The following is a 72,089-nucleotide window of genomic DNA, read 5'->3' on the forward strand; positions in this document are numbered from 1 at the left end:
TTATCCATCACGTCCAAAAGAAAAGACCACTCCAGGCGATCAAACGCCTTTGACATATCCAACTTGAGTGCTAAGTACTTAGAGTCTTCCTTTTTACTCTTCATGGTATGCACAATTTCCTGCGCCAACTGGATGTTATTAGAGATTTGACGACCCGGTACGTATGCTTCTTGTAATGGTGAGATAATTTTCCTCATTAGCTTTTTCATCCTTAAAGAAAGGATTTTTGAGATGATCTTGTAACTTGTATTGCACAGAGAAATAGGACGTAGATCAGAAGGAAGCTGTTTGTTCTTCGATTTTGGGACCAAAGTAATATTACTGATGTTCAAACACTTCATCATATAACCCGAACGAAAGAATTGCTGGATCATACTCACCACATCCGAACCCACTATCTCCCAATGAGATTTGAAGAACCCTGGTGGAAATCCGTCAGGTCCCGGCGCCTTCCATGACTTCATACTCTTCAAATCTCTGAAAATCTCAGCTTCATCTGGTATTTTCATGAGTTCTTCATTCTCTATCTCAGGGATAACACTAGGGATGCACTGAAGTATATGATCATCTCTTATCGGAGAGCTAGTAGTATGCAATGTTTTGTAATGATTGATGAGTAAGTTTTCCAAATCATTCCTTGGTGTACACCAATTCCCATTTTCATCTTTGGGGATACAATGTTATTTTTTGATCTTCTCTTGTTTGCATTGGCATGGTGGTATTTGGTATTACGATCCATTTCTAAGTAATATTCATCTCATGCTTTCTGTCCCCAATAATCGTTTTGGATTTGGTGCCAGTGCTCGATCTGAGTCTCAAGTTGCTGAACTTGTAAAGTTGCATTAACTGATTCAGTACTGCCTTGTAGTGCTTCAATCTGTTGGTGCAGCAGAAAAATATTACTCCGAATGTCGCCAAATTTCTCCCTATTACACTTTGACACAAGCTTTTTTGACACGATGAGTCTCCTAGAGTACTGGTATGCTTGAGATCCATTGAATTGATGGTTCCATGCTGACATAATTTCATTCTTTAATGTCGTATCTTTTTCATAGCATTGGAAATATTTCCAGTTGCGCTTCCTATCTCCAGTTGAGTTAGTATTGTCCATCATAATTGGAAAATGATCTGATCCCAGTTGCGGCAGGTATAGTATCTTTGCATCCGGAAAATTAATGGTGAAGTCATCATTGGTGATAGCCTTGTCGATTCTCGACCTACGAATACCAGTGCCATGGACATTTGAGGACCACGTAAATGATAGACCAGTGTATCCCACATATTCCAGTCCAACCCCATGTATTAAATCAACGAAGTGAGAGTCTCTTGAAGAAGAAGAAGTATAAGAAACATCTAACGATGTACTTCCTGTTGAATGCCTCCCCTCATTAGCAAATACCAAGTTCAAATCTCCAATGATAATCCATGGCTGCTGAATATTTTGGCTAAGATCCTTGATATAATTCCATTGTGTCTCCTTGTGGTTAGGATAGGAGGATCCATACATGAAAGTTAGAACCCATTCCGGCTTGCTAGGATCATCCTGCACTAGGCAATTAATTATCCAAGATTCTGTATTGACTACCTTAAAATGAAACCCATCTTTCCACATAAGAATTAAGCCACCTGCTAAACCTCTAGATGGTACTAATTTATGATTTGGAAACTTATAAGGTCGAATTAATTTTCTCATTTTATCCTCTCCTATTTTAGCCTCTGAAATGAATATTATGTCTGGGTCATATTTATGCATAATGTCTCTAAGGTGATCTCTAGCCTTTTTCTTAGCAAAACCTTGTCAGTTCCACGCTAAAACCCTCATAATTCTACAATAACACCTATATGCACTCTTAATAATACAACTATTCCTAGCAGTTAAAGTATATAAACAATTGAAGTGCAAATAAGAACCAAAATAATTAAAATAGTAGAGATGAGGAGAGTTTGTTACCACAGAAGCATTCTCCCCCTGTTCTTGCATGGCAGTTAGCTTTGTGTTGGTATATTTTGCCTTGAGAGCATCATTATCCATTGTTTCCATAGGATCTCCTTGAGTATTTGATGAAGCAAACATGTTATTTGTAGCCCCATGAGTAACCAGGATAGGTCCATCAATTGAAGGATTTTGACCATTGTCTTCCACAGGTTGGTTTCTGGCTCTTTTTGCTGTTCCTAGAGGTATCATCTTCCATTTCCTGCTCATTCTCAATGTGAACATAGTCCTTATCCTGACCATCTTCTTCATTAGTTACCTTATGTGTAGTTGCGCTCTTCGCAATGCAATGTTCTTCATACTCCCGTTGAGTCATAGCCCTTTCTTTTAAATACAGAGCAATTGCTTCACATGCATCATCATCGTGGTCAATAACGTAACATTGATCACATATATTATGGGGTTGTTTAACCCAATGATATCTGATCCATGTAGACTCACCAGAATTAGTGTTCCACCATTCTCCCCTCTTCAAAGGCTTCTTAAGGTCCACTTCAGTACGTGCAGTGATCATATTGGAGCCTCTAGGCCTGCTGTTCTTCGGTTCTGTTGATATCTTCTTTCCCAGATCTGCAATTGTCTCATCAACTACAACAACATGATGATGCTCCAAAAATAGTTCTTTGAACTGAACGTTCCTTGCTTGTGTGGTAAACTTATAATCTTTATACACGATAGCAGTAGTGTAAACTTGCAGAGCTAACAAACTTTTTTGGACATTCCAAGGAGACTTTTTAATTACCTCCTTCATATCTTTCTCAGTATTGAACTTGAAGACATACAGATACTTTGCCACCACCTTTGTTTCTCTTTTCTTATACTTGTTCCATAAGATATCCAGTTCATCTTTTACCTGAGAGGTTTCAATATCATCATCATCATCATCATCTTCTTTCTTTCTGACTAAAAGCTTCCATATAAGACTATTCGACCATACTTCTGCAGCTTCATTCAAAGTCTTCAGTGAACCAATAACACCTCTATCTTTCCGGATGAAAGTGGCTTCCATTCTCTTAGTGGTTAAAGCAAGATTGTTTTTGGTGTTGTTAGCCTCCATAGAATAGCGATTACTTAATCTGGTATGAAGGATTAGGGTTTCAAGGTTACCAAGAGGTGTATTGACTTTAGGGAGTTGAACTCGGGTTTTTATTATGTAAGGTTTGATTTCCAGGATATTTTGTTTCCTAATAAACAGCCGAGAATAATTTAGATTTGACAATAAGATTATTCTATATAACTGAGGATGCATGAGGATCGGAATAGATTGTTGACTGCGCCAAACACGGGGTTTTCTAGGGGGAAAGATTGGGATTTGAATTTTTTGGCTTCGGATCGGGATAGAATCTTGTGAACTCACATGGTTACTCATGATAATCAAAACTTGATTGGGAATACAATTGTATATCTCATATTGAGAAAACTTCATTGCTGATATACTATCATTTCGCAATACTGCAGGGTTGGGATAGACTGTTACTGGTAAAAATACCACAGTTGATAATACTATCAAGATGCCCATACAAGACCAAATCACAAAGTTCCAATACAGGAAAAGATCCATGTCTGAACAGGAGGGTCCTGCACAAAGATTAAATATCCATCAGAATAAAATTGTAAGAGAGATAAACGATGAAAAGACTTATGGAAGTAAAAAAAGGTTGTAGATATTATAGAGACTAAAAAAACATCAAAACATACTAGAAAAGAGATTATGGTACATTAATCCGAGGAAAAACAAAACTAAAATTTAAAAACCAACGATTTGGACAGAGATTTTGATGAAAAAACTCATCCCCAATTCTCAAAATCGTAGGCGTCAGAGACCCTACGTGAGACTTTTTGTTTACACTCCGATGACCTTTGAGAAATGTTTAATACTACTAGCATACAGGTATGAACTTTATTTCAGTTTAGTTTCTACCTGGGTCTTCACTAAATGTATTTAAAGATTTAGGCAGAATTTAGGGTTTGTAAATATAATGATAATTATTATCTATAACTAGAATAAAATCTAATCCCACTTTAGTGATTATGCATTTTCATATAGCCTCAAGGAGTTTCTGTTGATTGATATAATCGTTTCAAGCATCTATTCGAGGGCGATTTCACTAGCGTGACGTAGATCTACGCTCACATAAAGATCGATGACTACTAGATGTAATTGCTTTCTATTTTATGTACAAATTAATCTTTTATGAAGCATCTCTTCAATGAAATACATGTATTTAATACTTTGTTCATGTATCTGTATTTCTTTCGTATATTTCTATTACGAGATACTTGATTGATTCGCACATTACGTGAAATTGAGAGTTCTTACTCCTAGTCCTTCGTAAAAAAAATAATAAATAAATAATAGTATAGTCATTTTCCTCTCCACCATTGGATCTCCTTGCTGGATAAATCATCCAATTTATCCCGGTGCGTCTAGAATTACTCATTTTGCAATTCCATTTTATTCCACCGATCAAGGAAACGATGAATGTTTGAAAAATAAAAAATGAAAAATGGGACACACAAGTAAGGCAGACCACACTTCTGCAAACCTAACTTACAGCAACTCTGAAATAATCTGCCCGCCGAATGTGTCAGAAAAAAAAAAAACTCTCAAATGATCTCCTAATCTCCAACGCTTTACGCCTCCTTCCGTTTACCTACTTTCCCGCTCAAATTTTCTCCCTTCCATCATCCACTTCTCCACCTCTTCTTCTTCTTTTTCTTTTCTTTTTTTTCCAGAATCAGTAAACAAACTAGATTTTCAGAATGAATTCAACTTCAAACTGGAACGCTTATCGGTGGTATTACCAGAGAAATTACAACAAAATTCGACTGAAGTTATGATGGATCTGGATTGAAAACTTCATGCTCGATTTCCTTCTGGTGATTTTATCTTATGGCGTGTCAGGATCTTGAGGTTACAGTATCTCAGGTGAAAACCTAATTTACTGAATGACCATGTTTTATTTATAATTGTAATGTGTATGACGATCATAAATGAAGATGAGGGTTTTGTATAAAAGAATGGTGAAAGTCAGTTTTTAGCTTGATAATCCTCCACTTTTTGGATTCGATTGTTTCAAATTTCTTTCTGAATTCCAGCTATTGTTGAATGTTGATTCTTTGTTAGGGTTCTAGACCAAAACACAAGGTTTACGTAACTGAAATAGGTTTAGAACCCAGATAACAAGATGAATTAGGAGAATAAGAGGATTGAGAAGAAGAAAAGAAGGATAGAAGAGATTGAAGAAGAGTTTCTCGTATTAATTCATAACTATTTTACAAGCTCAGGCGTAGTATTTATACCTGCAAATACTTGTGGAACAAGTAATATTAATTATAGAGTCTTAACTAATTACGGAACTGAAAATATACTAAAAATAGAAGAGCTTATTAAAGGAAACTAAACCAACTCATTGTTGGTACCGCAACATCCCTCCCTGGGTGAAAATAGCTTGTCTTCAAGCCCCAAATTCTGGAAAACGAAGAAGCAATTCATCTGCATCTTCTCATGTAGCTTCATCATTAGGATGATCCATCCATTTGACTAACCATTTAGTACCTGCATATGAACCTTTCTTGAACATTTTGCGCTCCAAACAGCTTCTGGTTCCCACTTATCATAATCAATGACAGATGGTAAGATCTGTTGAACAGAGTTAGCGGACCCTAATTTCAGTTTCAATTGAGAAACATGAAACACAGGATGAATACGACTTTCCGCGGGAAGTTCCAACTTATATGCTACTGAACTGATCTTCTCAAGAACACGAAAAGGGCCATAGAATCTTGGAGAAAGTATTGAGAATGATTGGTTAGTAACAGTTTTCTATCTATATGGTTGTAAAGGAAGATAAACCCAATCACCTATAGAAAATTCTCTTTTTGTACGATGAGCATCCGTGTATGCTTTCATTCTAGCTTGAGCATCATGTAAATGGGATTTCAGTAATTTGAGGGTATGATCCCTAGCCTTTAAGTTTAAATCCACATCATTCACAGAAGTATAACCAGGCAGATAAGTAGAGATTGTTGGTGGAGGACGACTGTATAGTGCTTGGTAAGGAGTCATGTTAATGGCTGAGTGATGACTTGTATTATATCACCATTCTGCCCATGGTATCCATTTAGACCAATCCTTTGTCTTCATACCAGCAAAACATCTCAAATAACATTCTAAGGTTCTATTAGTTACCTATGTTTGGCCATCGGACTGAGGATGGTATGCTGAGCTACGACAGAGTTTGGTATTTTGCATAGTAAAATAAGCATCCCAAAAGTTACTCATTAAAATTTGATCTCGATCACTGACTATACTTCTTGGCATCCCATGAAGACGAACAATCTCTCGTACAAATATCTCCGCAATAGAGCTAGCCGAATAAGGATGTGTGAGTGCAATAAAGTGTGCATACTTGGTTAAACGATCCACCACCACCAGAATGGAATTCTTACAATCATACGATGGAAATCCATCAATAAAATCCATTGATATGTCGATCCACACATCGGCAGGTATAGGAAGAGGATTTAATAATCCTGGTGGAGCTATAGCTTCAGCTTTATTTCGTTGACACACATCACACTGAGCAATAAATTCTTTAACTGATCGTTTCATGCCTTTCCAATGAAAATTATGTTTCCAACGCTTGTAAGTTCGCAGAAATCCCGAATAACCCCCAATAGGATTTGAATGAAACTCCTCAAGAAGTTTGATACACCATAAAGAAGTTGGCACCACCACTATACGTCCTTTGTAGCGTAAAACTCCATTAACGTAAGAAAAATTGAGTTAGCATGATTGGGTATCAATGAGTTGTTGAATAAGAACACTTAGCTCAACATCGGAATGACATTCTTGGATTATCTCAGTAACTCCAGGAAAAATTGGTGCAGTAAGACTAAAATTAGAGCATGTGTTGCGAGACAAAGCAGGCTTACAAGGATTCGAAACTTCATCATACACGCAGAACATTAATATGTGATCGTTTTAGAAAAACCACATATTTCTCTTAGATTCGAAACTTCATCATTAATTTTGAAAAATCCCATGTAATAGGTCCCAATGTGCGTAACCATTGAACTCCTAAAACAGCATCACAACCACTGATATCGAGAAGATGAAAATCTGTCGAAAAAGAACAATTTTGAAGTTTCACCTGTATATTATGGCAGAATCCACGAGTTTGTATTTGAGCACCATCACCAACAGTAACTTGTAAGACAGCCTCTGCAGATTGCGTAGAATACCCACATTTCTTAGCAATTTTAGGGTGAAGAAAATTATGGGTTGAGCCAGAGTCAATCAATATTGAAAAAATCTGAGCTTTAGTATAACCCAAAATACGCATAGTCCTAGGAAAAGAAGAACCTACTAACGAATTCAAAGAGATTTTTGGTTCCAAATCCTCTGAAAGGGTAGTGTGAGTTAGAATGAGATCTGCATCAGTATCTTGGCTTGTCCCATCATAAGCTGCATCAGTGTTCTCTGAATCCGTAGGAACATCCAATAGTTATAGTCTAGGCTTCTCACATAAATCACCAGGCTGATAAAAAATTTCACAATTAAAGCAAAGACCCTTCTCCCTCTTTTCTTTTTGTTCTTCCCAAGTAAGGTGTTTAACACCAGCTGGTAAAGGATTTCTCTTGATCTTAGGATTGGTAGGAGCTATAGGTGATCTGAACTGGTTGGTCCTAGGAAAAACTTTGGGTGATATCAATAAAACTTCTTCCTGAGTTAGTGCCTTCTTAAAATTTGAAGCCAAAGTTGTGGGTTCAAATAACTTCACCACAGAACCAATCTCAGGTTTGAAGGAATGGATGAACAGATTAATCAAGTGTGATTCAGGAAAATCAACAAAGTTCAAAGGACGTTCAAATGCAGGAATATGCTCTTTAACAATACCTTTTTGCTTAATTGTACTAATGGCCATTTTAGCATCAATAAAATTCCCAGGAGAGAATCGTTCACGCACCAGAGAACAAAATTGTGGCCACTGTAGGTTGACGGATGTAGTTCGCTTCCAACGAAACCACGCATTAGCATCTCCTTTAAGATGAGCAGCAGCCAGTGATACTTTCATATTGTTAGCAATATTATGCCAAGTAAAATATTGCTCAGCTTGAAATAACCAACCATCGACGTCATCACCATCAAAAGAAACAAACTTCAGGTGAACTGGTGGATTGCGAGGAGGGGTATCAAGAATTCCACCACCATTATTATGTGTATTACGATTGGCATTGGTTTGAGGAATATCATCTGTTGTTTGCAGACGAGGAATGAGTTCTTGAAGCACATCACGGAAAGCCTTAGTTAACCCAGTGGTAAGATATTTTTCATGTTCAACAAGATCAATTTTACGGTTAGCTCTATCGTCTTCTCGAGCTGATTTTTCCTATGCACGTAGTTTCTTAACCGCAGCTTCATCCAACTCACGATTTTTGGTGATAGTTTCAACCAGTGTATCAAGTTTGGTTGTAACACCATCAATACTCTGTTGTAGTTTAGACAAATCGTTTGTGTACGTCATTGAAAAGAAAAAAAAAATTGGTATAAAAGTAGGTACAGGATGAACCTGCTCTGAACCAGATGTTAGGGTTCTAGACTAAAACACAAGGTTTACGTAACTGAAATAGGTTTAGAACCCAGATAACAAGATGAATTAGGAGAATAAGAGGATTGAGAAGAAGAAAAGAAGGATAAAAGAGATTGAAGAAGAGTTTCTCGTATTAATTCATAACTGTTTTACAAGCTCAGGCGTAGTATTTATACCTGCAAATACTTGTGGAACAAGTAATATTAACTATAGAGTCTTAACTAATTACAAAATTGAAAATATACTAAAAATAGAAGAGCTTATTAAGGGAAACTAAACCAACTCAGTGTTGGTACCGCAACATTCTTCTAGGTCTAATCCTTTGACATAATTTTTTAGGTAAGAATTTTAAGGATCTTTTTGTAGTCTGAGTCATGCTACAAGTGTCTTATTGTTTGTATGATTGGATCATTTTTATTACGGCTTAGTATTAGTGTTCTAATAGAAGTACAATCTGTTGATTTTTTTTCCCCTCGGTACACCACATCATTTCTAAATTTGAGTTTTTTTGTGTACTTCAGAACAATTTTATGACATGTTTCGCATTTTTGTTAAGGTAGTATACATGTAAAGCCTGTAACTAAGATATATTTCTACTATTGTGTAGGTTTCATGGAGGGGGGTGCGAATTTATTAAAACCTACTATTTACGAAGAAGAAAGTCCAAAAGATTATCGAGATGCTGATATGCTCGATTCAGAGACACTAGAAGATGGGGAGTGTAGGATACAAATTGGAAGTTTGAAATTTACTTAACCTAGTAAGTTAGAGTAAGGAGAGTGCATGGGAAGATCGGAGACTTAGATTTGGCAGAAATGGGAAGCAGGGGTGATGTTACAGAAAATCAAGCATCTAGTAGCAAAAACCGCAAGCGCAGGGCAAAGAAGAACAAGAAGACATGTCCTCCCCCAACTATCAAAAACATACACAAGTAAGCTTATTGTTAATTCTGACTATTTCTAGCTCTTGATGTTCGAGGATAACTAACTTAGTTTGTTTAGCCATATAAATTCACTCTGTAAACCTAAGTCCAATATCCACTCAGTAATAGCTACACGAAGGTTTCCAAGGAACAATCTTTGAACTCTGATAATAATAATGAGTAACTATGATTTTTTAAATGTAAACATCACTGCACATAATCTCAAGGTTAGAGGAAAGCTTAAAATATGATCATGTTATGTAATCTTTGAGAACGTTTCCCACCCTGGTGTTGATGTTAGGCAGATAAAAAATTTGTAGAGAGAAGATAAAGAACAAGTTTTATTGCTGTCTGTGTAAATACTTTTGATTAAGTTGAAAAGCAAACGGATTTATCTTCTGGTTCGATAGGAAGTTGGCTGCTCTTATTAAATTAGATTGGTTTTTAGTTTTACCTTTTCTGTGTTCGATAGGAAGTTGGCTGCTCTCATAGATTCGGCTTATTCGACGGTATCGGTTGTGAGCTGAATATATGGGATCGGCTTATAATTGTTTTGTGGTATGAGCCGATCCACTCTTTGTGTAAGCTAATAAAAATTTCAAGACATGATTCGGCTCATATGTGTTATTTCGGTTAAGCCGAGCCTTCTTATTTTCTTACAAGTTTTTGGCTTTCCAAATCTCTTTGTTGTTCGAATTAGTCTTATAACTTTCATACTTGTGTCAGGACCAATGCAGCTACAAAGGGGAAGAAGATAGAGGTAACACCTTCTACTTCTAAAACTCTCGATCCTAGAGGAGGAGGTAAGAAAAAATTGGGAGCGGGAGGTAGAGGAGGAACTTTAGAAGAAGTAAGAATTGAAAGACAAGTAAGAATTGAAAGACAAGAAGAAGGAATAGCTGAAGATGAAGAAGTTTATGATAATCAAGAAGTTCATCAATAAACACAACCCCAAGGAAAACCCAAGAAAGACAAGAGAGGTAAGAAGGTGGTAGAACCCGAGAAAGAGAAGCACGATGATGATCGACGGATCACTGGTTTACACATTCCTGATGAAGATGACGTAATTACACCTCGATCAGATGGTTTGCCTCATGGTCTTCCGGAAGATGGAGGAAATGTGTTGATTGGTTATGCCGATCTTGGGCGAAGAGAATTTATGAGACTCCTTATCACAACCGTGCAGTCCGAGTATTGAGACACCAGAGGGCAGCGGAATGGAGTCTTGATGAAGAGGTTCCTGAGGTGATTGCTTACGTACAAGCAAGTGCTTTATGGCCTACTATCAATTATGGACATAAGGAATATGATAGTGTGTCGGCCTCTGCATTTACCGAGCGCTTTTGTCCAGAAACTTACACATTTCAATTACCTTTTGGAGAGATGTCAATCACTCCTGATGAGGCTAGTAAGATTACAGGTCTTAAAGCAAGGGGTGTAAGTGTGGATGCTGGTTTTTATGACATGAGTTGGGATGAGCTATACAATTTGTACCTGGAATGCCTTGGTTGGGGTTCAATGAAAACTGAGTTGGAGTTTTGTCGATCAGTTAAAGATGTCGATACCGTTTTCATACCAGGTGGCAGAAATAAGAAGAATAAGAAGATCAAGTTGACTAACTTGAAAAGGGATTTTGAGAACACAAAGGAAAGAGTCACACAAGGTTTGTTGATAATGGATCCCGTCAAAGTGAAGCAAACCGGAACTTCCTACTTGCTTTATACTCTTGGAGACATCTTTCTCGACACTACCGGAAACAAGGTAAATGTTAATTATCTCCAATTGGTAAAGAATCTTGAAACTTGTAACAAATTTGCTTGGGGAACGGCTACGCTCGCTTACCTGCTGGACCAACTTTCCACCGCGCCTAGGTTGACAAGTACAAACATCGGAGGGAACTTCACTTTGCTCTAGGTAACTTTTGGGAGTTCAGAGTATGGTTCGGCTTATAACCATAAAACCTTTTAATCCGAAGTTTTTTCTTACTTGGTTCGGCTTATAATACTTGATCCATATAAGCCGAACAGTTCTCTGAGTTTGCAAACTTTAGTCTTACTTTGATGTTTCCAAGTAAAACTTGTTTCTATCAATTCAAATCCTTTGATTTTTTAATGTGGTTTTTTCGATGCAGGTGTGGATATATGACCATTTCCCAATTTTGAACTTGGCCAAAGTATTTGAGAAAGATGTCGATTATGTTGATACTGAGCCAACTGCAGCACGGTACGCGTACAAGGACTCCAAGAAAAGGAACAAAAAGAAGTTGGTGGCAAGTTTGAGAGAGACGTTAGACTGTCTTGGTGTTGATGATGTCGCTTTTCAACCATATGAGAATTAAGATGAAGAAGATGAAGTTGTTGAAGATGAGGATATGCCGGTAGGAATGTATCATGGGCCATTGTGGTATCCCGGTGGTTATGTTATATACGATCCTAGGCGAGTACTCCGTCAATTAGGATGCGTCCAAAAGGTTCCTTTGTTTGACGAGAAATTCAGGTTGTTACCAAAGAGTGGTAAGGGAACTAAAAGCACCACTTCATCTTGGGAACCAAAGTATGATCCTGATCCCACCGTTGAGTTTTGGAATAATTTAGACAATCACACATTAGATGCGTCCAAGTTAACACCTTTACTTGATGATCCATGTGAAGAGGATCCGGGCTATATGGATTGGTATAACCAAATTTCTCATCCCTTCATTATCAATAAGAAAAGGCAAAAGATATCTGATAAGGGGAAGGCGAGGCCAATCAAGATCACCAACAAGTCTAATTCCGAAGATGTAGTCAAGGCTTTCAAGGTTATGGTAAGAATGACTTCACTTTATACTGTTTTCATATATTAGTTATGGTAAAAATGTCTTCAACCTCATGGTTATAAGTTTTTCTCAAATGAAAAATAGGTTGCCGCGGGTAGGGAGATGTTGAAGAAAATGAAGGCCAAACTTGGTTGCAAAACAACAATGACCGTGGAAGAACAAAAATACCTCATCGACAAGTGGGATGCAATCATCAACAAAGGACAAGGACCCGAGGAACCCGAAAAAAGGCCTACCACTAAGAGGTCTCGACAAGTTGGTGAAAGTACAAGCCAAGTTGGTGCTACCGTCCAACCCGGTAATGATGCGTCGGAAGATGAAGACCAAGGTGGAAGAAGAGGTGGTCGTGGAACTAAGAAGAGGGGTCGTGGTTAAATTCCCTTTTATGTACACTTTTATGGTACACTTTTTCTTAAGTTTTAAGTACACTTTTATGGTGTTGCAAACACCTTTGATTTAAGGTGTTGAACTTTGTTTTTAATGGTGCTGGGATTGGGTTATGGACACCGTCAATTTCATGTTTTAATGAATAGCTTAACAGTTATGTGCCGAATTTACAGAGTTCGGCTTATCCTCTAATGTTAGTTACACGCCGAATCATTTGTCCTTCAGGTTCGGCGCATTCGATAATCACATTATGTGCCGAACTATGAACATTTACAGGTTTCGGCTTATACGATATCCTCAAGATGTGCCGAACCGCGAACAATATTTTAACCCAAAAATTAACAAATTCATGTTCGGCTCAGACGATAATCATATTATGTGTCGAACCTTGAACATAAGAGGTTTCGGCTGATACGATATTCTCCATATGTGCCGAACCAGTAACAATATTTCAACCCAGAAATTAAAAAATTATGTTCGGCACATACGAATTTGGATATGTAAGCCGAATTAGTAATGATTCTATTCCGGGCTATTCAGGATGTTGTTCGGCTTACTATGAAACTTTCATATAAGCCGAACTAGTGTCTAGCAAAAGGGTGGGAATTGGAAATTATAGGTTCGGCGCATGCAGTAAACAGATTCAGTAAGCCAAACCGTTCATCAATTGGTAGATTCGGCTCATAGATGTGAGCCGAACCTCAACCTGTTTCGCCGAACCATGATTCATAATCTAAGAAATCAGCCATTTGGGAATCATTGGTGTAGTTGATGTGTATTTTCGTAGGTTTTTTAGATGATATATGAACCTCTTCATCCTCCATTGAATCAAGAATTATAATTTTCTCACTTTCTGCTTCTCTTTCTCTCCTTCTTAACCAAACCAAAACTTTGATTTTTTTTTCCTCATATTTTTCATCTAAACAATTCTTATAATTCTGAAAAATATCTTAATCTCTAAACAAAATATTTAATCATTAATCAAGATTATTAACACTAATACGTAAAGGGCAGATTTGCCATTAAAAAAATGGGTTAAGGAGTTATCTGATTTTGCTATTCAACAACCTTTTTTGTCTTCATTCAGTATGCCTTGAAAGATTTTGGTATGCCCAAAATTATGGTTCTTTTAGAGATGTGTGATTGTTACTGATTTACTGAGCATTTGTTTTAACTGTCCACCGGTTATTGCTCTGGGTATGATTCTCCAAGCCCATGCTCATGTTCGTTCCCCAAGGTCACAATATGGTGAAGTGACTCGTTCTTTATGGGTTCAATAACAGTAAGTTACCAAAGACCAATTCAATTACAACCCGTCTTTGCTCAATGGGTACAAAACACTCACGCTTTAGCACTTGGTGCAACAGCTCCTAAATATAAAATTTATTCGACAAAAAATTAAGCTCATGTACTGTTTTATGCTTAAAATTAAATTTTGTTACACCAAAAAACCATTAAATCTAGTTTAACATTGGACTTTAGCTGAACGGAAATCATTAATGAGCCAACTTGCCATGTGCCTGTAAGCTGCTTGTGTGAGATGGACTCCATCCCAATGGATGTGTCGAGAAGGATCGGAACAAACCGTAACTCCTGGACTTCCACACATCCGACTTCCATCAAAATTATAAGGAGCTCAGGTGACTCCGCAACATGCTCTCAACACTGAAGACTGATCAAAACCAAGGGAACGAGACCGACGAAGGACCGATTGGAATGCGTTGTAATAATCACCATAAACTATGACAACATTAGGGAACTCTTGCCTCAGCCCTTGCAGCGCACCCTTTAAATAATTATTGTGATAATTCGCAAACTCATTTAAACCCACTAAGCATCCCATGTCGTCATATGCTCTTCTGTTTTGGCTATGGAATAAAGAGAGATATATCGGTATGCATCCGACTGGGAAATTACCAGGAACAACTATGTGTCTAGCTCCAGCTCTGATGACTTCCTGCTCAAGCACAAAAACATGTTATTTTAACTACTCTATACGATTGCATATTTACATAGTTAAAAACTAAGATAAGATAATTTTAGAGATAAGATAATTTTAGAGATAAGATTGATAGAATAAACATACCCTAACACCATGGGTTATAGCTCCGACTACATGGGGTACGTAAGTATGGATTTCTTCCATGGGTTTATTTTGGAAAAACGCGTAATTGTAGTCATTCCCACCGATCTCTCCCATGAATACAAGAGAATGTTGAAGCTTGTTTCGACACTCTGCAAATTGTTCACGGACAAGAAAGTTTAGTATATAACAAGAATTAGAAATACACAATACATGATTTTATGTCGCTCATAAAAATTTCAAATTTAGCTAAAAGAGAGTTTTAGGTTTTACCAGTAAGTGTGTGGCAGGAGGAATTGAGATGTTTGTGGAACCAATCCAATTGCACATTAAGATGACTATCAGTAGAAGGAGCATGAATGTTCCTCTCCCTGAAAAATGAGGGAGGTAATGCCGTACTTCCAGCTACGGCAAAATTGACTCCCTGAAGAAACGAAACGCCACTCTCCAAATAGGGGTTCAGAAGTGGAAGACCAAGAGCCATAGCTGTAGTAAAAAGAAATTAAAAAAAATCGATGAAAATATTTTTTTAACATTATTAATATCTAATCTCCAATGACAATGTTTGAAACCCTTTTAGTAATAAATATCACGTAAAAGAAACTTAAATTAGAGGCTGAGATTAATAGTTACAGAAGTAATCAATCATTAGAAGGCCATCGGAACAACGACCAGTGGCTTTACGGAAGAATGACTCTCCATAAGGATACCGAGCAGCATAAGACCTTGCACCAACAGGACCTTCACGAATCAAGTTTCGAGCATCAGATATGGAGTCTCCAAACTGGTATATAGCGTCAAACTTGCATGTCTTATTATCTCGGGCAGTAATTGTAAGAGGGAGAAGGGAAAACATCAGAAAAAGATAAACCAAGTTCTTCATTAATGAAACCATTGCTTCAAAAAAGAGGGACTGAAGGATGATTTTGATTAGAGATGAGTAGAAGAGAGGAATATTATGTAGGTGATGCTGGCGCAGTAGACAAAGACTAATAGCTTAGCAGAGTATGGGATGTGGTTTATGTGTAGGTAATTGCTCGTATTTATAGATTAAAAAAATATACTAATCCTACTCGGGTATATAGGTTTTTATCCTACAACAACAACGAAACATATCCAGCTTGCTACTATTGTTTTTGGATACATCAAGGAATCCATTTCCCAATACTATAGGGACTGCCCTAAGGAATCCATTTCCTTGTACATAAATTAAAATTTTAGTCTTAAATTACCCCTTTTATTTGTTTCTTTAAAAAAAAAAAAATCAGTGGTCTTAAATTACCGTTTATTTTTATTTATTTTTTTTTTGGTCCAAGAACATAGCTCAGTAGTATCTCATCAACTCCAGTAAGAAGGAAGTCAGGGGTTCAATCTCACCGTAGTTGAAGTTTGTATTTAAATTAGTTTGTATAGAGGGATTTGGGGGGTTGGGTCTAGCAGTGGGGCTAGTGACTAGTCCAACTGGCTGGATTTGGGTAGGGACCTGAGTCCGGCTTTAGCCTATAAAGAAAAAAAGGAAAAAAAAACCTTTTTTATTTTAATAGGAAAGATTTAAACTACCCTTTAAACAAAGTAATAACACGTAAAGAATTACCATGCCACTAACTAATCACCTTCATTCCAAGACGATTTTACCCATGAAGTACTCTATAAAGTTCGATTGGTCTAAGATTCCAGAAACTTCTATTGTTAGTCTTAATACTGAACGCTAATATCACTCCTAATTATACTAGGTTTTGTTTTCCTTAATTCGGGAAGTTACAATACTTGGTCGCCAAGTCTTTTATGCATATAAGTAACCTACTCTTTCTACCGTTTCAACACACTAAAGTCTATACAACACACTAGACTTTCTCAATTCTCGCCTCTCTCTCGGGCTCTGATTTATTCAGTTTTATTTACATTAATTCTTTGAGAAAATTCTTTTTTTTTTTTAAACTTAACCATGGCAGGAGGATCATTGGTTCAGAAAGTTCAGAATGGCTCATCAGTTCAGAAGATTCAGAATGGCTTGTCTGGTCTTTCTATCGCTGATCCCAAGAAGTGGAGTGATCAGATGAGCAGCAACAGTAGTACTAATGGCAGCAACAGCCAGAACGGTGGTGATACTGTACCATTATCATCTATCAAAGTTGTTGATAAGACTAAATCTACACATCATGAATACACCGTGTATTTTCACAAAGATAAAATCCAAACAACTGTTACTCATACAGCTTCTGTGGTAGATCGATGGATTGCGAGTATCTACAGTGATTTCCCGACTAAGTTGAATAATCTTGTTGTGGGTCTTGATATCGAATGGAGACGAATAAGAGATAATAGCACCAGAAACCCGGTTGCTGTTTTGCAATTGTGTACGTTAAAGCGCTGTCTCATATTTCAGATCTTGTGTTGCGATCACATTCCCGATTCACTTGCTGATTTTCTTGGTAATGAGAAGTTTACCTTTGTTGGAGCTGGAGTCGATGGCGATGCGCACAAGCTTTGGACTGATCATGGTTTGAATGTTGCAAGAACCGAAGAACTTGGCAGTTTGGCTGCTTTTAAACTCACCACTACTGTCAAAGAGTATAGAGAAAGTTGGCTATACAAAGATGGGCTGAGGAATTTGTCAAACGCTGTTCTCGGCCAAGATTTGCGGAAGAGAAGAGATATCCAGTTGAGCCACTGGGATAATGGTTTCTTAACTGATAATCAGGTTGAATATGCTTGTTTGGATGCTTATGTTTCGTTTAAAATAGGCGTCAATTTGATAGGTCGTTCTAATCCAGTACATACGGATGATCGACGCGGTGAAAGGAGGTTTTATAAGGATTTTAACGGTCCCAAAAAGGATGTGGAAGAAGAAACTAAGCAGGTTTCTGACAAGAAGCAGGCTAATGGGTCGTCCAAGACTAATGGAACCAAAAGTAATAAACGTGTTTAGGTATTAGATTAGGGTTTTTTATTTATTCGTCTCAAATCTTTAGATCCTAAAATCTGTCATCTGTTTTAATGAGGACCATTAATAAATATAGATCTGAATTTGCTTTAACTTTTTTTTTCCCTCTTATTTTAAAATCAACTGAAATTGGGGCCAAATTAATCTATGTTACCCTGACATCAAAGTCAGTCGGACAACCTAAGCGCTGCGAAACTTCCTAGGCCACAGACTGTTAGTGTTCATAAATAATTTTGCAAATTAAGCTCAATAATAATTTTCCTTACAAAATTTTCCATAAAACAGAAGGAAAGCTGTAAAACATCTACGATATCCTTCTTTATGATTTCAATTGAAAGCATATCCTTCTTTATGATTTCAATTGAAACCATTTAGGAACGATAAACCTGGAGTCATGGCAGTGTCTCCTCCCTTGATTGATGGCCGCCTTTAAAGTTTTAGGCCCGGCCAATTTCAGGTTCAGTATTAAGACTAATAATAGAAGTTTCTGGTACGATGGTGTACTTCGGCCAATTTCAGCGCATCAAAGTTTTAGGCACGGCCAATTCTCAAATCATTACACGCACCGCGACACACATCTTGTAGAGTACAATGGTCCCTTGCTTTGTATGCCTTGAATACTGGTTTTAAAAGAACGACTTGTCAGGGATCATGGTTTTTTTTGAGGGATCATGGTTTTATTAGGCCACCTTCCCTATAGTGATAAGGGGTGTCCTAAAACGTTGAAATGACTAACCTACCCTTAATCTAATTTAATTTAAAACCAATCTAATAACCACCACCTCCTCCCACCACCACCGCCGATTACCACCACCACCACCTCCGATTATCACCACCACCAACCACCGATTACCACCACCACCTCCTCCCACCACCACCGTCACCGCCTATTTAAGAATGTAACAACATCAATGCAATCACAATTAAGTTCGGTTACATAATAATTTTATCGAGTATAAAAGACGCCAGCCGCAACCTGATTCTGCCATGGGACCACTCCGGAGGTATTTTCCAACAAACCCTTCACTTTAATTTGATTTTGATTGCTTCAATCGAATAGAAATCATCAAAATAGGGTTTTAATAGGGGTTACAGAGCCATGTTCGGTTAGGCCAATTTTCCAAAAAAAAACTAATTTACTAACCGAACTTCTTGAAAATGAAGAACACGAAGAACTGTTCGGTTCTATTGGATTTAAAACTAAGTCACCGAACTCTCTGTTCGGTTGTTTCGCAAAAAAATTTAAAACTATAAAGTAACCGAACTCCACCCTTAGAACCGAAAAAAAACAAATCCAGTCTAACCGAACTGTGTTGCTGTGGCCACTATGTTGAGTTCCAAAATAACTGAACTTAGCCAATAGAGTTCGTTTTGTTCGCAAAAACTTTTAAAACTACAAAGTAACCGAACTTAGCCAATAGACGCTGGAACTTCACATTTTTTTTGTTTGTTAAGTTCGGTAACTTCAAAATTTTATCGCAGAAACCGAACTCAGAGTTCGGTTTGTTAGCTGTTGTGTTCCTTTTCCAAACTAAATTTGGGTATGCAGCCCACATTGGCTAGTTTAAGCATTGACTTATAATTTACATGTCCAAGTCTACCATGCCAAACGTTCAAAGACTCACAAACATAAGCAGAAGAATCATTATTATTCATTACAGCAGAGTTTACATTAAGCTTATACAGACCCTCAGTCTTATAACCCTGTCCCACATAATCCTTACCCTTAGTTACAACACATTTTCCAGATTATATTACAATTTTAAAACCCTTATCATCTAAAACAGCACAAGAAACAAGATTTTTGCAGATGTCCGGAACATGAAGAACTTCATTCAAAGTGAGAGTCTTGCCAGAAGTGAGCTTGAGCCCAACTTTGCCTTTTCCTACAACCGCAGCTACAGATGAGTTACCCATATAGAGTTTCTCTCCTTCCCCTACCTTATTGTAGGAGGTGAACATTTCTTTGTTCCCACAGACATGTTTGGTAGCCCCAGAGTCTACCCACCAGTCTCTCACATTTGTTACCAAATTTACTTCAGACACCGTGCCAGAAAATTCATCTTTGTTGTTTTCAACCAAATTAGCATTATTTTTCTTTTTAAGGTCCTTACGGTTTCTACAATGAACCGTCATATGGCCAGGATTTCCGCAAGCATAGCAATCACCCTTAATTTTATTAATGCTAGATTTAGGTTTCTGAAACATACCTTTCTTGCCTGGAGGTTTCTTGGAGTTGTTTCGGTTCTTATCAGCATTGGAACCTTTGTGTTCAGTCACATGAGCTTTGTAAGACATGTCCCTTGAAGAAGATACATTTTTGTCCTTGGAGCACAACAATTCTTCAACTTGAATTTTCTTACCCAGTTCAACCATAGTAACTTCAGCAGTTTCATGTCTAAGTTTCTTCTTGTACTCGGACCAGGAAATAGGCAATTTCTCGATAGCAGTAGACACTTGAAAAGTTTCATCAATCACCATACCTTCCGCAAGAATTTCATTCATAATTTGCTGGAGTTCAAGGAATTGATCAACCACAGATTTGTCATTCACCATTTTATACTCATAAAGCCTAGCTACCAAGAATTTCTTACTTCCGGCAGTTTGAGCTTGGTATTTCGCCTCCAAAGCATCCCATAAATCAAAAGCAGAAAAGTTTTCTTTAGCATTGTAAAAATCATACAAAGCATCCTCCAAGCAATTCAGAATATGATTTTTAGACATGTAATTGTTCCTCTTCCATTCATCTAAAGAAGACTCACGACCAGCATCATTCAGCGATTCATCAAAAGGTTTCAGAACATAGGAATCCAACTCATGGTAACTTAGAAAGAATAACATTTTTGACTGCCACCTCTTAAAGTCTTTTACAGAAAACTTTGTAGGCCTTTCAACATCGTTCTTACCCATTGTTACAGACAGAAAACAGAAATATCGTGTTAAGATTGTTGCGTCTGTAACAATAAAACACTCAAGAAAGATGTTAGAAAGATGTTAGAATAAAAAGATTAATTTCTGGAAGGTAAATAAACACTCAATTGGACTGCAAACAGAGGACAGAGTCACGTGTTCAACACGCTGTCCTTAACACGATATTTGACCGGTACGCCTCAAGAATGAGTGATGCCTATACCCTGTGGTCAAGTTCGTATCCAGGATAAAACTGTCCGTTGCAAGCACTGTTAGCACTACAGTACTTGCCCACTCTTACTACCTCAACAGCGATTGCGCACGGAATGAAAAATAAAGGACCACACAGGGAGAGAAGACGAAAAGAAGAGGATAGTAGCTCTTCTGGACACAAAACGAAATGAGAGAAAGTGATCGCTTTATATAGGGGAGAATAGACAGAGGTCTCATAAACGCGCATTAAAACAATTTCAATTAATTCAGATTTTTTCCAACGGTTTTAAACGTTCATGCATCACTTAATATCGATTTGAAACGTTCATGCGTCATAACATTCATTAATGTTCAAGCATAAACATAATGTTTCCCAAAGAATTATTTTGTTTCAAATATTAATTCGATAATTCAAAAGAAATTTTGCCAAAAAATATAAGTCTTGACCCACACCCGAACCCGCACGCATGACGGCGTGCGTGTTTCGGTGCGAAGCACCTCGCGTGTGTGAAAATGTGCGATTGCACCAACTAGTCCATTGCCTAAGTCCTCTCTCTCGCACAAAAGTGTTAATGACCCAAGGGCCACTCTAATATCAAAAAATTCAATACTTATGGAGAGATTTCATCTTTAGTTTTCCCTATGTGGGACTAAACGTTCATTCACAAATAGTGAAAATGAGCTAGTGTCCTTAGTGACCAATAAATCCTAAGTTCCAATCCCACCAAGACCAAAAAACCAAATTATTGTATAAATTCATTTTCTCTAACACATGATTCACCACTCTAAATGAAAACCTGGATTTTCTAAATAGCTCTCTCTCTTGATTGGATTAATTCGTTTTTTTTATCCATTTGTTGATTTTGTTGTTGTTGTTTTAGTAATGAGTTTTGATTGGATTGAAGAAATTTGTTGCTTCTATTCATAATTAATACAACACTGTTAAATATTTGTACACATGATTAATGTGAGATGATGACTTTCAGTTATTTGGTCCCATGTTCTTGTCAGATTGATGTGGTGCGTGTTATTGCTGAACTACCTCACTAAATTGTAGAACTTAGGCCAGCCATGAGATGTTAATTTCTGGTGGGATAGGATCATCTGTAGACATTGTTTTCGGTCCTAGTACTTTGTTTATACAGTAGTATATTCAGGATGAAGTCCAACCAGCGAAGTCCCAAAGAAGCTACAGCTGTGGTACAATTAGTTTGTAATCCTATACTTTAGTTAGCTAAATTCTGGTGAATAAATTTGTAGTTACAAGTATAACTCTTCGACTGAAGAACATCTACTTTCCTTTTTCTATTCAAAATATTATCAGTTTCCTTCCATGTCTATTTGGAGAGCTTATGAATTGTTAGTAATGGTTTCACAAGATTTGTACATGTTGTCATTGCTGTACCTGATTTTAAGAAAATCGCATTTACAAGGTGAACAATGAACTTGTTAACATGATATGGCACACGGAAGCGATTTGAAAACAAGGAGAACCGATAAAACACTCCAATCCAGGAGAAAACTCTAATCCAAAATTACAAGAAAGTAACAATGGAGTTTAACCCAAATAACAACCAACTGGTTAATAATAATTCAATAGACGAGCTCGCAAGCTACTTGACAAACAGAAAGAAAAGACTACTTATAACCATCGACTGACCAGAACTTCACATACGTGTGAAGTTTATCCTAACAACTTTGACTCCTAAAGATATTTATCTTTAAAGTTCCATATCTTATTTGACTAGGAAACTAACCGACAAACAAATTCAAAGAATATCCTAAGACACGAAACATTGAACCAAAGATATATCCAAGATATTTGTCGTATCTTGAAATGCACGTGAATCCCAAATATACGTCCCGTATCAAGCTCCCCCACTGCGACGAAACTCGCCTCGAGTTTACATAAAAATGACAAATTGACGAGAGGAACTTGGAACTGCCACTAGTGACGCAACTTGATTTTGAATTGTGCATTGGTATCACTAGCCAATCCGAAAAGAAATTCAGCTTCACAGTCTGCGTTACATGCACGTACCAACTAGTCGGGAAGTGATGTTTGCTACCATCCTTACAATGTAAGAACTCCCAAGAAACTTTCCAAGCACGGTCATGCAATATCCCCAAAAGGTTGGTGTACAGAAGTTACTACAAGGATCTTTACATGGGCAGAGGTGAGACTGTACTTCGGAACTGGTCATCTCACTTGAAATCAAGGAAGTAACAATTACGTTCTTGTGACAAGCACCATCAGTAGTAAGGTCATCTTCAACTACATCTTGCAAATGCTCCTTGATAACTCCAGGTCTAGGAAATGGAGTTAATATTACCTTTGTCCTTCCCCATCTAAATTCGTACGAGTTCTCCCAGCCTCTACGAACTGCACCAACATCGGATAACCACGGCCTTCCCAAGACGATATCACCAACAACTATGTCATCTACTTCGCAAATAATAGTGTCAGAATAATATTTTCCGAAGGAAAATGGTAGCCTGCAAACTCCAACACAAATAGTTACTCCATTCTTGACATTGTCAATCTGATCTGGATGAGGGTACCAATCCATTTCGAGACCAAGTGATTCCACCAATCTCATGGATACCAAATTTTCCACACAATCACCATCGATTATAAAATGGCAGGTAGTACTCCCATCAACATTTCCGCGGAACCAATGCTCTCTCTCGTCCTTAGTATTAGGATATTCACCCATTTTACATAATCAATTAGAACTCCGTGCAGTACTAAGAGATATAATCATTTAGGTCAAACTTACAAATGAATACTGATAGATAACGGCTTAAAAGTTTTCAAAATTTCAAATGAGTACTGTTGGACAAAGGTTTAAGTTTCACAAAACTTACAGACGAGTGGGCTTAGTCAAAACTTGATATTGAAACAGAAGATGGAATATATGCAAGGGCTGGGGTTTCTAAACCGTACCGTTTTTGTTTTGACAGTTGACACAAATCATGCAATATATCTTTTTCACAACTCGATCACAATTTCATTGAGTAATAAAAATTGAAACTAGAGTTTCACTAGTATTAAATATGGCCGAAAATAGAGAATATGACAACCAGATGGGTGATGCCGGTAAATGATGAACGATAACAGGGGATACTTACTAAGAGATGATGATAAGAACCCAAATCCTCAACTGCTTTCAACTTTTCAAACAAGATCAAAGATTTATTTTTCTTTTTTTCTTATGATAAAATATCTAGATTGCTCAGGAATCCTCGACCGATTATTCTAGATACGACAGGAACGAACAGTAGCTCTGAATCCACATGATATGGCACACGGAAGCGATTTGAAAACAAGAAGAATCCACTCCTTAAAGCAACCGATAAAACATTCCAATCCAGGAGCAAACTCTAATCCAAGAGTACAAGAAAGTAACAATGGAGTTTAACCCAAATAACAACCAACTGGATAATAATGATTCAATAGACGAGCTCGCAAGCTACTTGACAAACAGAAAGAAAAGACTACTTATAACCATCGACTGACCAGAACTTCACATACGTGTGAAGTTTATCCTAACAACTTTGACTCCTAAAGATATTTATCTTTAAAGTTCCGTATCTTATTTGACTAGGAAACTAACCAACAAACAAATTCAAAGAAGATCCTAAGACACAAAACATTAAACCAAAGATATATCCAAGATTTTTGTCATATCTTGAAATGCACGTGAATCCTAAATATGCGAGTCGAGTTTTGGTGTTATTAGATTAACAGAAGAACGAGAAGAATAACAAAAGAGGTTTAGAAGAAACTGTTTGATATTGATACCCAATACGTTTTATGATACAAGATTACAAAGCACAGGCAACCTATATATACATATAGACTTTGTAGAGACCTAAATATTTAAAGACTTGGAATACAAGTATTTCCTAATGTTCTACTTTTCCTAGAATACAAGACATACTATGTATAAGGAGTTCTAGAATATTACGTAACTGATGTTGCCTTAACACCCTCCCGCAAGCGCAACGGGTCATCTTGAACCGTTAGCTTGAACCTTAAAGAAGTAAACCGGTCTCTAGGGAGAGGTTTGGTAAAAATATCCGCTACCTGATCCTTTGAAGAAATAAATCGAACATCCAGCTTTTTAGAAGCAACTTGATCACGAACGAAGTGATAGTCTATTTCTATGTGTTTTCTTCGAGCATGAAATATGGGATTAACCGTAAGATATGTAGCTCCAAGATTATCACACCATAGAACAGGCGGAGATATAGTTGATACTTGTAATTCCGAAAGAAGAGATTGAATCCACATAATTTCAGCAGTAGCAATAGCAAGGTATTCAGCTTCAGTGCTTGAACGAGATACTGTCTTTTGTTTACGAGCACTCCAAGAGATAATATTACCTTCCAGAAAAATACAATATCCACTAGTCGAACGAAGATCTTCTAAGGAACCAGCCCAATGTAAATCTGTATAAGCAGTGAAAGACAATTTCAAAGTATTGGCCGGTTTAAGACAAATTCCAAAAGTAGAAGTATTTTGTAGATAACGTAATATACGTTTAACTAGACTACAGAGATATTCTGTTGGAGCATGCATAAATTGACAAACTTTATTTACTGCATAAGCTAAATCAGGACGAGTAAATGTCAAGTATTGTAATGCACCAACAATACTTCTATATTCGGTAGCATCAGTCATGAAAGTGCTACGACCAGACGATATATCCCCAGTTGGGCTGAGTGGAGTTTTAATTGGTTTAACACCATCCATTTTTTCTCTAATAAGAAGGTCATGGACATACCTCCTTTGTGTAAGAAGTAATCCGGAAGACCTACGTTTTGCTTCAATTGCAAGAAAATAAGACAATGAACTAAGATCTTTAATTGCAAACTCAGTTTGTAAAAAAGCACGAATAGATTGTAACCCTGAAGAACTTGAGACAGTAAGAATAATATCATCGACGTAAACGAGCAAGAAAACAATACCAGTGTCATCATGTCGAATGAAGAGTGAAGAATCGCACTTGGAAGTAACAAACCCATTCTGCAACAAGAAATTACTGAGTCGATGGTACCAAGCACGTGGATCTTGTTTTAATCCATAGAGAGATCGATGCAGTTTACAAACATATGTAGGAAAATTCGGATCAACATATCCCGGTGGTAAACTTCCTCTTCAAGATTGCCATGTACAAAGTCATTCTGAACATTAAATTGATTAATAGGCCAGTTATGAGAGAGTGTCAGTCTAAGAATTACACGTATAATACAAGGCTTTACTACCGGACTATAGGTTTCACCATAATCAACACCTTCCTGTTGATTAAATCCTTTCGCCACTAGTCGAGATTTACGACGTTCAATAGTACCATATGCTTTTCGTTTAATACGATAAACCCATTTACAACCAATGAGATTCAAAGAAGGATGATAGGGTACTAGAGTCCACGTACCGTTTCGAAGCAATGCATTATACTCATTATTGGAGGATTCACGCCAGTCTGGATTTGCCTGAGCTTGTGAATAACAAGTGGGTTCAAGTTCAGAATCTGCAAGAAGAGCATATTTAGATGTATTAGGCTTAAAGATCCCGTCCTTAGACCTGGTAATCATGGGATGCCCTGTAGTCTCCGAAACAGTTGTAGTTGATGCATTAGCAGATGAAGTATCTGACGTAGTTGCAGACGTAGATGGTGTAGAAACTGACGTAGAAGATGACGCAGCAGCTAATGAACTAGATGTCGTTGGCAGTGCAGAGTCTAAAGTACGGGTGTCCATACTGACATCGAGTGATGATTCAGCTAGAGATAAATTATCTGTGGGTAGTTCAGAGCTACCAGTTGGCAAAGGAGTATTCATACTAACACCAGGAGATGGTGGATTCGGCATAAAGTTATGAGAAGAACTCACAAGAAACGGAAGATCGTGCATAGATGTAGATATTACCTGGTCGTTGATTGAGGGAGATGGTGTCGATGACGCGGCAAAGGAAAAGATAGTCTCATTGAACACGACATGACGACTAACATAAATCCGACCAGTAGGTATATGAAGACATTTGTAACCTTTATGCATAGGACTATATCATATAAAAACACAAGGAGATGATAAAGGTTCCATTTTATGAGACCTATATGGACGAAGATGGGGATAGCACAGGCAACCAAAGACACGTAAAGACTGGTAATATGGTAAAACGCCAAAAAGAGTTTCATATGGAGATACTTGTGCAAGAGATGAAGACGGCACACGGTTCATTAAGTAACAAGTTGTGAAAAAAGCATCATACCAATAGGAAGAAGGGATAGAAGCCATAGAAAGCAAAGTAATACCAGTCTCACGAATATGTCGATGTCGACGTTCAACTAAACCATTTTGCTCAGAAGTATGTGGACACGAAAATCTATGAACAATACCATTTTGTTGAAGATAAGGAGTAAGTTTGCGATATTCTGCAGCATTATCAGATTGAAAAATTTTGATTTTTCGATCAAACATATTTTCGACATGTTTTTGAAACACAAGAAAAGTATAGTAGACATCAGACTTATGAGATAAAGGAAACATCCAAGTGAAACGACTGTGGCATCAATAAAAATAATGTAATATCTATAACCTTCATTGGACAAAACATGAGGGGGACCCCAGACATCAGAGACAATTAAGTATAGAGGATGTAAATATTGATTCAAACTAGAAGAAAATGGTAACTTATGACTCCTATGCTCATGACAAGAGGAGAAAAAAGTTATAGTTTTACTAGATACTGGAAGGGAAAACTTTGAAATAATATGACGCACAGTTTGCATCATAGGATGTCCTAATCTAGAATGCCAATTATGCAGACTTGCTCTTTCACCGACACATGCTTCTTTAGAGAATGAGGAAGCATCCAGTTCATAGAGACCACCTTTCCTACGTCCGCGTAGAAGAACCTTCCTTGTACACCGATCCTTTACAAGACAGAAGTCAGGATGAAACTCAAACAACACATTATTCTCACTTGTAAGTCGAGCGACTGATAATAGGTTATGAGAAATATAAGGAGTATAAAACGTGTTTGAGAGATGTAACTTACGATCAGGTGTCTCTAGGATTGAGGAGCCAACACGAGAGATAGGAATAGAATCACCATTACCGAGCTTGATTTGATCAGGGCCATTATACTCTGAGTATATATGCAGGCGAGAGAGATCATTAGTAATATATTTGTAGCTCCACTATCTGGAACCCATGGAGCAGTAGATTCATATCCTGATGCTTGAGTAACATACGCACGGGGAGATGAAGAGGACTGAGCAGGTGAGGACCGAGCAGGCTGACGACGAGGGGGTTGGGGACGAAAAGTTTGGTCGAACCGTTTCCAGCAAAGGTAAGCATGGTGTCCAGGTTTATCATACAGTTGGCAGGGAGGTAACTGACGAGGACCACCACCATCTTGATGTCCAGTACCATAGCGTTGTTGAGAATTAGGGTTGGACGCTGAAGATCTTGCAGATGATGCTACGTTCGCAACAGGTTGAGAAGACAATGATCTGTGTTGTTGTTCTAGACGGAGTTCAGAGGTGAGAAGATAAGTAATGAAGTCCTCAATGGTCATAGCTGCCATGGATGTGGTAAGAGACGTAACAATGGGATCATACGACGAGTCCAGTCCAGCAAGAATGCAGTGGCGTAATTCAGTGGTAGTAACGGTGGTATCAGCAGCAGCAAGACTATCACCTATATCACGAGCACGATCGATATAGGTTCGCATAGAGAGGGATCCTTTCTTCAAGGCACGAAGTTCACATTGAAGATTGTGAACATGAGCAGCAGATTTAGAGGCAAACATTGATTCAAGGGAGGTCCAAACTTCGCGAGAAGTTGAGAGACGGTGAGCATGTCTTAACACAGTAGGGGTTAAAGAAGAGAAAATCCAGTCAAGTAGAATACGGTCTTGTTTCTTCCAGGAAGTGAAATCAGGGTTAGGGTGTGTTTGGGAGAGTTGCAGCAGGACAAGGTTTGTCACCGTTAACAAAGCCATCTAGTTCATAACCTTGAAGGTAGGGAAGAAATTATGCACGCCAAAGGGAGTAATTTGTGTCATCAAGTTTAACAGTAATTATATGATAAGGTTGAGAGAAAAGTGAGGAAGACATCATTGATTGAGAAGAAAAAACAACTGTTGAAACTGTAGAAGATGCGGAAGGCATGGAGAATCGAACAAGGATGATACCAAGTCGAGTTTTGGTGTTATTAGATTAACAGAAGAACAAAAAAAAAGAACAAAAGAGGTTTAGAAGAAACTGTTTGATATTGATATTCAATACGTTTTCTGATACAAGATTACAAAGCACAGGCAACCTATATATACATATAGACTTTGTAGAGACCTAAATATGTAAAGACTTGGAATACAAGTATTTCCTAATGTTCTACTTTTCCTAGAATACAAGACATACTATGTATAAGGAGTTCTAGAATATTACGTAACTGATGTTGCCTTAACAATGCGTCCCGTATCATAACATATATCAGCCATTACGTAGCAAATGAGCTTCAATAGTTTTCATATATGTCCTGGCTCTTTAAGCTCTAGCAGGAGCAAAGAGTTGCTGTTTATTTAGCTATTTACAGGCATACATCTTTTTTTGAATTTTTTATATCCCTATGGATGTGATGAAACCTGAAACTAATGTCTGTATATATGGGAATCGATCTCATCTGGGTTTTTGTGATTTTCCTGTTTCAGCTGTATTCGACTTGATTGTGGATCAGAGGAATCTACTTTCTGTTGGATGTAAGAATGTGGTTGGAGCTTGTTGGGCTTCCCGGAGAATCGTATCTGCGGTTGAACAAAAAGAAGAATCCAAAGTAACTCACTGAAATCTGTAGTGCTAATGTTTATGAACAATCTCAGTCTGAACTAGCGAGTCTGAACAATCGTCATCATAACATTCGGTAGGGCAATTTCGTTTTCTTAAACCATAAACCCTGATATTGATTCATATAATGTTTTCTTGATATTTCTATTTACGCATGAAACTTAATGTAGATAATTTCTTGGTTTACTTCACCTTTGCTAGGGTTTAGGATTTTTAATTAGCTAAGGTTGTGTAACTCCAACGTCTATCCTTGAATTGTCGTCTCTGGTACAATGTAAACTTGATTACATTCTGGTTCTCACTCCTTTTTCTTCATTTAAGACATGCATTGTTATGTTTTTAGTATGTGTGTATTGAGAATTTGAGATTATTTTCACATGAATATGCAGGGGAACCCACACTTCTAATTCTAGACATTAGCAAGAATGGAATCGGTCCAAAAAAGCGTTTCAGGTCTTGGACTCTTGAGGGCAGTTTGAAGCCTGTACTCAACTTCAAGGTATGGAGTCTATGGACTTCTATATTTTCTAATAAATAATTTTAAAAAGTCTTGTGTCCGACAATCTTCTAACTGATATCCAACTCGTTGATTACAGGGTTACACGATAGGAAATAGGAATTCGATGACGATTTTGCTGTGAAGTTCTATTTGAGGTGAGTTAGAACTCCTTCAAAGGCATAAAGGAAACTAGAAATGCAGGCCCATGAACTGTGTGTTTATTCCTCAAGCGAAATATCGTTTTGCCAAGTTCTAGTTCTATCTTGTGTTTGTTCAGTTTGATTTTTGTTTCTTAGTTTATGGACTTTGGTTGGTTTAGATTCTATCTGAAATTCATTCATTGTCTTAAAAAAATATACAAGGTACATTGGTTCTCCCTGCATAGTACGACTGTACGACGCTAACATGTATCAGCATGAACCATGAGTTGAAAAAGTCACTACAAAATAACTTAGGATTTAGCAAAAAATGATGAAGTATGAATGATGATGGGTAGTAGTAGTAGTTCATAGTGAAGTCACGCACGCAGTAGTTACTGCCTTGTGTGCCCATTTCTTTTGAAACTGCAGGAAACAAGGTATATTTGCTTGGTACAGAATCAGAAACATTGGGACATTATTGTACTACTCTTTGTATCATTGCGGGTATTTATTTTATTTTATTTTATTTTTGTGTAGGATGGCTTGTATGAGCCTTTGTATCATCCATTGAGTAGCAATACGATCTCTCTGTATGTCTTTTACAGCATGTTTGGTTCAAGTTATTGGATTCCTGGTAATCCAATTCCAGGGGAATGTGACCAATTCCTTGAACCAAACGGTCCAAATCAACTTTGTGTAATTGAGAATTTTGATTCCTAGAAATCCAATTCCCCCCAAAATGATAGATTTACATTGTATTGGTCTAGTAGTGCAATGGAATTTGATTCCAAGGTAAAAACAAAAAAAATTGGATTACCTCAACCAAACGCTAATTTTTTGGATTTGAATTCAATTCCAAGAATTGGATTACCCCATAATTGAATTCATAGGAATCCAATTATTCCAACCAAACGGGGTGTTAGTTTATTGTTATCGGTGAAGGTAAAAGAATATATACAAGATAACTTGGTGAATTAGATAGAATGAATAATTTTTATTGTCGGATCCTAAAAAATAACACATGCACCTAAGGGTATCTTCTGTCCAAATAAAATTAGTCAGTTAGGTCAGGTCTGACTCAAAAATCAAACACATTTTCTGAGCCAGACCTTGGTGAGTCAGATTCGGAAACAAAGAAAACATGATCCAAGCCTTACCTATCCCACCCAAGGATTGTTGTAACCTTGTAGTGCCTTTTAGGATTGCGGGTTTGTAAAAATCTTTGAATTTCTGGGTTTCGAGATCCATAGAAATCTTGTTTCCAAGGTTCTGGTAGGGAGCATGAGTTTTGTTTTGGATCCAAACACTCGTGTGTACTTTTTAGAGATGTGTGATTGTTACTGATTTACTGAGCATGTGTTTTAACTGTCCACCGGTTATTGCTATGGGTATGATTCTCCAAGCCCATGCTCATGTTCGTTCCCCAGAGGTCACAATATGGTGAAGTGACTCGTTCTTTATGGGTTCAATAACAGTAAGTTACCAAGGAGCAATTCAATTACAACCCGTCTTTGCTCAATGGGTAGAAAACACTCACGCTTTAGCACCTGGTGCAACAGCTCCTAAATATAAAATTTATTCGACAAAAAATTAAGCTCATGTACTGTTTTATGCTTAAAATTAAATTTTGTTACAGCAAAAACCATTAAATCTAGTTTAACATTGGACTTTAGCTGAACGGAAATCATTAATGAGCCAACTTGCCATGTGCCTGTAAGCTGCTTGTGTGAGATGGACTCCATCCCAATGGATGTGTCGAGAAGGATCGGAACAAACCGTAACTCCTGGACTTCCACACATCCGACTTCCGTCAAAATTATAAGGAGCTCCGGTGACTCCGCAACATGCTCTCAACACTGAAGACGGATCAAAACCAAGGGAACGAGACCGACGAAGGACCGATTGGAATGCGTTGTAATAATCACCATAAACTATAACAACATTAGGGAACTCTTGCCTCAGCCTTTGTAGCGCACTCTTTAAATAATTATTGTGATAATTCGCAAACTCATTTAAACCCACTAAGCATCCCATGTCATCATATGCTCTTCTGTTTTGGCTATGGAATGAAGAGAGATATATCGGTATGCATCTGACTGGGAAATTACCAGGAACAACTATGTGTCTAGCTCCAGCTCTGATGACTTTCTGCTCAAGCACAAAAACATGTTATTTTAACTACTCTATATGATTGCATATTTACATAGTTAAAAACTAAGATAAGATAATTTTAGAGATAAGATTGATAGAATAAACATACCATAACACCATGGGTTATAGCTCCGACTACATGGGGCACGTAAGTATGAATTTCTTCCATGGGTTTATTTTGGAAAAACGCGTAATTGTAGTCATTCCCACCGATCTCTCCCATGAATACAAGAGAATGTTGAAGCTTGTTTCGACACTCTGCAAATTTTTCACGGACAAGAAAGTTTAGTATATAACAAGAATTAGAAATACAAATACATGATTTTATGTCGCTCATAAAAATTTCAAATTAAGCTAAAAGAGAGTTTTAGGTTTTACCAGTAAGTGTATGGCAGGAGGAATTGAGATGTTTGTGGAACCAATCCAATTGCACATTAAGATGACTATCAGTAGAAGGAGCATGAATGTTCCTCTCCCTGAAAAATGAGGGAGGTAGTGCCGTGCTTCCAGCTACGGCAAAATTGACTCCCTGACTAAACGAAACACCACTCTCCAAATAGGGGTTCAGAAGTGGAAGACCAAGAGCCATAGCTTAGTAAAAAGAAATTAAAAAAATCGATGAAAAATATTTTTTTAACATTATTAATATCTAATCTCCAATGACAATGTTTGAAACCCTTTTAGTAGTAAATATCACGTGAAAGAAACTTAAATTAGAGGCTGAGATTAATAGTTACAGAAGTAATCAATCATTAGAAGGCCATCGGAACAACGACCAGTGGCTTTACGGAAGAATGACTCTCCATAAGGATACCGAGCAGCATAAGACCTTGCACCAACAGGACCTTCGCGAATCAAGTTTCCAGCATCAGATATGGAGTCTCCAAACTGGTATATAGCGTCAAACTTGCATGTCTTATTATCTCGGGCTGTAATTGTAAGAGGGAGAAGGGAAAACATCAGAAAAAAATAAACCAAGTTCTTCATTAATGAAACCATTGCTTCAAAAAAGAGGGACTGAAGGATGATTTTGATTACAGATGAGTAGAAGAGAAGAATATTATGTAGGTGATGCTGGCGCAGTAGACAAAGACTAATAGCTTAGCAGAGTATGGGATGTGGTTTATGTGGAGGTAATTGCTCGTATTTATAGATTAAAAAAACATACTAATCCTACTCGGGTATATAGGTTTTTATCCTACAACAACAACGAAACATATCTAGCTTGCTACTATTGTTTTTGGATACATCAAGGAATCCATTTCCCAATACTATAGGGACTGCCGTAAGGAATCCATTTCCTTGTACATAAATTAAAATTTTAGTCTTAAATTACCCCTTTTATTTGTTTCTTTTAAAAAAAAAATTCAGTGGTCTTAAATTAACCGATTACCACCACCGCCACCACCCACCACCGCCGATTACCACCACCACCACCTCCGATTATCACCACCACCAACCACCGATTACCACCACCACCTCCTCCCACCACCACCGCCACTGCCTATTTAAGAATTGTAACAACATCAATGCAATCACAATTAAGTTCGGTTACATAATAATTTTATCGAGTATAAAAGACGCCAGCCGCAACCTGATTCTGCCATGGGACCACTCCGGAGGTATTTTCCAACAAACCCTTCACTTTAATTTGATTTTGATTTCTTCAATCGAATAGAAATCATCAAAATAGGGTTTTAATAGGAGTTACAGAGCCATGTTCGGTTAGGCCGATTTTCCAAAAAAAACTAATTTACTAACCAAACTTCTTGAAAATGAAGAACACGAAGAACAGTTCGGTTCTATTGGATTTAAAACTAAGTCACCGAACTCTTTGTTCGGTTGTTTTGCAAAAAAATTTAAAACTACAAAGTACTCCACCCTTAGAACCGAAAAAAACAAATCCAGTCTAACCGAACTGTGTTGTTTTGGCCACTATGTTGAGTTCCAAAATAACCGAACTTAGCCAATAGAGTTCGGTTTGTTCGCAAAAACTTTTAAAACTACATAGTAACCGAACTTAGCCAATAGACGCTGGAACTTCACATATTTTTTTTGTTTGTTAAGTTCGGTAACTTCAAAATTTTATCGCAGAAACCGAACTCAGAGTTCGGTTTGTTAGCTGTTGTGTTCCTTTTCCAAACACTACAAAAAAAACCATTTTTTGCGAGAAATTATATTATTGCGAAAGTCTTTTTTTTTTGTCCCTAAAAATTTTTTGTGATGGAAAAAAGTTTGTCCCCTTGTGGTCGGTAAAGCATTCGCCGGCTAGAAAGTAAGTCCATCACAGAAAGCAATTTTAACGATAAATATTATTTTATCACCGAAAATAGACTATAGCGAGTGGATTAAATTCTCGTTAAAAATTTGTTTACCGACAAACTAATTTATCATAAAAATAGTTTTTTACAAGTATAAAGGTTATCGCAGAATATGGTTTCAACAACAAATATATTTGTCTGTAAAAGAAATTTAAGGTGACCAAAAAAAATTATCACATAATCTACTTTTAATAAGAAAAATATTTTGTTACCAAACTATCTTTAATGAGAAAATATTGTGACCAAAAAATAATCACAGAATCTATTTTGATGAGAAAAATATTTTGTTACCTAAACTATCTTTAACGAGAAAATATTATGACCAGAAAATAATCACAGATTCTAATTTTAGTAAGAGAAATATTTTCTTACCCAAACTATCTTTAATGATAAAATATTTTATTGCGAAAACAAATTTTGGTGATGGATACCTTGTTTCTAAAAATAAGATTAAGTGGTGAAAATTTCTCTCCAAAGATAATTAAACATAATAATTATTTTTTAAAAATTCTGTTATTGGCAATAATTCATAAAAATAAATACTACATATCTAAAGAACATGTGATAAAACATGCTTCAGAAAATAAATAAAAATTATAAAGCAAGTAATAATAAAAAACTTAATACTTATATATAAATTAAAAGTTACACAGTAGACAAACAAACTTAACGCAATTTGACATACATTGACAACTTGACCATAAGACAAACTTACATAAAATAGACTTGCAAACCTAAGATAACTTACTAATAAAATACGAACAATCCCTAAAACAAACTTCCTTACATAAACAAACTATGCGATAAACTTGCAACCTAAAACATACATAAAAAAACTTAAACGATAAACTTGCAACCTAAACAAACTTCATCTGGAACTTGCATTAATTGTGCTCCTGTGGTGGAATGGGAAGGTTATTAAACATAGCGGGAGCAAAACCCAGTCGACTAAGCATATCTTCCTTAAAAGCAGCATTGTCATCCTTCATTTTCTGATTTTCATCTTTCATTTCCTTGATTTCATCTTGATATTTCAAAATCTGGTCCTCTTAGCTTTTGATCTTTTCATTCAATATCTCAATTAAATCACGAAACTCATTAACCACTCCATCAGAAGATGAAGCCGAAGAAACACGTTGTCTTTTATATTTCTTAGCACCCGTCACTTCATTAAAAATAGTCAACTCCTCAGGAGTTTGAGATCCCTCTGTAATTCCTTGTTGATACAACTCAAGCATCTTTTCCTATATGCATATGTACACATTAATCAAACCAAACATAAAAAAATAGGATAAGTAAAATCAATTTCATAGTAACATACATGTCTTATTTGGGCTTCCTTGCTTATCCACTGCACCTCATCTTCATCATCAGAGTTTTTTACCTTATGAGTATGGGTGTCATGGAAAGTTTTTATGTAGATATGTTGCACTTCTTGGGCCTTTTTCTGTTTGATCAAAACCAAAAACATAAGTACCCAGAGTACTGTAGATCAACAAACAAAGAAAAGAAAAAAAAGCATGTTTAATATGTGTACTGAAAGGATAAATGGATACCAATTCTCGATGGACTACGAATGGAAGAGACCCTCCGCAGTGATTATAGGGAACTTTTGCCCTATTATTAGATCCATCTAGTGATCGTTTCTGCAATAGGAACAATAATTAAACAAAATAGAATACATAATTATAAACTAAAGCAAGTATAATCACCATGTATACCTGAAACGTTGCCGAAGAGAACCAGTCACACAAATAATTCCAGCTATCTTGGGATACATTCCTATGCGGATTCATGCGCGCCTCTTCAATTGTTCCGAAACTCTTAAAATGCTTAACCAACTTATTCCGATGATTTGTAAATTTTTTTGCCATATTGTCGTTCAAATATTTTCTTATGAAAGGCACAGCAGTATCAACAACAAACTTGTCCTACAACAATTTTGGAAACATAACTTGTTAATTGAAAACTTTATTGTATGTAACTCTGAAATTATCCTTTCAAATTTATTCAACATGTTCACAAACCTTAACACGTTCGATTAAAGCATTTCGATAATGCTCAGGAATTTTCGTCCAGGATTCGTGCTGCAGAGGAGCTAAACCACGTACAATAATTCCACATTCAGATGACAACTTGGGGGCATTTGAACAAATAGGTGCCTTTTCAATTTCAGAAAAAACCACGGGAAGCTTATTTCCGTTATTCATAGCCATAGTTCTTGATACTTCAATCCCCCGGGTTAACCCACGCACATTTCTTCTCTGCATTGATGAATCTATGATACAGTAACAAGAGAAAACATGTCATAACTTTTCCAATCAAGTTCAAAGAAAATAAACGATAAAGAAACATTGATTGTCATATTCAAACCAGCAGGAGGTGACTGTCCAGGAACAACACGACGAGCAATGCCAGTAGCCATAACAAGTCTAGCAGAAATTCAAATAAGAAACAATATCAGAAAATATTCAAAGCAAATAATCTGTGCGAGATGGAGAAACAAGAGTGAAAAATGAAAAGAAAAAGAATTAATGGAGAAATCTAAAAAAATATCAAGGAAGATGGCTTACAAAGCAGATGTATGCAAAGCAGATGACTCTTTCTGAATCTGAAACTTTATGATAGAGAGTAGCATCTTCCGATCTATAAATAAGTACCTTAGGCACAAATAACTGCAACAACAAGCGGGAAGGATCCCGCGCCAGATTTTTTTGATTTTTCATCTCAACTGAAATTTTTAGTGGGAGCGATTTTTCCTCTCATGATAACTGACTTTGAAACTTTTTGAAGAGCACTAAGTTTCTTGATTTATATGTCTTAGGTGTGTATGATTCCTAGTTTAAAGGGAGTATTAGTTGCAGAAGATGTGATATTCCGAGAGAGAAAAATGAAATAAGGATAATCATTTTTCCTCGCCATTAATAAATAGGTTATAGATTTCATCGCCTTTCCGTTACACGTTTCAAGCATGCAAAATAATATCTTGCCAGCTGTTAAAAAAAATTTTTCCTTATATTCGGATATAAAATATCTCCTATACGAATACCTCGACAGCTATTAAATTGAAGACAGAATAAAAAGGAAATATCTCGCCAGCTATTAAAGAATATATTTCCATATATTCATATATATCGTTTTTTGAGAGATGTATTCCTATAGTATATATCGAATTAAAGACAAAATATATTTTTTTCTTTCCTTATATTCATATATATCTGTATATATATTTCCTATATTCATATACATGAAATTGAAGACGGTGCATATAAGAGTGAACTACTTATTCGGTATCCTTATTTATCCCCGAAATAATGCTTAACTGCTTAGTATTTGACAAATTATCCCCCAAATAACTCTTAACTGCAAAGATATACCAATTGTGGTATTTATTGTTCACCTAAATTCTTAAATACAAATAAGTAGGACTTCATGCCATTAAAAATTTGATTTCTTGGTTAAAGCATTAAACGACGATTTAGGGTGCAGATTTTGCAAGACTCGTGGCTGGTCGGTTGACTTTTTTTAAGATGGAAAGGCAACTTGTATTAATAAAATAAATATAGTACAAGATATTTATGAGCTAATTTTTCCAAAAATATTGGAAATACTGTAAAACATTTATAAAATAATAGGCTTCTGATCACCTAAATTTTATTACTTTAAAAAGATATTACTTAATCGACAAAATAATTATTTTGTACATATAATGTACTCCAGACACATCTCATTCGCATCAACAACAACAAATGAACAAAAAAACTAAAACTAAAAAAAGCAACAAGCTGGGCACCAACACCCCTTTGAATACCAATGTCTAGTCTATTATTTCGGCACATATAATAATAGCATATTAATTAAAAAAAAATCAAAAAAATGAAAATTTTCATATTAAAAAAATAAAAATAAAGTATCTTAGAATAAATACCGAAATAGATTTTTAAAGGTGGAAAATTTAAAAAAAAAAAAGATAAAAAAAATTTGTAAGAGCATATTTTGGATACCTTCGTCTTTTCAAAAACATTAAGGGAAATATTTTTAAAACGACATATATTTTTTTTAAAGTAATAAGTCTTATTAATTTCGATGGAAAGATTTTTATATAGAAATTGTTATTTGAACTTTAGAGAAAAACAAACTAACACTGAATCATATTTTGAAAAACTTTAATGTGTAAGAAAATTATTTTTTATTGAATTATATTATCCGCTCTCCAAGGAACATGTCTTGTTGATCGTCTCCAGCAGTTGATTAAGTTTAGGTAAACAAAATCTCTGGCTTAAAGTTGCTAAGAGAGTCCACTTTGATTCCCAGTTACTTCTTGATATATATGGGTTATTTTATTTTCACAAAAACAAGTTAAAAATGCTAGCATAAGAGCGTAAATAGGTTAATACGGATGCGAATAAGGAACTATCTGTATTCGATTCCGAAAATCATATAAACTTTCCGAATTCGATCCGAAATCTGAACGAATAGTCTTTTTACTTCAGATAAATCAGACAGTTATCTGATCCAAAACCATAAAACAAGAAAACAACAGAATATTTGCAATTTTTGTAAAAAGAATAGAATCTTATAATATAAATTAATTAAAACATCTATAAGTGTTTTTCAATAAAAAAAAAGACAAATAAGAAAATATATATTTATGTATATTATTCCATATGTGGATATTTCGGGAAGCGGATATCTAGGTATCTTAACTCGTATCCGATTGGTAACATACCCAGATATCCGAAGTCAAAAATTATTTTCGAATAATATTTGATATTTCGAATGCGGATTCGAATAATATCGGAGTTCTCAGACATCCATTGAAGCCCTGATGCTAGACATCTTGGTGCACTTTGCCAAATCTGCCTATATATTTAGTCACATCACATAATTAATGTTAAGAATGATATTTTAATATTCTCCAATTTGAAGAACATATTTGCATGAAAAATATTTACGAATTTTCTTATTACTTCAAACTAACATATTTGATTTTTATTTTACAATTTTAGAGATTAGCTGTTTGGAGATCTGTGTTCCTTAAACGACCAGCTAAGAAAGGCATTTCTGGAATCGGTCTGATTTTCTCTCTGTTCGTTCCGTTTGAAGAAAGGAAGGATCCCAAAGAATTGATCTTTCACTTTAGATAATGCAGCTACTACGAGAGTGTTGCATTCTTAAATTTAACTCTATGAAAAGGACACGGGTCTTTAAAAGTTTCATATCCGAGGCTGATCTTAGCTAACTATGTGGGAGCCTGCTGAGAGGTAGAGGTGTAAGATGTGTCGGCTCAGCAAACGAAGTTACATCGATCCTTAGTGTGCTGGTTGTGTTGTGTGTTGTTATATCTAGAGACTAAGGCGTGTCGTACTGCACCTTGTTAGACGACGTGTTATGTTGTGTTGTGCAAGAAAAATAAAAGTGTTGAGTCGTGCCGTGTTGGTTCAGATATATTTATTTCATGTAAAGAAGATATTATTTTTCAGACATTTGGATATTATATGTATATTTATTAATTGTCAAATAAATAAGCTAAAATAACGAAGTTAAAATTTCAAAAATGTGTTGTGTAGTATTTTATGCATGTTATGGCATCCTTTCTTTGCAGGTTATGTCGTGCCACTATGTCGATTAATCTGTCCCAGCACAAAATACGAAACTACAACTTATGCCATTCTAAGTCACATCTTGGGGTGGTCTCAACTTTTAGCGCTCGCACACCCCAACTTAAACCTCTACTAGGAGGTATAAAAAATCACCACTTATTTATATTTCTTATGCCAAATAATGTTAAAATGGATTCAGCACAAAGAAATTTGGATGAAGGACATTAAAGAATGATATCAGGTTTTATCCCAAGAGCTGGAAAGACATCTTGTTTTTACAAATTAAGGTTCTTGGTGGTCTTAGTATTAAGAAAAAAGATATTTTAAACCAAACTCTATCCTTTCTGGAAAAGGATATTTCATTGGATTGGCATAATAAAAAAATATTATGTTTGGGAGTCGCTATCTCTATGGAAGGACAATTGGATTCCAAATAGAGTTGTTCTAATAATAGCCTAGCTCACAATATTTCTATATATAATATAACTATCGGTTGGATTATTTTTGGTCACGAAACTTCGTCACATCCTTTATCAATCTCTTTCGGAAATGCATGTATTACAACTGCTTACCAACTAAGGATAAATTGCTGGATTTACACTATCTATTTTCTTTGTGGTACTGGCTTTTGATTCTGGGCAAATGCAGTTGATCTCTTCGGAAATTCCGGTTTCGACACTCAAGGCAGCATGATGCTTAATTTCACCGAGATGGAATTTAGACGGAATCAACTGGAATCGTCCTGAAAACTTGATTGAATGTCAGTTGATTGCAGGAAATCTTGGTTGTAATTTTTGAAATTTGTATGGCTATTGAGTTTCTTACTATTTTGAATGAATACTTGTTTCTATTTTAAAAATTGGTGATGTGGGAAAATGTTCCTGGCTGAGACGAACCAGAATCCGAAGTTAACTACATCGGCCTGTCCATATTTGTGGAATGTGATTTGTTCATAAGTAGTAAACCCATATGTTTTTGAAATATTTTTGTGTAGGATATCATACTCTAAAGCAGAGTGCTTCAGAAAGAAGTTAATTTTTCGTTTTTTTTTTTGTTCCTTCCCGATCGTTATAGGATTTGATGCTGATGAGTTTTTGCTCAATTAGCTATAATTGAGAAATTCTTTATTTTTGATATATATAGAATTTTGTGCTCACAAGTTTCGATCTCTAAAAAGTCACTTATAACATCACCTAATAGCTTTACCATTGTACTACAACGATATCTGAATGAAAAAATGAATTTTGATGTATTATAATATCCCTTAGAGAAAATTAATTTTGATACATCATGACATTCCCTATGTGTTACAAGGATATATAGGTTTAATTTATAGGGATTTTATTTATTTTATTTTTTAAGCATGAATTATAGGTAAACCTATTTTTGATAAAAAAAGTTTTTTATTGAATTTTATTTTCTTGTGTTTTTTTTTTCTTTTTACTAAAACAACATTATATTAAACGCGAAGCAAAACTATATACAGATACGTCAAAACCTTACAAAACCCAAACAAAGTTGTTTTTTTTTTTAACTTATTTATTTTTGGTAAAGTTCTAACAAAACTCAAACAAAGCTTCTAGTCGAAAGCCTAGCAACAAGCTGGGCTCCAACTCCTCTTTGAATAGCAACACCTAATCTATGGAAAATAAAACTACCAAAGCCACTACTAGCATCGTTACTAATTAAGCAATTCTTCAAACGCTTGAAAAAAAATCAAAGTGTCTTCGCCAAGCTCCCTCAGAGTGGTGAAGGCCAAGATGCCCAGACCAAACCCCAAAGAAGTACACTTGTCCAAATATTTAGTGTGTTTTCTAGAAACCGCATTGGAAAAAGCTTTTTCGGGGACAAATGAACGAATACCATCACCAGTGAAAGGGGGAGACACCAGACATCCTTGCAAACATCTTTCCCATTCTCCCAGTTGAGAACAAGAATCTTTAACATCAGCAGACATTTCTTGACGATCCAAAGCTTATATGAATGTAGAAAATAGAATAGTTACATTTCAGGAACTTCTGGAAAAGTGTATGCAGAGAGGCAAAATGCCTTTCAACTCCAGGCACACCAAGCTGCTAATGCAGATGCCACACATGCGATGTCAGAGACTTAAATGCGAATATACGCACCAAGTATATTCGCGTAAAGGTATTTCATTGATCTATCCCTATTTTTGATCAATTTCTTATATTATTAAATTTTGGTTGCTTTGCATGAATTTTTTCTTTTTAAAATAACCTTCTCTGTATGGAAAAAACAACAACAAAGTGACTGGTTGTCAATTCCAAAAAAAAAAGGAATGTATTGACGATGGTTTGTTTAAGAAACATGCACATATGTGATAGAATCTCGATAGTTATTTAAAATAGTAGTAATGTTGATGCTAAGACCAATAAAACACATTAAATTTTTTCCAAAGTTATGGGTATTAAATTCTAATTTAAACTTTTAAAGTAAATAAAATTTTAAAGTAAATAAAATAACTGAACCAACTAATCTTCAATGTCAGTGTCTTCATCATTCACCACAACTTCCTCTTCATCTGGTAAGTCATCAGTATAGTCAAATAACGTGTCATCTTCCTCCTCTTCATCATCGATTGAACCATCTGTAACTACAAAGTCTACATCTATCTTTTCATATTCACCATCATCATCTCGTTGTAGTTGATTTTCATGAATATCGTCCGCTTCAACAGTTGTTAACAACGTCGACTCCCCACTCTGATAGGCCTCACTAACATCAGTGTGAAGATCATCATTTTCCAATTCTTCGGAGTCCTCAACCTCAGGAATATCCCACAAATGTCTATGTTGCATTTTTTGAACCACTTTCCAATTTAATCCGAATTTGTGATCATTAACATAGAACACTTGCCGAACTTGGGATGCAAAAATAAATGGTTGATCCTCGTACCAGAAATTGCTCAGATCTAAGCATGTGAAACTATAGTCCTTCTGAATCCTATTTCTCCTTGGGTTTACATCAAACCATTTGCACTTAAATAACACAACGCGATAACCCAGCGTATACTCTAACTCGATAACATCGCTTACAGTACCGTAAAATTCCATTGCCGAACCATCATGTTCACTATCAACTACCAAACCACTATTTTGGGTTGTCCGGCGAACTTCCCTTTGACTAGTGTGAAAGCGCACTCCATTAACATTGCAAACAGAATATGAATTTGCACGAAAATCAAATCCCCATGCTAATTAGTATAACTCCTGAGTAGCTTCGGGTGACTTTTTGGCCCATAAAGTTGTCATCTGCCAAAAGAATTTAGAAAAATTTAAATTTACGATGAAACAATATCTCTTTCTTTCTGGTTGTTGCCACCAAGTCTCTTGCTCCTATTAAGCTCATCCTTAGTCGAAGTAGGTAGTGGTACTGGGTGGTGTTTGCATTTGGGAGTGTCGACATATGGTCCGTATAAATTTCTAAGGTTTAGCATGGTAGATAACATCTATGACTAGTTTGAACTTATATGGTTTGGTGCAGCATGTTTTGGATGGATATATATGTCTTTAAAAACCAGATTTGTATAAATCACACGTTGCTAGTTGTCGTCAATCGACCCATATATATATATTAGAAAATGAAAAACTTCTAGTACGAATGCCACTAGTGTGAAAGATGTTATTTTCTTTATCGGCAAGGCTTTTAAAATGACTCTTAAGTTTTCTGTTTGACTAATTAATGTTGCGGTTTAGGACATGCATGGTCTCATTTTTCTGCCATCACTATCTACACTAACCGCTGCTACTTTCTTTTTGGGGGTGGGGGAAGAAAGTACACAGTTATGATCATCTCAAAAAACAATCAATAAGTATAAAAAGAGAGAACACTTACACGATCTTTAAACCATTCGGGAAACTGTTTTTGATGTCTTTGCAACACGTTCACATTATTTTCCTTCTTCAACAAAGTCAGGTGCTCTCTACAGAAATTAGATAACAAACAATAAGATTTTTCATGTTTAGTGATAACTTTGCATAAATGTTAATAATATTAAAGCTACTCACTGCATGTAAGGCTGCACTTCATCACAATTGTTTAGAACAAACCAGATCATTTGATCTCGTTCTTGCAATGATAATTCGTTTATATCATAAGCACCAGTATGACAAATATCGTGAGCGAAGACAGATATAGATCCCCTTTTCCGTTGATTATTGTTTGATCTATCAGGATTTCTTTCTGGTCGAGTAAACTTTGTTTCCGTCCCACGTAAATGCATTGAACAAAATGTCAAAGACTCGTTAACAATGTAAGCTTCTGCAATTGATCCCTCTGGACGAGCTTTATTTTTCACGTAACGCTTAAGAGTCCCCAATGCCCTGAAAATTGTAAATTTATAAATAAAATAAAAAACAACAAAGATGTATAGGTATTCGAAAATATAAATATATGTCATGGAATAATAAGGTACGCGAATTATACATACCTTTCAATTGGACACATCCAGCTATAACCTACTGGTCCAACAAGTTTTGCTTCCTGTGGCAAGTGAACAGCTAGGTGAACCATGACATCAAAAAAGGCAGGTGGATAAATCCTTTCCAACTTACACAAAATCAACGGTATTGCTTTTTCGAGTTCATCCAAGTGAGCTACAGTCAATGTCTTTGCACACAAATCATGAAAGAAATTGCACAACTCAATCAAGGGAGTGCACAGATCTTTTTTCAGGTAAGGTCGAATCCCGACAGGGAGTAGCCTTTGTAATAAAACATGACAATCATGACTTTTGAGACCGGATATCTTTCCTTCATTAACGTTAACACTCCTTGATATGTTAGCGGCATAACCATCTGGAAACTTCACCGATTTTAGGAATTTACAAAAATGTCTCCTTTGATCTGGTGACAGAGTATAACATGCAGGACGTTTTATGAATTTGTTTCCCACGCGTTTAAGATGCAGCTCTTTCTTTATGTTCATGTCTTCCAAATCTAAACGAGCTTTCATTGTATCTTTTGTTTTTCCTTCAATGTTCATCAATTTTCCCACAATGTTATCACATATATTTTTCTCAATATGCATCACATCAAGCTTATGTCTGATTAAATGGTCTTTCCAATATGGAAGCTCGTAGAATATGCTCTTCTTTACCCAGTTCAATTCATCAGGACAACGCTTACGATTCTTATCATATATATCTGGATGCTTTCCCGGATTGGTATTTCTAATATTGTTCATCTGGGACAAAAGTTCATCTCCTGTAAACTTCTTAGGTGGAGACCGATAATCGTGTTTTCCATTATGAAGATTACTCCGTCTCCATTTATGATCAGGGGACAGGTATCGGCGATGGCCCATATAACATATCTTGCTCCTCAATTTAATTGATGGTGCATCTTCATTTCAAACAGGACAAGCTAAATACCCTTTTGTACTCCATCCAGACAAATTGGCATATGCTGGAAAGTCATTAATGGTCCACAACACAGCTGCATGCATACGAAAACTTTTTTCACTTGAGGCATCATAAGTTTCCACACCAGTATCCCACAATTCTTTCAGTTCATCAATCAAAGGACGCAAATATACATCAATATCTCTGCCAGGTGCTTGTGGGCCAGGAATAAGTAATGACATCATGAAAAAAGGCTCCTTCATGCATTTCCAAGGAGGTAGATTATAAGGTATAAGTATTACCGGCCACATGCTGTATGAGTTGCTCATGTTTCCAAAAGGATTAAATCCATCGGTGGCCAAACCAATTCGAACGTTACGTGGATCTTGTGCGAACGATGGATACCGATTATCAAAATCTTTCCAAGCTTCCCCATCAGCAGGATGCTTCAAAACGCCTTCTTTCTGGTCATACTTGTCTTTGTGCCATCGCATATCTTTAGCTGTGTGTTTTGATGAAAATAACCTTTGTAATCTAGGTTTTAATGGAAAATATCGCAGTATCTTGTGCGGGATTTTCTTGCCTTTCCCATCGTCAATTTTGTACCTAGACTCATGACAAACAGGACAATCAACTCTTTCACTGTGCTCTTTCCAAAAGAGTGCACAATCATTTTTGCATGCATGGATTGATTCATAACCCAATCCCAAGTCACGAAGCATCTTCTTGGCATCATAGTATGACTTCGGAATCCTATTGGTTTTTGGAAAAGCTAGTTTCAGCAGTTGGAGGAGCATTTCAAAGCACTTGTTACTCATGTGATTTAGTACCTTGATATGCATCAACTTTATAAGGAACGTCAATGACGAAAAATCTGTGCATCCAGGATACAATTCTTCTTTGGCTTCACTTAATAACTCAGCAAACTCTCCAAAATCTACTTCACCCTTATCATCACGACCAGTATCCATTCCTTCTCCTTGACTATCCAACCGTCTCGATTCGATTTGTGTGTGTATCATTTCAACTATTTCATCGTCGTCCTCATAATCATCATCATCATCATCAATATCAACGTTGGCGGAACTTGGATTAGGCTGATTTTGGGAATAAGGATCAACTTCTCCATGATGTATCCATATCGTGTAACTTCCTGCCATTCCATATTTATATAGATGGCTTTCGACAAAATTCAATGAAACATGACCGTTTGCGTTTATACAATTTGCACATGGACATAAACATTTATCCATGTTTTTCTCCGCCATATAATTAGATGCCATCTGAATAAACGATTGAACCCCTTTTAAGAATTTAGGACTCAACTTGTTTCTCTCGTACATCCAGCTTTTATCCATTCCTGTGAATAAAGAAGAAGGTAAGATATTTATGAAAAAAATTTATAGGAAAATAATTCATCAGATAATAACATATGCTTCAAATAAATAAATAATACTAAAAACCTTGGAAAATTACAATAGAAACCACATACAAACAGAAAACCAAACCATTAAACCTGAATTTTGAATAGCGTTTTATTCGTTAGCCAAAGGATTTATCTTCTCTTGATTGAAACAAAAAAATAATCAACAATCATCAAAGACAAAAAAAAATATAAGATATTAGGAAAAAAAAAAGCAATTACATAATGTTTTTGATAATTATAATTTTTTATAGAAATCATAGAATCATGATAACAATATGTAGTTCAACTAGATATTTTGCATAAAGTAAAATAATTCTAATTAAATTGAAATTTACATGAACAAAACAAACCATGAAGATCTATAGCGTATGAACTTCATAAAGAGTAAACAAAAATTTGACCAACCTGTATTTTCTCTTGAAAGTAAATCAAGTGCTGCACACGGTGTGAAAACGAATCAATTAATCTCCCACACGCTGTGCTATGATTCTCATCTAATAATCTTCTTTATGACACCTGTGATTTTATAGGAAAGTACCAACTTTGGAATACCTATTTCACCTCGGATAACAAGTAAATCGGAAGTCGAGTTCAACGCAAATACGAATTCTTTTTTTTTATAAACTATACGAATTCTTTTAATAAGCTAAGTTTTTGATTCTAAGTACAGGTGGCTTAAATACAAAGCAAGGCGAAGCCAGGTGTTAGATATTGTACGCGGTACTTATCAAATCTCAAATGCATATCTTTTCCTTTTTGTTAATACATTTAATCCAACGGTGAACTGATTTTGCATCACCCATATACAAGTCGGTGGGTGAGTGAACCCTTAATATTATAATTAAACGGATCCTGGCCCACTACTTAGAAATCCTGGTTTTAGTTTGCTTCTTATTATATAGGTGAGCTGAACTTTATATGCACACTTTATTAAATTTAATCTAAATAGCTACCAGGTGTTAATAACTAAATTGTTCGAATTAAGTCATGATTATTTAAATCGCTTTGACGCCCCATCATCTCTAGCATCATTTGATTTGCTTTCAAAGGTAAAATTTTATAGTATTTATCAAATTTAATTTTCATGCGAGTGAATATGTAACAGATTTCTTGGTTGATAATAAAACACGACGTCTTTCTTCTACGAAATGTAAACTTTACGAATTTTTGCAGATACTCTAGTGAAAGAATGGCGGCAAAATGCCAAGTATGTATGATGTTAATCTCTTTGATATATTGGTTATATCCCTTTGGGTTAATATGATGTATATCATTTGGGTCAGATCATCCATATGTGAAAAGGAAGCTCAGTCTCGTTCACATTTGTTTTCCAAAAGATTGTCAACCGTAAATAACTAACGTTATGGTTCTTTATATGCATGTGCATAATTCCTCTAATATTCCATGAATAAGTTTGTAATTAATAATTGTGTTTTTTTTTTGTACAAAGAACTTATCCATTCAACTTGGTGCACATAATGCGCAATTTGAATCAGGACTGGATCGAGAGGATAGTGTAGGAAATATTCTTCATTTTCAAACTAGCATAGATCCCCCAGAGTAGGATAGATCCCAAGACCAGAGCATTTTTGCCTTCTTTGATCCCCAAAACTAGGATGTTTACTATTAAACTTAAATATGTTCTTTTTATATATATGGTTTCTATACGCAACTTCTTATTGCTCATACTATTTGCTTAACTAACCAGCGCGAAATGAATTTCACCACTGAAGAAGATAATGATCTTTGCAGGGCTTATCTTGCAGGCTTAGAAGAAACTACAATGGAGGAGAGCGCAACAACATTCTGGGATCGTGTTCTTCAATATTTTGTCAACTTAAATGGTAATGATCAAGGAAGAACGGCACAATGTCTATCAGAAAGATTCGGGGACATATGTCTTTGTTGTTCAAGGTAACAAAAAATATTGAGGGGCTTGAATATAGATAAAGAAGCTGCAATTCTTGCATATGCTGCATCTGTAGGGCGCGAATTCAAATTCACGGAGGCTTATGAAATTATCAAAGAAGATGTTTTTTTAAGCTTGTATTAAACTTGCATTAAGGAATTAATAAAGTTTTCTTTGGATTATGACCAGTTGGGAAACTAAATTTTTTTTCCCGTCTTCCACTTAACAAATGTTTACCAAAGTTTATTTTTTTCTACAGAACCTCGCTAGAGAAAGAAATAAGAAACTTATAATGTTTCAGTCCTTCCTGATTTTGGTGAGCAAAGAAAAGGGACTTGAAACATAAACGAAAATGTTGTTTTAAAGAAAAAGAAAACCAAACCGATGATAGGTTTGCGAGAGTGACATAAGCTGTAGTACAAAAAGAAGTACAATGACAAAAGTCCGTACATATAAACCTTATAGGGACACAACTGAACAGTCTGCACATACTTTCCTAATTCCAAAAGAGACTGCAGGTCATATTTTAAAGACAACAGAACACGGCAAACAACTGCAAGTTGCTGCAAAGAAGAGAATGGCTGAATTAATTTTATCTACAACCACCTATTGAAGCCTGCAAGACTATTCTGTTGCTAAGACACTGCAAAGCAGTGAAAAGTATACTAAGAATTAATCGAGGTACACATAGAAAAGGATTTCCAAATGCCGCTTACTGAATTAACATCTAAATTTAGAAGAAAACAAGACAAAAACATTGAACACTGCCGCTTCCGGCTAACTCAGATGCTGACGCTACTTCCACCAGCTTCTGGCTTCGGTCCAACCAACACGTTACATTTCTTAATCGTCGACAGAAATTGACTTCATCATCAAAAATTAAATTTGCGAGAAACAAGCGACGTCATTAAAAAGCTATGCAGCGATACATGACTTGGTTTCTCACAACAACAATTTTTTATGACGGACATTTGTTGTCATCACTAACTATATTTTTTTGTGGTAAACACAAATCATCACAGAAACACATTATTGGTGATAGAAGCTGTTTTAGTCCCAAAATGTATTTGGAGTGACAACCTATTTTGTGTAGCAAAAAAAACCCAACGGCAAAAGTCGACTTCATCACTAAAAATTAATTTTGCGAGAAATAAGTGATGTCGTTAAAAGAATATCTAACAACAAAAAATTTAGTTTCTCATAAAAATAATATTTTATGACGAATATTCATGGTAATCACTAATTGTGATTTTCTGTGGCGAATATAAATAATCACTAAAAAAATTATATGTGAGAAAGAAGTATTTAGTCCCTGATTTTTCTTTTGGTGACAAGCTTAGCGATAATTATAAAAGTTCATCGCAAATAAATTTTTATAGTGGTGAACTTTTTTTTTGTTGCAAACAATGACTTTTGGTGGCAAATTTAAATCGTCGTCCAAAATATTGTCACTAAATCCTTAATTTCTTGTAGTGAAACTAAATTTGGGTATGCAGCCCACATTGGCTAGTTTAAGCATTGACTTATAATTTACATGTCCAAGTCTACCATGCCAAACGTTCAAAGACTCACAAACATAAGCATAAGAATCATTATTATTCATTACAGCAGAGTTTACATTAAGCTTATACAGACCCTCAGTCTTATAACCCTGCCCCACATAATCCTTACCCTTAGTTACAACACATTTCCCAGATTATATTACAATTTTAAAACCCTTATCATCTAAAACAGCACAAGAAACAAGATTTTTGCAGATGTCCGGAACATGAAGAACTTCATTCAAAGTGAGAGTCTTGCCAGAAGTGAGCTTGAGCCCAACTTTGCCTTTTCCTACAACCGCAGCTGCAGATGAGTTACCCATATAGAGTTTCTCTCCTTCCCCTACCTTATTGTAGGAGGTGAAAATTTCTTTGTTCCCACAGACATGTTTGGTAGCCCCAGATTCTACCCACCAGTCTCTCACATTTGTTACCAAATTTACTTCAGACACCGTGCCAGAAAATTCATCTTTGTTGTTTTCAACCAAATTAGCATTATTTTTCTTTTTAAGGTCCTTACGGTTTCTACAGTGAACCGCCATATGGCCAGGATTTCCGCAAGCATAGCAATCACCCTTAATTTTATTAATGCTAGATTTAGGTTTCTGAAACATACCTTTCTTGCCTGGAGGTTTCTTGGAGTTGTTTCGGTTCTTATCAGCATTGGAACCTTTGTGTTCAGTCACATGAGCTTTGTAAGACATGTCCCTTGAAGAAGATACATTTTTGTCCTTGGAGCACAACAATTCTTCAACTTGAATTTTCTTACCCAGTTCAACCATAGTAACTTCAGCAGTTTCATGTCTAAGTTTCTTCTTGTACTCGGACCAGGAAGTAGGCAATTTCTCGATAGCAGTAGACACTTGAAAAGTTTCATCAATCACCATACCTTTCGCAAGAATTTCATTCATAATTTGCTGGAGTTCAAGTTTGCGAAAGAACCGAACTTTGTAAACTTATATACTCTTATATTACGTAAAGTTCGGTTAGATAAAAAGTGCATGCAGTTTGCGAACCAACCGAACTTTGTACACCAAAGTTCGGTTATGAGAACCAACCGAACATAACGCTGTAACTCCTAGAAATTCTATTATTTGAGAGTTCGGTAACCTGCGTGTTTGGAACAAGTAACCGAACTACACTTTCAGATGAGTTCGGTTACTTGTTCATCTCACGGGCAACCGAACTACAGCTTCAGATGAGTTCGGTTACTTGTTTTTCATATAAAGTAACCGAACTGTTCAAAATCCAGTTCAAATTCGGATCATTTTGAAGATTAACAAATATTCTAGGAGAGGATGGAGATGAAGAATCAGATGAGTTTTCATCATTTGAATACCCAAACTTAGTGAATTGGAAAAAAAAATTATTTTCCATGTTTTTCTCCTTCATCTTCTCTAACTCTACTCTCTCAATAATTCTACTCAACTAATAATAAACCCATCTTTTAATTTAATCTCACTAATTGTTATAACTAAATCATTCACTAATTATAATCTAAAATTAATTAAGAGGGTAGATTAGGTATTAAATAAATAACTAGATATGGGGTGACCTAAAATTACTTCTAATGCCTTTACCCAAAATAAAACCATGGTCCTCAAAAAAACCATGGTCCCCAAAAAATCGTTCTTTTAAAAGTTTATTTGGGCTTTGCTTATTTATTTGGCCCAACTGTCCAATCATGTCCCTTGTAAGTTGTAACCTGTCATAGGATAAAATGAAAACGAGTTTCCTCTTGTGAGAGAATTAGATCGCAAGAGGGTATGAGGCATAAAAGGAACGATTTTTTGGGGACCATGGTCTTTTTGGGGGACCATGGTTTTATTTTGAGTAAAGAAATTAGAAGTAAATCTAGGTCACCCCTTATCTAGACATTTATATTAATACCTAAATTACCCTCCTGATTAATTTTGGGTGATGATTAGTTAGTGTTAATAATAGTTAGTGTAATGATTAGTGAGATGATTAAGTTAAAGATAATTAGTGGGATTAAAAAATCATATGGCTTTTTTTTTAAAGAAGTAGAATTATTGAGAGAGTAAAGTTAGAGAAGATGAAGAATGAAAACATGAAAAACGATGGATTTTACCAACCACAACCGGAGGAAGGGTATTTGGGTACCCAGGTAGGCTTCAAACTTAGATAATGTTGGTTGAATTGCTCCAAACTTTCAAAAAAAATGAAATTTTTTATGTAGATTTGGGCCAGTTCGGTTACCATATGTCAAGAACATGTAACCGAACACATCTGAAAGTGTAGTTCGGTTACGTTTTCCAAACACGCAGGTTACCGAACTCGCTCGTTAATGGAGGTTTTGGTCGTACAGTGGAATGTTCGGTTACCTAGGATAAAATGATAGGTAACCGAACTTTGAACTTAACAATTTATTTGGGTACATCTTGTGTGTTCGGTTAGTTCGCAAACTTCAACGCAACCAAGTTCCCAACCGAACTGCAGGTTAAAAGTAACCTAGTGTTAGAAGTTCGGTTGGTTCGCAAACTTCAACATATTTTTCGAATCAACCGAACTGGGCTTATATATGCATATATGCAATTAGGCGAACGTTCGGTTACTACGAAATTTATTTCTTGGCGAATTAGGTAGAGTTCGGTTACAAAGTTTCAAAGGTAGAGTTCGGTTACAAAGAAAACTTAACATTTTTGCGAACGAACCGAACTTGTGGACTTCTCATTATTTTCGTAAACTAAAGTTCGGTGATATCCTTATTTTGCGAAGGAACCGAACTTATGGACTTGTGTTGTTCTAACACAAGGAGTTCGGTTAAAAATATTTTTTTTGCGAATCAACCGAACTCTGAGTTCGGTTAAGAAAAAATTAATTCTTGATAACCGAACTTTTCTCTGAAAAAAAACCCTCCATTAAACCTCTCTGCAACTTCCATTTTCGACTCATTTGAATGATTACTTCTCATTTATTCAACCAAAAACGAATGACAAGTGATGGGTTTGTGAGAATATCTTTGTTAATATTTTAAATTAAGCTATATATATAGTGGTGGTGGTAATCGGAGGTGGTGGTTGGTGGTGGTAATCGGAGGTGGTGGTTGGTGGTGGTAATTAAAAGTGGTCGTGGTGGTAATCGGCGGTGATGGACGGTGGTGGTAATCGTTGGTTGGTGGTGGTGATAATCAGAGATGGTGGTGGTGATAATCGGCGATGGTGGGAGGTGGTGGTTATATATAGGTGGTTATTGGGTTGGTTTTAAATTAAATTAGGTTAAGGGTAGGTTAGTCATTTCAATGCTTTAGGACACCCCTTATAACTATAGAGAAGATGGCCTAATAAAACCATGGTCCCCTCAAAAAAACCATGGTCCCCAAATAATCGTTCCATAAAAGAGGCTATGGGTTCTTGAGTGTGATCCTTGTTGGACGACTTTAGGAGGCCTTTTATACGCTGACTTAACTGTTATTTGTCCGTCACAAAGTTTGTCCCAGAAAATAAAACTAGCTTTTTTTATTTCACAATTCCATCAAATTAAGATGAGATTTGACTAGGGCTGCACAACGGGTAGGGTGGGTAGGATATGGCCTGTACCCGCCACCCTACCCGTTTACTGGCGGTTAAGAAAAATTTTACACGCCACCCTACCCGCCATTAAACGGGTAAGATCCTACCCAACTCATTCTCTGGCGGGTCGGGTAGGATAGGGTGGCGGGTATAACCGTTTTAGTTGCCTTACAGAACTCCAAATGGTCATGCATTCATCTGGCAATTTCTTTGCGTAAATATGCACAGCAGGCCCCTTCACCTTTGAGTGAAAAGCATGCAAAGCCTTGTTTAAATGTACCTGGTGAACCGAAGTTGGATAACAGAACTGAAGTTGGATAACAGGAAGGTAAGTCTTTGAGGTAAAGCTCCTTAGCAGCAGGAAGGGCTCTCTGACACCATGAAGTTGAGAATTTGATGTTCAGGCCTTTACCACTTTCCAACAACGATATAGCACTCTGTACAGGGTCTATCCCTATTCTCGCAGGAGGAATTCTTTCAACCTGAGTTGAACCGCCATTTCTGAGCACAGGTTTGCTTTTAACGATTTGGATACTTTCGTTTTCATCTGGAATCCCACATCGGATACTTTCGCTTTCATCTGGAATCCCACATCTCACTGAGATCAATGCCTCCAAAATAAGTTGACTGGAAGATAGCCGGTTTTCCAAACTCGGAAGCACAGGATTTGTGGCTGGTTTACCAGATGCAACAGAAGCGGCAGCAGCTGCTGCGGCAACAGCAACCATACCAGCCCCGGAAGCTGAGCCACTACTGGAGTTACTCACCAACCCACCTCTACCTCTTAGGGTATCAGACTGCTTATAAATAAACTCTTTTATGCACTGAATATCTTCTTTAATTGTAGCTTGGTAATGACTTTCAAGCAAAAGACTATCTGAGGCTAGCTTGACATTCAAAACTTCTTCCACAAGAGCAGTTGCAAAATTCAATGATTCACCTCTTTGATTGATAAATCTATCTAAAAGAGCAACTGCTCTGGAAGCCTCCAAGGAAAACAAAGGCGTTGAACTGGGGTTACCCCCACCTCTTGACCCAGCATGGTTCCCCTCAGAACCTGACAGGATGCGGCATTTCTTAATCAAAAATCATATTTGTGCTTCAAGAGATGATTGTAATTTCTTCCTGAAAGTACCTTCAGGTTTACTCATCGGGACGCGATAACATAACAACTGAGGTAGAACTAGGGATGCACAACGGGTAGGGTGGGTAGGATATGGCATATACCCGCCACCCTACCCGTTTACTGGGTGTTAAGAAAATCTTTACCCGCCACCCTACCCTCCAAATAGTGGATAGGATAGGAGACGGTTAAAAAACTGGCGGGTAGGGTAGGGTTGGCGGGTATGGGTAGGGTTGGCGGGTATGGGTAGGGTATGTGTAGGGTATGTGCACCCCTAGATTTGACAGAATCAGTCTAATTGATGAACAATTTCATTTACATACAACTAAACAAACAAATTACTAGTTCAAAGTTTATCAGATAATCCACTGAATCGATAATCGATCAATTTCATTATCATATTCATCCAAAATAGAAAACAAATTCAGTTATCAATTCCTTTGAGAGATCGATCAAACAGATCAAATAAAGCAATTTAACACAATAAAACAGAGGATAGCAACAAACTTCAATAATTTCCAATCTCAAAAAAAAAAAAAAAAAAAAAGTTTGCAGAATCGGGTTGATCGAAGGTGTAGAAGACAAAGTAATGGGTCCAGTTAAAACCATACCCGATCCAGCAGCCCATAGTTCGACTAGGTTAACCAATCCAGTGAGTTAACTGAGTCACACCCATTTTTTCTTCACCATGTTAAACCTTTTTCTAGAATCAAACCCATTGAATCTCTGGTTCTGGTAGTATGTATTGTAGTACTAGTACTCTTTGCAATCAAACCAAAAATCAGCAACGTCCCTGCCTTTACAATTAAAAAACTATCAATTTCTTTACAGCCATTAAAGAAGTATTGAATTGAAAAATTTGCAAAATATGAAAAGAAAATCGAAGTCTCATCTCTATCTACAAACACAAAGCAAAAAAAATAATATGTACTCCTAATCTTTGAATCAAGTATAGTTCTTCTCCGATTAACCTTTTAAGTAAACAAAAAAAGCGTAGACCTTCTTCCATATAAAAGATAGATCGAGAGATGAAAAGATGAGTATTGTTTTATTTATTTTTTGCAAATGACCGGAACAGTAGGGCTGCATGAAAACTAAATAAGCTGAAACAATCGATCTAGAAACACGAAAGAGAATGTACAACAAACCAGCCCTTATGTTTTCGAAAAGTAAATGACATATGGTGGTCATGCATTTGGGGAAGGTGCTACGTGGAACAATATAAGGTCAAGACAGACAATTAATAGATACGCCTATCTACAGAAAGTCGATGTTAGTTTTTAACTTTGGAGCCATCAGGGACGTCGGATGGTTGGTACGTGGACTTTGGATCCTGGCCGTGGATATAAGCAACTCTCAAATCTGATCCTAAAATTTACAACACTTTAATCTCATTATTCCACCACAAATTTTTTACAATATATTGTACATTTTGCGACTTTAACTGAAAAAGAAAAAATAGGAAATGGTATTAACGGCGAAGAACGATACGCTGCATTTGGGTCGGCCTCCACTGCTGCAGCAGTCGTCTAGTAATCTTGTTTTGATCATAGTGACATCATTTCGTCATCTTCGCAAGTGGATGTAGACCATCTTGATCGACCTCTATAAATCTTGTGTTATGTGTGCATGGCTTATTTTGATTTTATTTTTTATTTCATATGTTGATTGCTTGTTCTATATTGCACTACTTGATCTAACAAAGTGGTACCAGAGTTCCGGGTGGGAGTGGTCTACAATGGAGGAAAAGTAAACTAAACTCTCTTGTATGTATTTGGCAAATATTGATGTGAAAATTGAAGATGACGAACAAGTATTAGGCTTGCTTTGTTCCTTACCACAATCTTATAAAAACTTTGTTGATATCGTAATGTATGGAAAAACCACGATTTCCATGGAAGACATTAAGACGACATTAAACTCTAAGGAGTTAAAGCAGGTCGATATTGATGGAAGAAAGGTTTCGAGAGATTGATTGTTTGCAAGACGAAGATCGAAGCAAAAGGGTGGTTTAGATAGAAGTAGATCAAGGTATAAGTCTAAGTAAATTCATATGCTTTCACTGTAAGTTAAAAGGGAAAGGAATAATATTGAAATAAAATACAAACCAAGGCACTGCATCAAATGTCGAACAAGAAAGTTATGATCAGACGACGATTCTTACGGTTTATCACGAAATCTTGGATAGTGGGTGGATTCTTGATTCCGGTTGTACTTTCATATGTGTCCTCACAGAGAATGGTTTATTACTTATCAACCTAGAGAATGTGGTAAAATCCTTATGAGAAGCAATGTCACGTGTAAAATGGTGAGTCTAGACTTTAGGTACAATTCAACATACTTTTGATGGTATGCCTACCGGGTATGCATACCAAAAAGTCGCTTCTGAACTATAGTTATGCCGGTACGTGTATTGGGTACATTTACTGCGATTCTGGACTTATAACAGTTCTCCCAGTATGTAAACTGGTATGCATACTATCTTGTATCCAGATTAACAATATTTATATATCTCTCTAATAATCAATATGAAACATTCCCGAATAACATCAACGACACGTATCACTGTTCCAGGATATTTTCAAATGATTAAATCTTGAATCATAATTAGGTTATAAACAATAAATTGTTCTAAACCAAATTCATCAAGTATGAACAGATGTTCTTAAGCTTATATTTAGTCATATTTCGAGAAGATATTAAACTTAACTCGAAATTTCTAGTATGCATGTACTGTCTAATTTTAGTCATGCGACAGTGTCTCAAATATAGAAAGGTGAAAACTTGAGATATATGTGTTTCAGTCTTCACTTACCTTTTGATGTTGAAGTTTTCCAAAGATCCTGTTGATCTTCGCCTTCAAACGGTAGAACGCAGTGATATCTGATTCTCAACTACGCACTTATATCCTAATCCAACACCTGACTAAATGTGGACTAGAAATAAAGATATAGTTTTGACAACTAAATTTGACAACAAGCTTGAGATGGAAACACTTGTGAGTTCGACCGAGAAAATGCTCTAACAATCTCCCACATTGTCAATTTTAGTGATAAAACTATCAATACATATGGATTAAAAAATAAAGCTTCAAAACTCCAGAATCCATCATGCTTGATTCCTTGGTTCTTCAACTCCTTGAATTCTTCGTCCTTCAAGTTGCAATGATTCTGAACATGTTCATGTCGGCATTGTTGTTGTCGAAGATCCATAGCGATAACAACTTTGAAAACATATATTCTCAATCGTCGTTATACGGAAACATACTATTATTATCTTCTCCAAAGTTCAATTGTATCACAACTTCGAAGTAAGACTACGGTGATATGTTTCTCCCCCTTAATTTATACTTACATTTTTTGCATAATAGGTGAAACCTATAGATATTTATTCACTCCCCCTTACATGATGATCCGTAAACCATATGTATGTAGTGTGAAACTACTAATTAATCCTCCCCCTTTTTGTCAATAAAAATTGGCAAAGGTACGAAACTATGGGATTGTAATGAATTCAATCAAAAGGCATTTCAAGACTTAAACAGATTATATATCAACTTTAACTTAAATGATATCACTGAGTAAAAAAATAGATTATATATATATCAACTTAAAAGGATTATATTTCAATAACAATTGGAGCATAGATTTCACGAGAACATGTTGTGCTTGGAGTCTCCATAATTCGTAGGAATAAAATGGATTTGTGAAACACAAATATATTGCTCAACAAGCAAGACTTCTTGTGAAAGAGATGTGAGTCTTAAAGAAGAATATATTTACCATGCAGAGCTTCAGAACTGCAAAAGTTCACGTACTATAAAAGATACATAAAACCTAAGAAGAATGAAATGTCACTTTATCCTTCCTTAAGTTTCCACATAGATCAAAATTTTCAAAACTTTATTACTTGAGACATATATTAAGATGAAAAAATAAAAGATGGACATCCAAGTAATAATATTCAAATTTGATCCAGATCCCTGATGTGCACAGTTCTTATCTCTTTTAAGGGCACATGAGACAAGATGCACATTTCAACAAAATTAAATTGTCCTGAGGTGAGTATTAGAGTGCTCACCACTAGGTTCCTACACAGAATTTGTAACATCCTTTGTTTATCCTCGGACTCTTCTCTTAGTTTGAGATCTTACCTTAACCTTCAATCTTTCATGAGAAGAAGAGTTAACTTTGTGTACCTCAGGATTTGACTTTTGAACAAGTTTAAGCACATTTTCCAAACGACTAGCCCTCTGTTGCAGTTTGTTGACATACCTTAGTTTGTGTTTATACTTGAAACATTGTGTGAGTCAATGACCCTCAATGGTACAAATAAGGACATGTCGATTTGGAGATTGATTCAGGAACAACATTAGCATCTAAACAAAGAGTACCTGAAACATTAACAAAGTTTTCATTAGTATAAGAAAATTCCATCACATCCTCCAATAATTTTGATGAAGAATCATCAACCAAATTATCAAGATTGATATGAGTATTGCTACATTCCTCAAAATTGATAATTTCACCCAAAAGTGCTACACTTGACCCTTCATCCTCTTCGGAATCATAATGCTCATATATTTCATCAAGTGTTGCAGCCAAACTCTTGTTGCCAGTGTATTTCTTTCGATTTGGGCACTCATTGGCAAAGTGACCAAACCCTTTACACTTAATGCACTGTGGCATATCCTCATCATAAGTATCATTCGAGTCTTTGTTTATGACAGAAATGTGATTATGTGGTTTAGCTGGCGTATGAGGCTTTTCTCTAGTGAACCGTTTATTTCTCTTACTAAGAAGTCCTCTAAACTATCTTGTGATCAATGAAACTAAGTTATCAAGATATTCATCCTAAAAATCAGGATCAACAAGATTGTTCACTGACACTTTCACTTTTACGAGTTTCAGTGTTTTTCAGTGCCTTGAACGCAATATCCTTTCCGGCTTTGGATTGCAGTTCATGATCAAAGATCTTTAACTTTCCAACTAAAGTATTTTTGGAAAGTGGTGCAAGGTTATTTCCTTCCATGATGGCATGTTTCTTAGATTCTAATCTGGCTGGTAAAGATCGGGGAATTTTCATCACAATGTCCTTTGGGGACTAGTCTTCCCTAACACATGACATGCACTAACAATTTCATACACCTTTTGATTAAACTCATCAAAACAATTTTCTTCAGACATACGAATATTTTTCCAGTCAGAATTTAGGTTTTGAAGCCTAGCTTCTTTATATGAGGTATCTCCTTCGAATACGGTTTCTAAGATATCCCAAGCATCTTTAGACTTAGTGCATGATGTCAAATGATGCTGAAGATTTTGTCTTATGGAGTGGATAATAGCATTTAACCTGTCAGAATTATGCTTTGCAGCATTTATCTCGGTTTCACTATATTTTGTTAAATCCTTCGCAACAGTGTTTCTGTCTCTAACAACTATCGGAGGATCGTATCACATTACTGTTAGAGCGTTGCTCCATCGAACTCATAAGTGTTGTTATCTCAAGCTTGTTGTCAAATTTAGTTGTCAAAACTATATCTTAATTTCTGGTCTACAATTAGTTAAGTCTCGGACTATGATTGAAATGTAGTTGAGAAACAATGGATCAAGACATTCATCATTGCGTTCTATCGTTTGAAGGCGGAGATCAACCAAATATTTTGGAGAACTTCATCAACAAAAGGTAAGTGAAGAATGAACCACCTACTTCTCAAGTTATATTCACTTTTCTATCATTGAGACGATGTTGCATAACTAATTAGACTAAGAAAACACAAGAATTAAGAGTCAAGTTTATCATGATAATTAATTCTCGAAATATAATGACTAAGCTTAATGAACATTTGTTCATACTTGATGAATTTTGGTTAAGGACAATTTATTGTTCGGAATCAAAATCATGATTCAAGTTTTATTATTCGAAAATAGTCTAGAACAGTAATACGTGTCGTTGGCGTTATTAGGGAATGTTTCGAATCGATTTAGAGAGAAATATATAACTACTGTAGCTTCAGATACAAGACAGTGTTATCAGTCTGACAAACTGGGAAAACGGTTACAAGTCTGAACCCGCATTACATGTACTCGTACATGTAGCAGAGTTGTTATATATCGACTTACACATTTGTGGTACGCATATTCTTATGCACATCATGTGAAAATATGTTTAACTCGTGAACCGGATCGGTACGCATACCCGTATGCAAACCATTTTAGAACTATGGTTACAGAACCGAGATTCCAAACCGGTACACGTACCAAAATAATTTTGTGTTCCCGAACTGGGTTTAATACCCATACCGATACGCAAACCTAAATAGTTCTGTGAACTCCGGAACCGGTCATAGTCTTAAGGTTTCCAAACCGGTACCATACCCAAATAGTTCTATTAACTCCGGAACTTGGTTTGGTTAAATGTTTACAAACTGGTACACGTAGTCTGACTTACCTGAGTCACGAACGACTACGGTATTTGTACTTTATGCACCTACTAACCATGTCGATTATTTTCAAGTGCGATTGAATTATTTCTATGAGATAATTAGCATTTGATTAATTCTCTAAAAACACTAGACTTATTTGATCACATGATTGTGACTAAGAGATAACGTCTTTGTTTGTGGGTGAAAACCGTTTCTGCTGATTTCGGTAATTTCGTGTGAGTGCGGGTGAGAAACAAATCTAAACCCAAAACAATGTACTGCACGGGAGTACTTTTGATTCAAGAGATCAATCTGTACAATCCTGGCCTAAACCAAGAAATGGTTGTTCCAGGCTTGCTTCGGTCACAAAGTGAAGGAGAAAGGTTGGTCTTAGGGAGGGAAGCGAAGAAAGTGTTGAGGCCAGAATAGTTGATTCTGGAAGTGTGAGTGTTTTGTGACTTGTATCCGAAAGTTGAACTGGATAGATGAATGGAAAGCTACCAGGTGATTTCTAGATGTGTATTGTTCTCCTGACCAAAAACTTGTTGTTTGGTGGAAATAGGTGAAACCTATTTATACAAGTCGTAATAAAACGTACCCTGGCCTCGTAAGAAGTGGAAGCGGTTGAGTGGTGGAAAAGTGGTAACGGGTAACGCCTGGAATTGATGTTTCCATAATGAAGATGTGTTTCACCACTTATTTCTTGTCATTACTAACCGCCTCACTCTTATGACACTTTCTTGTAACGGGCATATTGCACGCCGCACGCTGTAAATCGCCAGACCAATACCCTGATGAGCATCCCCCAGTTTGTGACATGTTTTGATGTCTCGAGTGTTTTCATTGGAAAATGTGTAGCATGTTGCTATGTGCGGCAAGTTAAGATAGAGAGGCTTGTCGGTTCAGTGACGACCTTCGACGGCCGATATTTTGCATCTCAGGAGGAAGGGTATCCGTTGATCGCGACTACCTTCCGTTTGGCGGCCAGTGGCGTGGCCGTGGTGCTGGCATGGCTTGCTGTTAGAGCATAGCTCGGTCAACCTCGCATGCGTTGCTATCTCAAGCATGTTTGTCAATGTTAGTGATCAAAACTATGAGTCTTGATTTCTATCCTACATAGCTAAGTCTCGGACTATGATAGAAAAGTGTAGTTGAGCTCAAGGACTTCATGGCGATTCATCATACAACGACGAAGATCTATACAAAAAACCGTGGAACTTCATCAATAAAAAGGTATATGGAGACTTGAACTTATCTATCACTCAAAAGTTTATCTCTTCTATCTCCTACTTCTTATGAGACAAAATTCGTATGCTATATAAACTAGATCATACACATTTGACATTTCAAGATGAGCTTTCATTGCTTATCTTTTATCTCGAAATCGTGTGTTGGTAAAGCGTTTCGCTTTGATCAAGTTTATCTTCACCTAGTGACGAAAGTCATGAAAAGTTTCAATCACTTTGAGAATTTCTCTGCCGCGAATCGGTCTGTGAATAACGGCTACATAGCGTCCTATGAGAATGTCTCAATGATTGAAATGAGAGTTTAGATTATATAACCATGTATTCCTTAAACCGAAGTTTTCGAACTTTGTTGATCAAGAGAAATCGGGAGGATTCTGGAATTGGCTTGCCAAGTCCGCGAACCTAGTTCTCCGACTCAGTCCGCGAACTGTCGGAAGTTCTCGACCGAGAATTTCTGCTGGGATTTTCCAAATACTCGTTTGTGTGTTAAGTCCGCGAATCCAGTCCGCGAACTGCCGGAAGTTCTCTTTTCGAGAATTTCTGCTGAGTTTGGAAAAACTCAACCGATTAACTTAAGTCCGTGAACTTGTTTGTGAACTTAAGATGTTATGATCTCAAGATGTGCTTTGAACATGAAACATTAAATTACTAAGGAATGCTTTATGCAAACCGTGGTTATAATGTTCATGAGCCGATTCAATCGAATCGAATCATCTTTGTTTCAATTGTGTCTTGTGTAGTTACATAAGATCTCATAGCAATTGAACAACTCTTTAACTAGTTCATTTGAGTTAATTGAACTAGTTATGGTGAAGAAGAACAAGGTTAATATGAAATGCTCATATGGTTAACCTTTTGGGTTACTATATTGAACAAACATACACATACACGTTTGGGCATGGTTTTCACAAACCCAGTAAACGTCTACCCAAGTGTGTGTGACAAGCTAAGTTTTTGATCTAACGGTTGAGAAATATTAGCTTGAATCTAAATCAGGTTTTCATCTAAGGTGAATAAGGATTGCTTTGTAACTAAGGCAAAACCCTGATTTGAAGGCTATGTAAAGGAGACATCTAGCATTGTGCAAAACTAATACCCACACGTCTGTGTGCTACTAGTGCGTCCGCTAGAGTCGATCTCCATTAACATTTGATTTTCTTCTCTAAAATCAGGTTAACGACTTAAAGACTTCATTGGGATTGTGAAGCCAGACCGATACTACTTTATCGTAGTTGTGTGATCTGATCTTGCATCTTCTATCGTACGAGTACAGTAGATTGATTGGCTTGAGATCGTGAGAGTTATCCGATAGGCAAGATAAAGAGTCACAAACATCTTCGTCTCACTGTTTGTGATTCCTCAACAATCCGCTTGTGTAGTCAGGAAGGATTGTAGAGAGGTGATTGATTAATCTACGCTGTTCTTCGGGAATATAAGACCGGATTATCAATTGGTTCCTGTTACCTTGATTTTATATCTAAAGACGGAACAAAACCTAGGGTTTATCTGTGGGAGACAGATTTATCCTTTTATCAGATTTGTTTATTATCAAGTCTGTGATTTTGGGTTACAGCAACTCTTGGTTGTGGGTGAGATCAGCTAAGGGAATCAAGTGTGTAGTATCCTGATGGGATCAGAGACATATGAGAACAACTGTACCTTGGATCGGTGGGAGACTGATTGAGGTTCAACTATAGTCCAGTCCGAAGTTAGTTTGCAGTATGCTAGTGTCTGTAGCGGCTTAATACAGTGTGTATTCAATTTAGACTAGGTCCCGAGGTTTTTCTGCATTTGCGGTTTCCTCGTTAACAAAATTTTTGGTGTCTATGTTATTTCTTTTCCGCATTATATTTTATATAATTGAAATAATACATGTTGTGCGTTCGTGATCATCAATTGGAAATCCAACCTTTGGTTGTTGATTGATATTGATTGATCCTTGGACATTGGTCTTTGGTACCGTCCAAGTATTCCTTGTATTAGATAAAGACTCGCTATTGTTTTTAGCTTGAGTAAAAATCAAATCAAGAGAGAGATATGAACTCCTTGAGATACTTTTATCTAGATTGAGTCTGACTGTCTAGTTGATTCTCTAGCAAAGTGTTTCGGAGTTAGTCCATACATTGGGTGGTGTTGTTAGACCCCCGCTTTTTCAATTGGTATCAGAGCAGGCAAACACGTTTAAGACCTAATCAGTCTGTGTTTGTAGCAATCTGACTCTATGGGCAAGAGTATTATCTCTGATAACACAACATCAGTTCAGGTTTATTCAGATAAGCTTCAAAGATCTGAAACCTTTGAGAAAAACTTCTCCTCGTTTCCTTCTGCCGAATCTGCATTCAACTGGAAAAAATCTCTTGATAAACAGTTGGATGATCTTTCAGATGATAGTTATTCAGAAGAAGAACAGAGCGTTGATGAGGAAGTTTCTCAATACATCATGTTGTTTAATCGTGAATTAAAAGAAACAAATACAACTGCTTCCCTGAGAAAATTCATGGGTCCTCTCTATCAAGAAAACAGAAAATTGAGAAAACTCTTCAAGGGTTATGATGGTGGATACAAACTATTATAATCTACCGTTAAAGATCATGAAGAAGAGGTTCGCTCAAAAAAATATGAATGCGATAATCTTCTTCGTAACCTCGGTGTGTTAAAAGAAAGGCTTGACGAAACTGAAGCAAGATATGAATTTCAGCGTAAATGGTTCAAGGACAAAGAACATCAGTTTCTTACCAAAGAAAAATCCTTGAAAACTGAACTTGCGGCTGCTCTTGAGAAGGTAAAATCTCTGGAGGAAAATCTGAAGAGATTCAACACTAGCTTTACAAAGCTATCATCTATGCTTGGAGCATGTAAAGAACATCGTGATACACGTGGTCTGGGCTATAAAGGTATAGACGTTCCAAGCACAGGTAAGATTAACTTTGTTAGATCCGTTAATAATTCTTCATGTGAAAGACCTGTGTCAGCTTGCAAGAACAAGGATTCTACTCCGACAAAGTATGCTAGTAAGAGAACCATTGAATATAAATCCTTTCACTGCTATTTCTGCGGGAACAAAGGACACTCTGAGCAAAGATGTCGTCTTCGGAAAAGGAATGAAAAACTTCGTAACATTCTTACATGGATGTATAAAGAAGTTGTTAAACCTGTATCACGGATTGGCAGAATTAAGGACTTTCGCTATCAAGGGATGAAGTGTGATAAAGTTGATCCTTGCCATGTTCCTTCGAAGGATTTCTACAAAGGAAGAAAAAAGAATAGCAAAAGCTTAACGGATCTGTTAAATCAGTCTGAAAAGAGAAAAAGGGAACAGAAGGAAGAAAAGGCCAGGTTCCTCTAATTCTCTCAAAAAGGACTGTGAATTCAAGACTTCCAATTCGGACTTCTTAGATGTCAACAATCGATTCTCTGATTTGAAGAATCACATAAACAAACTGAGGCGGAACATCAAGAAAACATGGAATGTTGTTAACCCAGGTACTTCTAAATCTTCTCTTGATAATGCTTCTTCAATTAAACCAGGTAGTTTGCTAGTACACGCACCAACCCTCACGAACGTCTTGTTTGCTAGGGTTTGATATAATTCCTTATTTTTATAATGTGTTCCAGAGGTGCAAAAAGATTTTCTAAAAGTCTTTGTGGTGCACAATGGAGGGAAGCAACAAGGTTGATGATGTTGAGCTATGTCATATTGATATTTCATGCTTTCATGCTCTTGATCATGAAAACGAAGACAAACTGCAGTTCAAATTTCTTCACAACTGGTAGGAAATCTTCTTGGAGACTTCAAGGTCGTTCGCGAACAACTTGTTATCGCAACACGGAATCTAGACTACCTAAAAGATGAACTAAGGAAGTCAACTGAGGAACTCGTTCTTGTTCAAACCCTGGTTGCAGATAGGATTTAGTTTTTCGTCTGATCTTGGTTATAGTTGTTTGCCTAGTATGCCTTCTTTTTGGATTAGTTGGAAGAATAACCAGTGCTTTGAATGGCGATGATTGTGGCTACACATAGTTATTTTGTTTTCATCTTCTTGTGTTATTTTTTAGGTTTATTGGTTTTAAATTCTAAAAATATTTGGAGGATGATGTTTATTGCAGTATTTTAATGGTTTATGATATTGCAATATTTTTATGGGATATGTATTGTTTACGACCGTGAACTTGAAGGTCCCATATTGCAGTCAAAAGTAAAGTCGTTCATGTATCGGTATTCGTATGGATGAAAGGACGAATGGACTTTTGACATATACAAAATATATGCCCATGCAGTCATGTATTTGATGGAAAATAGGATAAAATCTTTTGTTCAACAAGGATAAAGTCTATTATGTCATTATGATGGAAAATAGAATAAATCCTTGTATGTTATCCACGATATTGATCTTCATTGATCCATTTTATTATGTTTTACCGTGAAGGCTCCATTGTGTGTCTTATGTTGAGCACCTTACAACTAAGTCGACTTACCTTGGCTTTGTTGGTTGTTCCATAAGATGTTATAAGTCGAGCATTAGGAACTAAATTAATCAACTAGTTTGGTTATTTAGTTAGTACTCCATAAGTCTTCTTTATTATGTCGAGTACATGTACGGTTAAGGTTGTCATATTCTATGATGAACTTAGTCGGGGTTCCATAAGTTCTTTATGTTGAGCCCAAAATAATTAAATTGATTACTTCGGTGATTAGTTTGGTTATTTGTATTCCAATTAGATTAATTATAGGTTCTCTTGTAATCAATCTAGTTGAGTTTTCATATATTCCACAAATTCTTGTGTTGAGTATATGAAAGGCTACACTATCATGTTCTTTGGTTAATGTAGTCATATATTCCGTAAGGTTTTCCTTATGTTGAGTATTTGAACGGTTAAGTTAGTCATCTCCGTGTGATTGACTTAGTCGTAGCTCCCTGAGTTTACTTATGTTGAGCACTTTCAATTAAATTGATCACTTTTGTGGTTTTATTTAGTTGCGTATTCCAATTGAATTAATCATGGGTTTACTTGTGGTTAATTTGGTTGAGCTTTGGATATAGAAAATCATTCCTATGGTTTTTGGTGTCCAATAAAAAATCCTTCTTTTCTTTCGAAATTAAGGTCGCTCTTGTTGATATCTCGGGAATGACATCAAATGGGAAGAGTTCTTTTGAACTTGTGCTTAATGGTAATATCTTTCGGAGAGTACGGCTGTAGAATTTTATAGGGGTTATCTTGTATCTTAAAACTCCTTGATGAATGTTGTTAGCTTCGGCTATTAGATTGCATCTAAATTAAGTTGGCATGTATTTTTATTTTGGTCATGAAATGTCTCTTTTGGAATAATCATTATGATCCCGTTCTTGTACCTTTGCCAATTTTATTGACGAAAAGGGGGAGAAATATTGTAGTTCATACTACAAATACATATGGTTTTCGGATCATTGTGTAAGGGGGAGTGGTTTCCATGATCGAGATGGAGTATTGATTAAGGGGGGGTGATACATATCACCGTAGTATTATTGTTAAAGTCGTGATACAATTGGACTTTGATGTTATATAATAATACTATGACACTGTATAATAATGATCGAGAATCTCGATTTCTCTCATTATTATAGCTACGGATCTTCAACAACGATGGTGCTAAACTTACAACCTTTGGGATCATTGGAGTACTTGGAAGGACGAAGATTTCAAGGAACGTTGAAGATTAGACTATGGAATAGGAGCCACTAAAGTTTATCTTTTTTGTATTCCATATTATTAATAGTTTTTTCACTAAACTTGACAAAGGGGGAGAATGTTAGAGAATAGCTTGGTCAACCTCGCATGCGTTGCTATCTCATGTGTGTCAATGTTAGTGATCAAAACTATAAGTCTTGATTTCTAGTCTACATAGCTAAGTCTCGGACTAGGATAGAAAAGTGTAGTTGAGATCAAGGACTTCATGGCGATTCATCATACAACGAAGAAGATCTATACAAGGAACCGTGGAACTTCATCAACAAAAAGGTATGTGGAGACTTGAACTTATCTATCACTCAAAAGTCTATCTCTTCTATCTCCTACTTCTTATGAGACAAAAGTCGTATGCTATATAGACCAGATCATACAAATTTGACATTTTGAGCTGAGCATTCATTACTTATCTTTTATCTCGAAATTGTGTGTTGGTAAAGCGTTTCGCTTTTATCAAGTTTATCTTCACCTAGTGACAAAAGTCATGAAAAGTTTGAATCACTTTGAGAATTGATCTGACGTGAATCGGTCTGTGAATAACGGCTACATAACATCCCCTGAGAATGTCTCAATGATTGAAATGAGAGTTTAGATTACATAACCATGTATTCCTTGAACCGAAGTTTTCGAACTTTTTTGATCAAGAGAAATCGGGAGGATTGTGGAATTGGCTTGCCAAGTCCGCGAACTGTCGGAAGGTCTCGGTCAGTCTGCGAACTGTCGGAAGTTCTCGACTGAGAATTCCTGCTGGGATTTTCCAAATACTCGTTTGTGTGTTAAGTCCGCGAACTGGCGGAAGTTCTCTTTCCGAGAATTTTCGCTGAGTTTGGAAAAACTCAACCGATTAACTTAAGTCCGCGAACTTGTTTGTGAACTTAAGAGGTTATGATCTAAAGATGTGCTCTGAACATGAAACATTAAATTACTAAGAAATGCTTTATGCAAACCGTGCAATAATGTTCATGAGCTGATTCAATCGAATCTAATCATCTTTGTTTCAATTGTGTCTTGTGTAGTTACATAAGATCTCATAGCAATTGAACAACTCTTTAACTAGTTCATTTGAGTCAATTGAACTAGTTATGGTGAAGAAGAACAAGGTTAATATGAAATGCTCATATGGTTAACCTTTTGGGTTACTATATTTAACCAACATACACGTACACGTTTGGACATGGTTTTCACAAACCCAGTAAACGTCTACCCAAGTGTGTGTGACAAGCTAAGTTTTCGATCTAACGGTTGAGAAATATTAGCTTGAATCTAAATCAGTTTTTCATCTAAGGTGAATAAGGATTTCTTTGTAACTAAGGAAAAACCCTGATTTGAAGGCTATGTAAAGGAGACATCTAGCATTGTGCAAAACTAATCCCCACACGTCTGTGTGCTACTAGTGCGCCCTCTAGAGTCGATCTCCATTAACCTTTGATTTTCTTCTCTAAAATCAGGTTAACGACTTAAAGACTTCATTGGGATTGTGAATCCAGACCGATACTACTTTATCGTAGTTGTGTGATCTGATCTTGCATCTTCTATCGTACGAGTACAATCGATTTATTGGCTTGAGATCGTGAGAGTTCTCCGATAGGCAAGATAAAGAAGTCACAAACATCTTCGTCTCACTGTTTATGATTCCTCAACAATCCGCTTGTGTAGTCAGGAAGGATTGTAGAGAGGTGATTGATTAATCTAGGCTGTTCTTCGGGAATATAAGACCGGATTATCAATTGGTTCTTGTTACCTTGATTTTATATCTAAAGAAGGAACCAAACCTAGGGTTTATCTGTGGGAGACAGAATTATCCTTTCATAGACTTTTCTGTGTGAGACAGATTTGTTTATTATCAAGTCTATGATATTGGGTTACAACAACTCTTGGTTGTGGGTGAGATCAGCTAAGGGAATCAAGTGCGTAGTATCCTGCTGGGATCAGAGGCCTAGGAGTACAAATATACCTTAGATCGGTGGGAGACTGATTGGGGTTCAACTATAGTCCAGTACGAAGTTAGTTTGCAGTAGGCTAGTGTTTGTAGCGGCTTAATACAGTGTGTATTCAATCTGGACTAGGTCCCGTGGGTTTTTTGCATTTGCGGTTTCCTCGTTAACAAAATTTCTGGTGTCTGTGTTATTTCTTTTCCGCATTATATTTTATATAATTGAAATAATACATGTTTGCGTTCGTGATCATCAATTGGAAATCCAACCTTTGGTTGTTGATTGATATTGATTGATCCTTGGACATTGGTCTTTGGTACCGTCCAAGTATTCCTTGTATTTGATAAAGACTCGCTATTGTTTTTAGCTTGAGTAAAAATCAAATCAAGAGAGAGATATTAACTCCTTGAGATACTTTTATCTAGATTGAGTCTGACTGTCTAGTTGATTCTCTAGCAAAGTGTTTCAGAGTTAGTCCATACAGATTGCTAAGCGAAATATTGGATGGTGTTGTTAGACCCCCGCTTTTCACTTGCGCATGCCTTTGGCGTGGCCAAATTAGGGTTTGACACAAACCGTGGAATTTGGCATTGCGGCCAGAATTTTCCAAGAATTGGTGGAAAACTTGTACGGCTGAGATCCGCACCTCAGGAGGAAGGGTAGTCGTTGATTATGGCTACCTTCCGTTGGTGGCCAAAGGCGTGGTAGCGTGGCTGTCATGGATTGCGCATGCTTTTTGGCATGCGCGTGCGGCATGTGTGCCTGACATGTGCGTCTGGTAAGCACGTCTGGCAAGCGCGTCTGTCATGCACGTCTGGCAAGCGCGTCTGTCATGCACGTCTGGTAAGCGCGTCTGGCATGTGCGTCTGTCATGCGCGTATGGTAAGCGCGTCTGGCGTGCGCGTCTGGTAAGCGCGTCTGGCAAGCGCGTCTGGCATGCGCGTCAGGTAAGCGCGTCTGGTAAGCGCGTCTGGCAAGCACGTACGGTAAGCGCGTCTGGCACGCGCGTCTGGCATGCGCGTCTGGCATGCGCGTCTAGCAAGCGCGTCTAGCAAGCGCGGCATGCGCGTGCGGCATGCTGGCGTTTTTTGGGAAGCTAGCGCATTTTTGGGAAGCTGGCGTGTTTTGGGAACCAACTTAGTATGGCGACCTTTTTGAGGCCGTGGCAAGTTTGGGAGCAACCTGATTGGTTGACGGGAAGTGGGGCCAGCATGCTAGGGCGTGGCCATACTTCCAACGCGTGGTGGCGGATTTGAAGCGACCTTATTGGTCGACGGAAAGAGGGTCGACATGCTAGGCCGTACTTTTAGCGCGCTGTGGCGGATTCGGTTGCCTAGCTTGTTTAAGCATGGTTTCGACCAACGGGGTCTAGTATGCTGCGCGGGACGCAAAACCCTAACTTGCAAATTAGTTGGGTTTATGAGTTCTTTG

At 36.6% G+C, this 72,089-nt stretch overlaps 5 protein-coding genes and 1 pseudogene across 5 annotated transcripts; 1 reads left to right on the forward strand and 5 right to left on the reverse strand.

The window, feature by feature from the left end:
• Positions 1 to 14,181: 14,181 nt before the first annotated feature.
• On the reverse strand, positions 14,182 to 15,694 carry LOC113352001 (annotated as a pseudogene).
• A 951-nt stretch (positions 15,695 to 16,645) lies between these two features.
• Positions 16,646 to 17,808, forward strand: LOC113353981 (Werner syndrome ATP-dependent helicase homolog). The gene has a single exon (XM_026597443.1). The coding sequence runs from the start codon at positions 16,745 to 16,747 to the stop codon at positions 17,726 to 17,728; it is 984 nt and encodes a 327-aa protein (XP_026453228.1). The 5' UTR covers positions 16,646 to 16,744; the 3' UTR covers positions 17,729 to 17,808.
• Positions 17,809 to 22,384: 4,576 nt separating this feature from the next.
• LOC113353982 lies at positions 22,385 to 24,322 on the reverse strand. The gene is made up of 2 exons (XM_026597444.1): positions 23,999 to 24,322; positions 22,385 to 23,559 (listed from the first exon to the last, which is right to left on the reverse strand). Exon 2 carries the CDS (start codon positions 23,464 to 23,466, stop codon positions 22,894 to 22,896), a length of 573 nt encoding a protein of 190 aa, XP_026453229.1. The 5' UTR covers positions 23,467 to 23,559; positions 23,999 to 24,322; the 3' UTR covers positions 22,385 to 22,893.
• Positions 24,323 to 32,016: 7,694 nt separating this feature from the next.
• Positions 32,017 to 33,510, reverse strand: LOC113352002 (GDSL esterase/lipase At5g03980-like). Its single transcript, XM_026595888.1, has 4 exons — positions 33,249 to 33,510; positions 32,890 to 33,102; positions 32,621 to 32,769; positions 32,017 to 32,508 (listed from the first exon to the last, which is right to left on the reverse strand). The coding sequence occupies exons 1-4, from the start codon at positions 33,508 to 33,510 to the stop codon at positions 32,017 to 32,019; spliced, it is 1,116 nt and encodes a 371-aa protein (XP_026451673.1).
• A 2,095-nt stretch (positions 33,511 to 35,605) lies between these two features.
• Positions 35,606 to 37,470, reverse strand: LOC113352003. The gene is made up of 7 exons (XM_026595889.1): positions 37,406 to 37,470; positions 37,206 to 37,264; positions 36,860 to 37,110; positions 36,554 to 36,763; positions 36,389 to 36,478; positions 36,154 to 36,279; positions 35,606 to 36,076 (listed from the first exon to the last, which is right to left on the reverse strand). The coding sequence occupies exons 1-7, from the start codon at positions 37,468 to 37,470 to the stop codon at positions 35,882 to 35,884; spliced, it is 996 nt and encodes a 331-aa protein (XP_026451674.1). The 3' UTR covers positions 35,606 to 35,881.
• Positions 37,471 to 45,805: 8,335 nt separating this feature from the next.
• Positions 45,806 to 47,155, reverse strand: LOC113352005. The gene has a single exon (XM_026595890.1). It carries the CDS (start codon positions 47,153 to 47,155, stop codon positions 45,806 to 45,808), a length of 1,350 nt encoding a protein of 449 aa, XP_026451675.1.
• Between the last annotated feature and the right edge of the window lie 24,934 nt (positions 47,156 to 72,089).

This window comes from Papaver somniferum, chromosome 2, assembly GCF_003573695.1.
Source record: "Papaver somniferum cultivar HN1 chromosome 2, ASM357369v1, whole genome shotgun sequence".
In the NCBI taxonomy this organism is placed as follows: Eukaryota; Viridiplantae; Streptophyta; class Magnoliopsida; order Ranunculales; family Papaveraceae; genus Papaver; species Papaver somniferum.

Bases quoted from the DNA above. Each gene is read 5' to 3' on its own strand.
- LOC113353981 (XM_026597443.1), top strand. From the start codon at position 16,745: ATGGCAGGAGGATCATTGGTTCAGAAAGTTCAGAATGGCTCATCAGTT.
- LOC113353982 (XM_026597444.1), bottom strand. From the start codon at position 23,466: ATGAGATTGGTGGAATCACTTGGTCTCGAAATGGATTGGTACCCTCAT.
- LOC113352002 (XM_026595888.1), bottom strand. From the start codon at position 33,510: ATGGTTTCATTAATGAAGAACTTGGTTTATTTTTTTCTGATGTTTTCC. The intron at 33,103-33,248 runs GTAACTATTAAT...CTTTTTACTAAG, and splicing joins TCTAATGATTGATTACTTCT to CTATGGCTCTTGGTCTTCCA. The intron at 32,770-32,889 runs GTAAAACCTAAA...AAAAATTTGCAG, and splicing joins CTCCTGCCATACACTTACTG to AGTGTCGAAACAAGCTTCAA.
- LOC113352003 (XM_026595889.1), bottom strand. From the start codon at position 37,470: ATGCTACTCTCTATCATAAAGTTTCAGATTCAGAAAGAGTCATCTGCT. The intron at 36,764-36,859 runs GTTTGTGAACAT...AAATTGTTGTAG, and splicing joins CTTTAATCGAACGTGTTAAG to GACAAGTTTGTTGTTGATAC. The intron at 36,479-36,553 runs GTATACATGGTG...TTCCTATTGCAG, and splicing joins TCTCTTCGGCAACGTTTCAG to AAACGATCACTAGATGGATC.
- LOC113352005 (XM_026595890.1), bottom strand. From the start codon at position 47,155: ATGGATAAAAGCTGGATGTACGAGAGAAACAAGTTGAGTCCTAAATTC.